At 45.1% G+C, this 69238-nt stretch overlaps 2 protein-coding genes across 4 annotated transcripts; both read right to left on the reverse strand.

The window, feature by feature from the left end:
• Nucleotides 1-3472: 3472 nt before the first annotated feature.
• On the reverse strand, nucleotides 3473-16419 carry ptena (phosphatase and tensin homolog A). 3 transcript variants are annotated; one of them, XM_072437542.1, is made up of 11 exons: nucleotides 15678-16417; nucleotides 11389-11473; nucleotides 11270-11314; nucleotides 11132-11175; nucleotides 10108-10346; nucleotides 9282-9423; nucleotides 7076-7144; nucleotides 6194-6360; nucleotides 5257-5483; nucleotides 5072-5183; nucleotides 3473-4412 (listed from the first exon to the last, which is right to left on the reverse strand). In XM_072437542.1, exons 1-11 carry the CDS (start codon nucleotides 15754-15756, stop codon nucleotides 4227-4229), a joined length of 1395 nt encoding a protein of 464 aa, XP_072293643.1. In that variant the 5' UTR covers nucleotides 15757-16417; the 3' UTR covers nucleotides 3473-4226. The 3 variants fall into 3 exon arrangements, with proteins under 3 accessions (XP_072293643.1, XP_072293645.1, XP_072293644.1); XM_072437544.1 differs by lacking the exon at nucleotides 7076-7144 and having other exon boundaries at nucleotides 5072-5247; nucleotides 5396-5483; nucleotides 15678-16419; XM_072437543.1 differs by lacking the exon at nucleotides 7076-7144.
• Nucleotides 16420-17736: 1317 nt separating this feature from the next.
• On the reverse strand, nucleotides 17737-29745 carry LOC140351089 (bifunctional 3'-phosphoadenosine 5'-phosphosulfate synthase 2-like). The gene is made up of 13 exons (XM_072436750.1): nucleotides 29649-29745; nucleotides 27681-27795; nucleotides 27308-27543; nucleotides 26987-27125; nucleotides 26099-26217; nucleotides 25131-25244; nucleotides 24539-24650; nucleotides 24226-24431; nucleotides 23589-23724; nucleotides 21579-21847; nucleotides 20543-20772; nucleotides 18274-18527; nucleotides 17737-18236 (listed from the first exon to the last, which is right to left on the reverse strand). Exons 1-12 carry the CDS (start codon nucleotides 29673-29675, stop codon nucleotides 18386-18388), a joined length of 1845 nt encoding a protein of 614 aa, XP_072292851.1. The 5' UTR covers nucleotides 29676-29745; the 3' UTR covers nucleotides 17737-18236; nucleotides 18274-18385.
• Between the last annotated feature and the right edge of the window lie 39493 nt (nucleotides 29746-69238).

Consider the following 69238-nt stretch of genomic DNA (forward strand, 5'->3'; position numbering starts at 1 on the left):
AATATGTATGTTACTTAGATGTGAGTCTTACTGTGTAATGCTATCTTTTGGCAAACTCGGTAGTGGCCCCCAAAATGAATTAAAAAGACAAGTTTTCCATTCTGATACTTAAAGTACATACGACACATTAGACGGCACTTTTCAGTAAAACAAAACAAAAGGAAAATGATAATATTTCAGATTTTACCTGTTTCTCTCCAATTTGGCAATTTTGGTGATGTTTATTATGTCACTTCCTGGTTGGACATGGCAACAAATATGACATAGGGAAGGGTAATTCCACAACTGTTACTTAGCAACCAGATTGTAAACAAGGGTCAGAGTCCATTTAAATCATACAATAGTTATGATTTGACAAATAATTACACTTTTGCTAAATGGTGTGAGTTGCACATTTTCTCAGCATCTTTGATGGAATCGGTGCTGTAGTTTGGAGGTATTCTGTTGTAGAACTCGCACTACTTCCTGTCATTTTCAACTTTTACTTTTACTCAAATTTTCTTCACAAACTGCATCGTGACTCGCCACACAACATCATAATTATACAAACTTTAGAGGCTGTCGTATAGACTTTAAGTAACAAAAGTAGATACAGAAGGAAAAATATACTCAAGTAAAGCAGATTTTGGGAACTGTTAAAGCGGGAAATTGTAATTGCGATAAAGCATTTTGCAGATGTTTTTGTCTTCAGAAGCAATTTTTGGCCTTTTTTGTTTGCTCAAAGAAAATGCAAACAATTGTATGTGTCCATAAAAATAATACAAAATATCAGCAGGTCTAAAATAATACTTACTTTTCTGTCCAGTTCAAAAATGTAGTGGAATAGAAAGTACAGATTCCTGCTCTAAATGTAGTGAAATAACAGTAAAAAGTACATTTACATTTGACGTATAAATAACCAACTACAGGTATCACAGCTCGATTCAACATGTCCAGAGGAGTTCAGTGTAGAGACGAAACCTTAAAAGTAAAGCTTTACATAGAGCATTTGTTATGCAAACGTGTTGCTACAGGCCAACCAAATGATGTGCATATGTGCAGAACCTCTATGTCCCACATGTCACTGACACTGGGCCTGTTCAGAGCGGTTAAGGACATCACTGCACCTCTGAAGACACATTTCAAGGTCTTAGTTTAAGTACAGTCAGTACATGTGCTAAGATTGATGGGCGACACCAGAGCACCCAAAGGAAATGCACCCAGACATGAGAAGGACATCCCAGCTCCTCACAGCAAGACCCCACACAGTTCAGAGGGGAAATCAAACCCAAGACCTTGTTGTGAAGGCAAACCAATCCGCTGTGCTTCAGACTCTCCAAGCTTAATCTCACCAAAACCCCCAGAAAGCTCGGCGGCAGTGCTGAGAACATACAAATGAAGTTGTCTATTGATCAGATGAATATTTCACAAGTTTGGCTGCCTGTGCGACTCCACTAAAACTTGTCTCCAGTCTGGCCTGCTGCTTGTGTAGTACATCCCTGCTCCCTCTCTCTCTCTCTACTCTACTCTACACATTCATAATTCATGTCTTCCAGCCTCGCGCTCGTTCTCTCTCTCTCTCTCTCTCTCTCTCTCTCTCTCGTTCTTCCCCCTCCTCATCCTCCTCTTCCTCTCTGCTTCTTCCTCCAGATCAGCCAATCGCAGCCGGCCCCTCGCGACTGCTGCCTGTCTGATTCGTCGTCGCTCTGGTTTGGGCTTTGATGTCTCTATCATCCCCAGCGAGTCCCCCGGTTTCCTAATAGAGCAGAGGAGGATTATGAGCCTGCCATGCCTATAAAAATATATGTTTAATTCATACTTTATTTTATTATCAAGAGTCTTTGGGCTGTATACGAAAAAGAAAACGTCCTTGCCACTTCTTCTGCCTCCTATCAGAATGACATGGAGCTTAATCCTGTCAGTCTTTGAGTTTGGGAGGATGTCAGAGAGGAGTGTTTGAAGGCCCAAAACTCAGCTCGCTCCCTCGTTCCTCGTCTCCTTTTCTTGCTTCCTTGGCTGCGAGCTTTTTCCTTCCTCTGCCGATTTCATGCGGAGAACGTTGCGATTGTGCGTCAAGCCACTGCATGATACTTGGAGCCGGGTAGATGGTGGTATGCTGCGTGCACTTTGGTAGAATTGGCTTGTTGGTCAAATTTGAAACACAAGGGTTGCATTTGATCTCAGCTTCTTTTTATTTGAGTATATTAAAGGTGACGTATTATGCAAAGTCTGAGGCTCGAGGGCTCAGAAAAATCCTGTTTTCACCTGCCCCCTATTCCCACCCTCATCCTGTACATAGTTGCGATTAAATAAAAACAAAGACTAAAAAGTCTCGTAGCCACCAAAAAAATGTAATCTGATTTTCCCAGTGAAGTGTTACCATGAAGTTCTGCAGTTGTGAACAGGAAGTTAATGAACCTGTTGCTACTATTGAGCCGTTTTGGATAAATATTTGTGTTTACAATGAACAAAATATAAAATAAGTTATATTTCAAAACTAAGTACCTGAAAAATAAAAGCTTTTAAGGTAATTTTGTATGAAGTTATTGCTTTTCCCAGACTCACTGTATGCACATGTATACAAGCAGGAGACACAACCAGGCCCATTTCCAGGTCAGATCTATGAAGAGGTGACCCCGCTCGTAGTGAAATATAACTTTTTCCAAGTTATCCTTTCACACCAAACACCTGTAATTTAACAAACACTAGATAAAATTACTGTCATAGCCAAGTCTGGTTGACACCCACCAGCAATAGTGTAACTTCAAAGGTCAAATATATACTTATATAGTCTATATAGATATAGTTCTATAAATGTAGAAAAAGGTTTTTGCTTGGATCAAAAGTTCAGCCTAAAATACCTTAGAAAATCAGACCTTTTATATTTGGTGTTGAGGTGTAAACAGAAAAGTTTGATTTCATAGATGGAACAGCGCATTTGACAGAAAGTTTCTATAGTTGTGCATAAAAAGAATGGCAGTAAAATCCAAAAGGGAATAAATGAGAATGCTAAAAGCAGCAGCTGCTCGGACAGTGGTTTGAAGTGCTGCGCTGACCTCCCACAATCCCTCCATAAACTCAGACGAGGACCTACTCACCATTTTCAATCATTACAGCTAAACTTGAGCAAAACCACTCACTGCTGTGGTTCATTTTCCACTTGGGTTTGGTACAAATGCAGCCAACTGTGGTTCAAGTCATTAAATCCGTACATTCTGATGGACAGCAGTAATCTACTCATGTTGTGGACACAATGTCTGTCGTGGCTTGATTTGATGGCAACAGCAGAGTTGATATTTCATGTTCATTTGTATCCAGCGTGAGGATTACATAAGGCGTGAGTCAAAGCACAGGGGAACCCCACGCAGACACATCTGAGCTGCTGCTTAAGAAAAGACAACATTGAATACATTTATTATTAGGGATGGAAACATGCATCACCACTGTCCTTTAAATGTAGTGCTGACATTATTGTAAACACTTGTCTCCCTGCTGTTTTGTGTATTATATTTTTATTATTTTATGATAAAAAAAACATTGACAATTACATGGGTAGCCTGCATAATTTAAACACAGTGGGGATAGGAATGGCAATGCTTTAGACATCATCACAGCCTCTTCATAACCCCGCCCACCCCCAACCCACTGCCCGCATGCAGTTTGCACTGCACAAAGGCCAAAAGTCACGTGAGACAGCCTGCAAAGAGCACAAGAAGCATTCACAGTAAAGGAGGAGGAGGATGGAGGGAGGGGAGGAGAGTAAAAGAGAGGGAGGAGAGAGACAGGAGTGAAACAAAGTGACTTGCAGCACTGGCCTTGGTTTAGACAGGAGAAGGAGCAGCATAGTCCTAGTACATCATTACAACTTCTCCCACACTTCAACTCCCGTCTCCTGATTGTGGTACTCTTTCCATTGTCTTTGACACAAAAGTTTGTTTATATATGCATGTATATATGTATATACATATGTGTATGTATATATATATAAACACATTTAAGCTACAGCACCTTTTCCATGGGGCAACAGTGTCAATACCTTGCACATGGTACATGGCCGTGCCAAAGAAAAAAAAAGGAAAATAAAAAATATATTGGTCGAAATATTTCTCTTTTTTTCCCTAAAGTTGGCATTTGACATGATGATAATCTATTGCCGTCTGGGGGAGGGAAGAGACAAGCTTCTTCTGTAGTTTAGATTCAAGTTTTCTCCTTTTTTCGGTGATCATTTCTTCCTGTTCTTTAAGAGTTCACACTTTGGTTATCTGTGTGTGGTGCTCTTCATCAAAAGGTTCATTTTCCGGATCAGAGTCAGTGGTGTCAGAGTATCTGTAATGGTCTGGCTCATTGTCGCTAACGTCCGGGGTGACTGATGTCGACGTGCTTGCCTCCGAATTCGTGGGCTCCTCCACCGTTTTTGTAAAGTACAACTTCACCTGAAAGTCAAAGCAGACACAAGTGTGAGCCGGAGTTCACACGAATCCTACAGTTCACCTGACTGCAACAGGAGCACAGTACACAGACCACAACTATATCAAACAGAACACGAGTGTGATCAGATTTAAAGATGTCAACAGTAAACTGCAAAGACCTCTTTTTGATTACCATGTGAGTGTATGAAAACTGCTCAGCTTTAGAAATCTGAACCACGTCAGAGTCTAACCCGAGTCTAACACAGAGCTATTCATCTTCATTTTCCCCGAGGGCCAGGTTATGACTAGTAGAGGCGTGTTGCCAGGTGCACCACACGCCATACTAAATATTTCAAAGTCAATACAATAGCTAAAGATTAGATTTTTGTGAGAAATAACAGACAAAATGCTTTACCAACATTGCTTTTCAAAATTGCCGGTCCAGTACTGAACCAGAAGTAAAACTAGGCCTAAACTAGTACCAACCAGGTCTGATCCAGGACTAACCCTGAACCAAACCAGGTCTGAACTAGTGCCATCCAAGAATAAAACAAGATTTTATTTAATTTGTTTTAATACTTAAAATGGCTCGTGGTCAGATTACAATCACTTGGAGGGCCTGATTTGGCCCCCGGGCCGTATGTTGAGTCTAACATGAGCCGTGATGTGACAGCGCTTCTTACCTTGAAGTTTGGAGAGAAGTAGCGGTTAGCTTTATCCTTGTTGGCCTTGTCCAGGTCGTTCTTTGTGAGCGTCAGGATGAGGTAGTCCCTGTCCCTGTCGCGGTCCTTCCCTCTCTCGCTCTCTGTCCTTCTCTCTGTCCCACCCGCGCTCCTTGTCCCTCTCCTTCTCCCGTTCTCTGTCCCACCCGCGCTCCTTGTCCTTCTCCCGGTCCCACACGCGCTCCTTCTCTCCGTCCCTGGAGCTGTCCCTGCGCTCGGCGTTGCTCTGTGGACCCGGCGGTGGTGGAGGCAGCGGTTGTAGCTGTTGCTGACAGTCCATGTCGCTCACCACCGTCCCGTTCTCCTCACGCTTTTTCTCCTCGTCTGGACCGGGGATGAAGAACGTGTTCACCCAGAAGTGAAACATTTTGTCCTGTGGAACAAGGAGAGTCAACTCATGGATCAGCTGCAATTTTCATGATAAAAAAAAAAAAAAAAAAAAAAAAAGTTGGCTTCTGAACTCATGGTTTTTAATTACACTTGTACCATTGTTCCTATTGTGATTTTAATACATTTTACTGTTTGTAAATTTATAGCATTGTGCCATCAATAAATTTGGATTGATTAATTTTAAAGCATTTTATTTGTTTTATTTATTTATTGCCATTTTGATTGGTTTTATATTGTTTAGGATTACCTTAGACTAAACTACACATTTAACACATGTTTTTTATGTTATAAGTGTCTCTGCACTTAAACTGTGACTATAAAAAGTGCATTATGGATTAAAAATCGAAAATTCCTCCGCCGTAGAATTCAGTCTCATGATCTCAGTAGAAAGGCAAAAACATATGTAACCAAGGGAGATTTACTACTGTTGTCGTCATTTAAATAACATCCAAAATGTTGAACATTATTATTTGTGTGTGAATTGGTCCACTTTAATCTTACGCCTCTAAGTCCTTTTAACTGACTTTGACATCTGAGGTTGAATAATGTCTCCACCTCAGTTTGAAACTTAAGATTTCTAGATTGTTGTGACGTCACACGACCAGCACATGATAACAAACCTCGTCTTCACACTCGTTACAACATGCCGTTACCGTCGTTACCTCGGAGTGTCGCGGGCCAAAGCCGACTCACCTTCTTCATCATCTTATTCTGCTTATGGAAGAACTCCACTTTGATGTCTCCGCAGACGGGCAGCGGCTGTGGGAACTCGAAGTACATGTGCTTGTCCTCGCGCCGCGTGTGAGCAGGGTTCGACGTGTGGATCTTCACCTTCAGCTGGTACACCACGAACTGGGGATCTGCACGAACACGGAGGGGGACGGAGGAAAGAAGAGGAAGAAGCCAAAGACAAGAACGGACAGAAGAGTTACTGCGGTTACACTTAAACTCCACTTCGAATGGAGAGGGGAAAACGTCAACATAGGATTCAAACTGAGAGCATTAAGAAGGGGAAGGAAAGGTTATAAAATGACCCAGAACCAGAGGCATTGGACCCTATTCTTTAGTTTGTAAAGACTGAAGGCTAAAGAAGAAGTGTGGGGAGTGGGGATCGGCCCTCACGACGCCTCATGGATCTGCTGGATCTCTGGGGCCACACACACACACACACACACACACACACACACACACACACACACACACACACACACACACACACACACACACACACACACACACACACACACACACACACACACACACACACACACACACACACACACACACACACACACACACACACACACACACACACACACACACACACACACACACACACACACACACACACACACACACACACACACACACACACACACACACACACACACACACACACACACACACACACACACACACACACACACACACACACACACACACACACACACACACACACACACACACACACACACACACACACACACACACACAAAACAAACAAACGTATACACGCACTCAAATCAAAAACAAATACGTGAAACATTCAAATGGAGGAAAAGGCTCTTTATTTACCCCAGTGCCAATTCCCTTTCTTGAAGCCCTGAGGGGTTGGCTCGCTCCTGTTTTTTACGGTACTGTCCCCTTAGAGAGAGAGAAGGAGGTTATCACAATGGCCGAGCGGTGGGGCCGGGCAAACAAGGGGCCGCCGGGCATTTCAGCGGCAGGCAACACAACACAGAAATGTACGTGACACGGTCGCAACAAAGGGGAAGGAAGAGAAGTACGCTAATCTATGCACGCTCAAATTATGATGTGTGGATAATGTGTGCGAAAGGGCAAACTTGGAATAGGGCCACGTTTTTAGAAAGAGGTGAAGGAAAGGGTGAAGACAGTGCAGGTGCTGCTGCCGAGTGTTACAGGCTGAAGAGGCCACACAGAGAGAGGAGCAGGCACTTTGTAACAGACAGGAAGAGCACAGCGCCACGTGAAGCTGCTTCACTGCAAGTCAAACAAATATTTTGGTTGATCATCATCAAAGTTTGGTGTGTTTTCATAAAGATACATTGAGAGCAGTGGCTATGTTTAAATGCACACCAAAATCTGATTATGAGCTTATTTCTGGATCTTTAAGATGATTTAGATGACATGGAAACCACAAAATCTGTTGTGAGGAATAAGAGAGGCCGAGATCAAATTGATTATTTTTGCCGTTCACATGCCATTTAAATCATCTTAAACAAACTGAAAATCACCACAGAAATGTGTCAAAGTGTAGCTTTACTACATTGTACTTTTGAAACTGGATTTTACTTTGTGCTTAAAAAATGTGTTGTTTTTTAAGTGCAAAGTGCAGCTAACTCATCAATTGAATACCATTTTGTTTGTAATTGTGTGTAACAGGAGCTGAACGCTTTGGGCCTGAGGCAGTTACAACCACTCATATTCAAGCTCTCTGCTAGAAGGCAATTTAGAGATGCTAATTTCAGATCAATAAATAACCTCTAAAATAAAAATAAAAACTTTCATCACCTCAGCAAACACAACTTTATGCCCAAAAAAAGGAACAAAAGGCTAAACTAAAACATTTTAATAGATCACACTGCACATTTACTGGTAACAATTATCTGCAGCTCCTGGAAAGACTGTGCCTCACAAACTAGCAGTGACATGTATTGCGTGTGTGCTGTGTGCTGTGTGTTGCGTGTGTGTTGCTTGTGCTGTGCGTGTGCGTTGCTTGTGCTGTGCGTGTGCGTTGCGTGTGCGTTGCTTGTGCTGTGCGTGTGCGTTGCTTGTGCTGTGCGTGTGCTGTGCGTGTGCGTTGCTTGTGCTGTGCGTGTGCTGTGCGTGTGTGTTGCTTGTGCTGTGCGTGTGCGTTGCTTGTGCTGTGCGTGTGCGTTGCTTGTGCTGTGCGTGTGCGTTGCTTGTGCTGCTTGTGCTGTGCGTGTGTGCTGCTTGTGCTGTGCGTGTGTGCTGCTTGTGCTGTGCGTGTGTGCTGCTTGTGCTGTGCGTGTGTGCTGCTTGTGCTGTGCGTGTGTGCTGCTTGTGCTGTGCGTGTGCGTTGCTTGTGCTGTGCGTTGCTTGTGCTGTGCGTTGCTTGTGCTGTGCGTTGCTTGTGCTGTGCGTTGCTTGTGCTGTGCGTTGCTTGTGCTGTGCGTTGCTTGTGCTGTGCGTGTGCGTTGCTTGTGCTGTGCGTGTGCGTTGCTTGTGCTGTGCGTGTGCGTTGCTTGTGCTGTGCGTGTGCGTTGCTTGTGCTGTGCGTGTGCGTTGCTTGTGCTGTGCGTGTGCGTTGCTTGTGCTGTGCGTGTGCGTTGCTTGTGCTGTGCGTGTGCGTTGCTTGTGCTGTGCGTGTGCGTTGCTTGTGCTGTGCGTGTGTGTTGCTTGTGCTGTGCGTGTTGCTTGTGCTGTGCGTGTTGCTTGTGCTGTGCGTGTTGCTTGTGCTGTGCGTTGCTTGTGCTGTGCGTGTGCGTTGCTTGTGCGTGTGTGTTGCTTGTGCTGTGCGTGTGTGTTGCTTGTGCTGTGCTTGTGTGTTGCTTGTGCTGTGCGTGTGTGTTGCTTGTGCTGTGCGTGTGTGTTGCTTGTGCTGTGCGTTGCTTGTGCTGTGCGTGTGCGTTGCTTGTGCGTTGCTTGTGCTGTGCGTGTGTGTTGCTTGTGCTGTGTGTGTGTGTTGCTTGTGCTGTGCGTGTGTGTTGCTTGTGCTGTGCGTGTGTGTTGCTTGTGCTGTGTGTGTGTGTGTTGCTTGTGCTGTGCGTGTGTGCGGGTGAACAGGAGTGTGACTCACTGCAGGTGCCCCCGCTGAACATGGGGAGAGTCTCAAAGCCCATTTTGTGGAAGAGCAGCGCCACCGGCTTGTAATCCAGCCGGTTCTTCAGTAGGTAGTTGTAGTAGTGAACGTAGCGCCGTTGGCTGGGGATTGTGACTCCCTGCAACAGCAACACGGAGCAGTCAGACATGCCACATTTCACCATTTCATATGTGTGGGTTCAGAAAGTCACTACCTCAGATATTATTAGATTGCGTATTGATTGGCAAATCTCACTTTCAGATATACGCGAGATCAATGATAAAACCCATATCCTAATTGTGACGATTGACACCCAGATGCTGATCAATACCAGAAATAATAATGTTAAATTAAAATAACTATGAGTACATTCCATAGCATTCCACTAATCCCAATTGTTTTCTTTTTTTGGCTTTGTCGGACCAGACAGCTAAATTGTAAAATAGGTAGAGCGAGGGTTAAGACATTCAGCAAAAGTTGAAGCGGGGAAGTGAACCCATGATGCAGAGGTGGGAACAACCACACATGTGCAACGCCTTAAACCACTGCATCTTCGCCCACAAAACCATAACGAACAATTCTGCGGTCAATTTCAATAATGTCTAGATGTCTAGGCCAAAATCAGTTTAATTTCAGATCTAGAAATAGTAGTTTGTGGTTTTAAAAAGGACTAAACCCGGCTTAAACTACCAGAATTCAACTTGTGTAAAACCAAGGCTCCTCCAGTGTGACCAACTAAACCTTCCCCAGAACTACATGACAAACATCTTGGCAAAAAGAAAATAATTAAACGTTTTGTTCCGCTTTATCGGCCGTGGCTCACCTTCTTGTCCCTTGTCCTGACTTCCCCGTAGAAGTCGAGCGCTTCCTGGGCCTCGACGAACTTGCCGCGGTGCAGCAGGTAGGCGCAGATCATGACCCCTGTGCGACCTTTGCCCGCCTTACAGTGGATGGCCGCCACGTGATTGTCGTCCTCGCTGAGCCACTGGTCCAGGTCTTCACAGAACGGCTTGATTAGCTCCAGCTGAGGAGGGTTGTGGTCTTCGAACGGGTACTGTGCAACTGTCGCCGCGGAGACGGAGGGAGAGAGGTCAGAGGGCATCGGGCAATATCACAAAGACTCATTCTGTGGTTTTCAGAACTACAGGGCGTTTGAACAGAAATGGGCCGAACAACATTTTTAAAAAACACAATATTCTCTCCAACTAATCAGCTTTGTAACGCTTCCTTTTGGATATTTCTTTGGGATAGATGATATATCGGTTCCAGTGCCGGTATTGGCTGATAAAATGTTTTCACCCATATCTGGGGAAAATAGTTTGTCCTCAATGCATCATATGTCTTTTCAAATAAGCTTAAGAGTAAAATCATGTGACTAATTATTTTGTATTCCAGATGAATACATTCTGTTGTCATTTTTACTAATGTGAAGTCAAGTTGAAATAAAGATCACAACTTAACATGGATTTGTATTGGAAAATATCAATTATCGACCACAACAGAAAGCCACATACTGGATAACTGTAGGATAAAATAAATGCATAAATATAAGTCCATATGTGTTGAACTCCCTGACCACAAACATCATCAGTACATGAGGATGTATTCTGCTTTCTACATCATGCATTTTTGTACTGTCAAATGATTTAACGTATGTATTAAATGCGTTTATGACCCCTGGAGGACTAATAAGGATTCTAATAAACAAACAGACTTATGGCCTGCCCTCCATCTCAGTCTCACACTACCATCTCCCCTACAGCACTAGAACATCTAAAAACAACAGATCAACACTTTTGACAGGTCGTGCTGCGTTTGGGTGAATCGTGTTTTTCCCAAAATCTTACCTCTGCAGTTGAATTTGTTAGCGTCGTAGTGTCTTTCTGCGCAGCTAAAAAGAGAAGAACGGGGCACAAGAGTCAGTGATTGCACAGAGGAAGTTGCTAAGTAAACGAAACACCGACTGTAACATTAAAGTCACTTACAGGTTGTAGATTTTGTAATGGTTTTTATGCTTTGAGTCGAGAAACCTGCGGGGAAACAACGCAAACAAAAGATAAATATTGAGCGCGAGGAGAGTTGAAACCGTGTCCGTGTGACGTACCTGACCACATCGTCTATATTATTTCTGTACACGCCTTCGAGCCGCTCCGCTGGGAACCCCATTGCAATAATGTTGGGATAGATATCTGTTCAGGAGGTGGTCAAGGAAATGTAGGTTGTACAGCCCGGGGGCACAACGGACACAGCGTGGATTACTACGGCTACACAACTTCTTTGCTTTCATTTTTATACAAACCCAAACATTGTAATTTGCTTGTCATCGACCGAGCCGCCCGTCAAATGCAAGAATGTCTCATGTTTTAGCTATCCGTAGCATTTCAAACTGAGAATACATTGACATTTCTGATGTTGTTCATTGCCTTTACATTGCTGCAAGGAAAGAAGTGACGTCACCATGACACATTTTCAAATGGGATATACATCGTTACAGAATAACACTGACGATGCTAAAGCACGACAATTTCAATATAAAATTTTCTAAATGTACAATAAAAAGCAGAATAATGTCTTAGAAGTTACTTATTCAATGCTCTCAAATTTTGTCGTGCTACAAAAACACACACACACACACACACACATTATAGAACACTGAGCACAAAAGAATGTCTCAGATATAATTGATCAAACTATAAATTAAATCAATGTTGCAATGAAGTCTTATTAATGTTAACAGTAATGTAAAAATAAATTTAAACTACATAAGATAAGAACCTATATTAGCTCCACAATGGGGAAATTTCAGTGTTGCAACACAGGTTAAGACGGATTAGGAACCGAAGTATAACAATAAAAACAGATAACTGAAAAAAAGGTGAAAAAATGGGGTGAAAATTGAAGAGATGATCCAGTGAGAGGGAAATGCACAAATCTGAAGGGCTTACGCTCACTTCCCTGTAGTTTATTACCATCCAAAAGAAAATGTAATAGTCACAGCTGATTGTCCAAAGCAGAAGGGTGGAGCGTGGCGCTGTGAGGTGCAGACACAGAGCAGAGATGTGTCGCTCTCATAGTGACAGTCTTGACCGAGTCCTCCTGCTCACATGTGGGCGCTCCCTGACCCGGCTCTATTTTTAGAGCTCAAAGTTATATTGGGAGGATGGCAAATGTTTGGCTTATCTCATTTTGAGCGGGGCCTGACCGGTCCAGACTTCATACTAGGGCTGAACCATGAGGGGAAAAACCTCCCCGCTCCACCACAGCAGGAACGAGGCTCTGCAGTATTATCATGAGCAGTTAAGGAAGTATAAGAACCTATTCCAGTCAAGTAGAACTGCAGGAACTCAATCGAAAGAGTCGCCATTAGCAAATCGCTATGACTGCAGTTAATTAAGTACAAGGATTTCCTCTGCAAGTGATATACAATATGCAGTTTTTTTTAAAAAATCTTATTAGTACACACTGTTCAGACAATGGCAATAAATCTTTTTCTTACAACTGCAAATTCAGTCATCACCGAATCCAATCCATATCAGTGCAAGAAACGTCATCTTAAACAACTCCAATGTTTCACAGCCAACGGTAATTTAGAATGTCTATGATTAAAAAAAATGTGTTGCTACATTAAATATTTAAAATGTCCAGTTTTAGTCAATCATTTAGTCCTGAGTTTGCCTCGCTTCATCCTGGGTTTGAACTGAAAACATTCACATTTAACCGAGTCTAATATAGATTCTTTCCACCATTTCACAGATTCCCTTTACATGTAAAACCAAACGCCATCATATTTGTTACTTCTGGCTTGGCTGTCCTTCCTCCACATTTGCTTACCTGCTCAACAGCTCCATATTTAGCAGAGCAATGGGAAATGTCATGACGGTTATATGGTGCTATACATGCAGCCTTTAAGTCTCACATCGTGTCAAGTTTCAAGGAAAAAGAATAATTGAGTTGGCACCCATTCTGGGCGCTCGGCTGCAGAGAGAACGCCTACATGGAGCTCAAGGTGTCTGCCTTTGCCCCAGCGCACCGGTTCACCCTTTAACCACCGCCGACTTAAGAACCACCTTTTTTAAACAGGTCCTTAACCGCTGCAGTGTCAAAATAAAAGCCAAGGCATACATATGGAGTCAGCTTAGTTTCACTGGGATTGTAGCCAACGTGGGCAATATATGGAACTGCAGAGAATATTGTGAAGGTTATTTTGAAGATGTGCAAAATCTGAGTGTATTGCTTGTAGTACAATAATTGAAAAACAGATTTTTTAAAAAGTAGTGTAAACTTTCAAATATGGGTAATGTATGCAGTGACACTTCTGCAATTCATTTTACAAACATTTCACACTTGTCTGATGATTAAACCTCAACGAATATGTTTAAATATGTGTTAAAAACGCGCATTTCCAACTTGTCAGACGTAATATCGTCTGACCATCATTATCTGGACACTCCAAAAGAAATATCGATATAGTAATTTTGGCAATATTATTCACCCCATTTAACGTGCATGTTTTCTATAGTCAAATGTAGCAAGAGGGGAACTAACTTTAGCTACATTTAATTAACTTAACATGAAAAGCGACCTACAAAGCTAAGTTATGAATGCATGCAAACAATCCAACGCTTTGCCAAATGAAATCCCTGTTAATAAAACCAAATACAGCCTTCCTGTGCTTCTACAGACTTGTCTAACCCTGGGAGCTGCTGGCAGAGCACTCGCAGTCAGTCCGAGTGTTTCAAAAGCCCCAGCAGCTCCCAGGAGAAGCTCAGCCCAGAGCAGTGAGGGGGGCTCGGTCTGCAGCTGGGAGGAAACGCACATGCGACCCCCGACGTAAGCTCCAGTCCGAGGAGGAAGAAGAAGAGGGAGAAGAGGGAGGAGAAGAGGGAGAAGAAGAGGGAGAAGAAGAGGAGAGAAGAGGAAGAGGAAGAAGAAGAAGAAAAATGCTGTTTCAGGCACGCCTTTTTCTTTTAAAGCCAACCCTGCGTCGACTCCGCGCGTACGCCAAATCCAGCACGGAGAGCCGGAGGGAGAGGGACGGGGAAAGGGAGAGTGCTGGAGGAGGAGGAGGGGGCTGGGAGGACAGGAAAGGAAAGCGGGCGAGCGTGGAAGGGAGGGAAGGAGAATTATTAGAGTAGGAGTGGGGAAGAGAAGCTGCTGCTGGGTGAGGGCAGCCGCGGACGCACGCAAAACGCACGCGCGGATACAAGATCACCGGCGACGCTATTTTAAGGGCAATTCCCGGTAGCGCGATACGGCGTTACGTCACCGCGGCGGGTCCATATTGTTTTTAAGACACCGCGCCAAAAAAAAATACTGAGTCCCAAAAAGAAAAAGGAGTGCGGAAGGGGCCCAGGTCTGAACAAGTGAACGAGGCCCGTGCACGATAGACGGATGAAGAGTCGTGCTCCTCCTCCTCCTCCTCCTCCTCCTCCACCCCACAGGCCGAACATCGAGCGGTGCACCACAGACCTGCCGCTACCTGCGTGACACACAGGACGTGCATGTGGCCGACGTCATGCACGGTCCAACCAACAACCTGCAGACACACGCACGTAACACACGCGTCTGTAACAGTGCCATCACACACAATGCACTGTGGGAACTCTCAAAGCGCTGCCCTACATTGGATTTGCATTTGGTTCAACGCGATCAGGCAAACCAGCTGTAAATCTGGCTTTATCTCCGGCCAAATATGCATAAGTCGCTACTTTAGTGCTAGTGATAATGCACCAGGGAACCAGGTCAGCTTTTATCAGCGTCAATAGATGCTATATGAGCCCTGCACCGCGCAAAGGGGCCGTGAACAAAGACTGGAGATTGTCCCAAGAACGTATACGTGGAAACACTGGAATACTTCCACTTTCCCATTTGTTCATTCAAACGTAAGGGGTTGTCTTTAAGGACTCGCGGACATAGGATGACGTGCTTTTTCAACAGCATCGACTGTAACCTCACAAAAAAACATTGCACTACAGGATTTAAAATGAGATTAACAAGCAACTCAAAGTAAAAGAGGGAAATGTGAGAAAAAATATCGTATGCATTTTAAACAGGATGAAAGCAGAAGATGATAAAATACTGCTAAAATGAGTAAGTGTTGAGCATATCTGAAGAGACTAAGCAGAGCTAAAAAGGCAGGGTGCTAGAGTTTAGAGGTAAACGTGAGGGTGACATTTGTGTGCAGGTTTGACAGATCCACCATCTTTCAAACATGCTGCTGACAGCAGAGCTGAGCACTCTGACCGACTAGCCATGGAGAGGTAGCACCAGAACTGATTGCACAGCTTCTCCGCACTCAAAATACATCCACACAACAGTAAAAAAGTGTCCACAACAGTAAAACAGTGTCTAAAGCAATATATCTGGGGACCAGAGGCCCGTGGTAAAGGATACATGTCAAGTCCAGGTCGAATCCGTCCTCCTGATATCTCCTTTTGTTGCGGCTGACCATTTCTTTTATAATCGCAGCCATTGTTGCAATAGTTAGTGGATGTAATTGTAAAAACAGATGTATAGTTTAGCTGAGTGTCGTAGAGTGTAGTTTGTCTCACTGCTGTGTGGCGTGTGCAGGTCCTCGCAGTGAGCTAACGGCAGCGTTAGCAGTGCAGTCGACAGGATTAGAAAGGTTTCCTGTGGATCATAAAGACGGGCCGTGCTCCGCTCCCCCGCGCAGGCCCGACTGCACCAATCCAAGGATTCGTCTCGCAGCTCCGTAAAAAACACATGCAGTAGTCCTCGGGAGAATCCTCCTACACGTAAGACAAGGTCCAGGTTGAAGCCTCGGCAGCGAGAGGATGGGGAACTGCCGGTTCCCAAAACCCGTATCCAGTCACTCGGACGGAGCTAGCGGGCTAGCTAACCAGCTAGCTAGCAGCTAGCTAGCAACAATAGCTAATGCTACCTGTTTCTCGATCCGAAAGCCTCCTAACGATTCAACATTGTCATCGACTGATTGCAAGGAACACATCCGAAAGAAAGTGACAGGCTCCACCTTAAATGTATATAAACTATACAAAGACAACTACAGTTTGAGGATTGGCTTGACAGGTCCGTCCCGGGGAATCATCTTCTTTTTTGTCGCTGCTCCGCTGCAGCTGGGCTCAGGCTCCCGTCATGGCCTCCACCGAAGGAAAAAAAGAAGGTAGCGCAGGCAGGGATTTTAGAACAAATATCCCACCGCCGACGATAAATAGTCCCACCATTGTAAGGATTATTCCTCGTTGCTTTGACAACAACCTGCACATACCCAAACAGCACTACGGCTCACACTATTATAATACCATTGTAGTTTTAGTTGATAAGGTGTTATGTTTCGATTACAGAGTTATTGCGTGACTTTGGCGGAAGGATAAAGTGAGTTTGCGTTGCGGCGCTCCCTGTCAAAGTGGTCATGTGTGAGTGTAATTAGGGAAGCTTCTAACGTAATGTCACTTTTCGTGGTTCAAACTGTCACATTTTTTGACAGAGGGGATTTCTATATGTTTAAATGAAAGTGCAATACAAAAAGGAATTGGCATATTAAATTATTGACAGTTTTAACTGCGTTGTTTTTTTTTTGTTTTGTGAATGCCAAAATAAATAAAAAAATCAATGCATTGGAAGTCTTTGACGTAAAAGCCCAATTATTTGCTGTGCGGAATAGATCATAATGTGGTCTGTAGTACAGGAATGATCATCACGTAATTAAAATCATAGGTTGCATGACGCGGTCTGATGAGCATTCAAGTATAGGCTATTTGAGGGATGGTGTCCTGGTAATCTTGCTATGGTTTCACTATTACAGGTGTTTAAGAACATTACAAATACTGTCGCCTCCATCGATTACATTAACAAATGACTTGTCATTCACTCTTGCACCAGCAGGCGGCGCCATAGTCCCACTGTAGTGAGGCATGTGTCCAGGACCACTTTGTTACGCCTCATTTCAGAAGTGGGCAGCAGCATCAAACATTTACCCAGGTATACACTCGAGTATTTATGTTTGAAATGAAATGATCATACCGTGAGTAAATATTTTACAGTATAATAGCTCTTTACTTTACTTAAGAAAATGTCATACTCTTCTCACTGAGAGCAAGTGTATAATGTGACAAAATACTCTTACTCGAGTACATTTTTTTGCAATTCCAACCATTGTTGTATATTTTCAATTAGTAATAAACTTTATTTAATTTATAAGAAGTGACAAATTATAGCCATAACATAATTAAAATTGTGTAGCCCCGGATACAAATATATATTTAGGTATTATTATATATGTTTTGTTTGTTTCTTTTCCTGTTCTGTAAAGCACTTTCAATTCTTTATGTACAAATTGTGCTCCCCAAATAAACTTGCCTTGCCTAATGTAACCTGAGGATATTGTGTTGTGGTTTGAAACTTTCTGACCCTAAACAGGAGCTTTTTGGGTCACTGCTTCAGACAAGAGCAGATTTAAATAACACAACACAAGAAGAGTCATACACCTTTTATTGCAGTTTAATACAGTTTTCTTCCCAACTGTGCATATAGATGGATTGCATAGTGCATGTTTGTTTTACCTGAATGTCGCTGAAGCTTGCACATTCCCACACACACACACACACACAAGAATAGAATCAGTACCACATATACCTTACACTGGAGTCGACAACTGAGACAAAGTACATTTGTTGTAACTTGTTGTACCAGTGTAAAACCTGATAACCTTCAACTCTCACAACATTTACATTCACTTGAACAAGCACAATAGGTAGTGATAGTCTCTGATGTTGATGATTAAGTGTCAAAATGGAACCTCTTGTTATAGCAGAACCATGTCACACTTTTCACATGAACATTTATACAAGCCGACAATAAAAACTTTATTAAAATATATGTTATAAGTTAATATAAAATCACATTGGAATGTAGTTCCTGTTCTGATTTGGAGAAATCTGGTATAAATTATCAAATAAAATGCAAGCCCTAACCCTTCACACACTACGTCACACACTACTTCATACACTACTTCATACACTACTTCATACATGGTCAATCATCATGCTCAGAATAACAATCTTTCAAAAGGACATTTGTCCTTGGAGACATTTAATTTAAGCAGTAGATTGTTAATTTCGGAGTTACTTTTCTTTCTGGATGGAGATGTAGTAGTCGACCAGGACCTTCCAGGCCTTTGGTGCCATGAAGCCTTCTGGAGGGTTCTCTGCATTGAAAGCCATGTTCCTCATTTTGGTGCCAGATATAAACTCGAACTCCGCATGACTAAAAGTGAGAAACATTATAGTGTCAATTTTAACTGCGCTTTCATATGATGTTTTATCAAGGCTACTGCCCTTCTTTGTGTTGGTATTATTGTAGTTATTGTGCTTGTATTACTGTAGATATTGTGTTTGTATTATTGTAGTTATTGTGCTTGTATTACTGTAGATATTGTGCTTGTATTACTGTATATATTGTGCCTGTATTACTGTAGATATTGTGTTTGTATTATTGTAGTTATTGTGTTTGTATTACTGTAGATATTGTGTTTGTATTACTGTAGTTATGGTGCTTGTATTACTGTAGATATTGTGCTTGTATTACTGTAGATATTGTGCCTGTATTACTGTCGATATTGTGCTTGTATTACTGTATATATTGTGTTTGTATTATTGTAGTTATTGTGTTTGTATTACTGTAGATATTGTGTTTGTATTACTGTATATATTGTGTTTGTATTATTGTAGTTATTGTGTTTGTATTACTGTAGATATTGTGCTTGTATTACTGTATATATTGTGCCTGTATTACTGTAGATATTGTATTAGTATTATTGTAGTTATTGTGCTTGTATTACTGTAGATATTGTATTAGTATTATTGTAGTTATTGTGCTTGTATTACTGTAGATATTGTGTTTGTATTACTGTAGTTATTGTGCTTGTATTACTGTAGATATTGTGTTTGTATTACTGTAGTTATTGTGCTTGTATTACTGTAGATATTGTGTTTGTATTACTGTAGTTATTGTGCTTGTATTACTGTAGGATACTGTAGAAAAATCTGGGCCTTAAAACTAAATAAATAAATAAAGAGTTACTGATATTATTCAGTGTGAAGCAGTGACCGCACACTTCGAGCATCTGACATTTCCCATTAATTTTCTCCATGGTAACTAACGACCACAAGACCTTTATTAACAATATGTGTCTGACACTTTATAAACCACCAAGTTATTAAAGCATGTTGCCAAATTTAGACTTTTTTGTTGTTGTTAGCCTCTGCCACGACTTTAAACTCTAATAAAGTCAATGGGAATGACTTCTGGACCTCAGATGCTTTGACTGTTGAGCTCCATCACTTGTTCTGCACGTTATGACTGCCCTCTGCTGGCGACAGGGGAGAATGCAGCAGGTTGGAGCTGCACACGAGCATCAGAGCCAAAGGACAATGGTAAATGTGTACATATACTGTAGGATAATACTATTTGGGAGGTTTGAGGTTTCTACCCTCTAAGTACATAAGTCTGGGTGAGTGAATGTATCCACAAGAGAAGCAATTAATTGTTGTGCTTAAACTAAATATTTGTGCAGCGTTTGTGTGCCTTTCCTAATTCTTTAAAGGTTCTGTAAACGGCCATGAATCAGTTGAAAAGAAACTGCCAAAGTCACCTAAACCTAAGTTAACCTAATTATTTGTCAGCTTTTGTTAAATGCACCAATTCAAGCATGATGGTCATACTTCTTTAGAAATAAAAAGTGTTCTCCTCTGAATTGTAGAAAACAGTTAATCCAGGCGACATTTCCTTTAATTCTAGATTATGGTGATATTATATATATGAATTCTACAGCAACAGTGTTAAAACCTCTGAACTCGGTTTATCATTCAGCTCTGAGGTTCAGCTCTAAGGTTCAGCTCTGAGGTTCAGCTCTAAGGTTCAGCTCTGAGGTTCAGCTCTGAGGTTCAGCTCTAAGGTTCAGCTCTGAGGTTCAGCTCTAAGGTTCAGCTCTGAGGTTCAGCTCTGAGGTTCAGCTCTAAGGTTCAGCTCTGAGGTTCAGCTCTAAGGTTCAGCTCTGAGGTTCAGCTCTGAGGTTCAGCTCTGAGGTTCAGCTTTAATCATTTTAGTAAACGTTCCAGTATTCCTGTAAGTGAATATTACTGCATCTGGGTCAAGATTCGTGAGGAAACCTAAACAGTATCATCACTTCCCTTGTTTCAAATGCATTTTTAAAGTTTGATGCTAATATTCTTTCTTAAGATATTAACTCTCTTACTTCTTTGTGGACACGTCTGACTCACCGCTCTTTGTCATAGAAGTCCATGGCCTTCTTGGTCGTGTTGTACGCTGCCACTCTGAAGGGAATGATCTCCACAGAGGTGAGCCCAGGGGCCATGGTGAGGACCTTGCCTCCGTGCGTGGCCTCGTACAAGTCCTTTTTGGTCTCAGGGTGGGGCATGCCGGCCGGATCTCGACCCACAATGTAAAAGTTGGCCCCGGCGATCATTCTGGCCCTGCAATGCCACTGCACCTGCCAGATGGGATCAAATCTGTTATGATGGCGCTAATGATGAGGAGTGAGAAATACACTGAAATAGTGAGAAATAATGTAACCAAAGAGAACATTGACAAAACATTACAAATCCTACATTAGCATTGAACAGTATTATTTAACACAAATAAGAGAATGAAGAGAGTCCAAAAGAAAATCAAGTACTGTAAATGTCAAGAAGTCGTAATATGAAGGATTTAAACAAAAAGGGTGCACTTGGTATGAACTATTATTTGAATATTTTGATCTGGAATGATAATAACTTTATTTTGGAGTGGATCCAAGAGGGATTTAAGTGATTCTCATTTCATAAAGCATTGTGCTTATATTACTGATCCTTACTTAAACCTTTCCTCTTGTGAATGACAACAGGGTGTTCTCAGGGCGGGGCTGTATATTTGTTTATTGATATATTTATTTAGTTATTTATTATGCACATGGATCTATAATTACATGGAAGTAAATTGATATTAATTTCAATTTCATGTTATAGGTTGTTTCACCATTCAATAGATATTTTGATTTAAATTGCCAATCACTACGGAGGATTATTTTAGTAGTGGACTAGTTAAACAATTATTTTTATTGTACATTATCAACATAAAAAGGTAAAAATATGGTGACTGAAGACTTGAAACTACATCTACATAAAACTATAATTAGTTGTTTAGTTGCTTAATCGTTGCAGCCCTAGTTCATAGCTTGACAAAATAAAAGTGAATGAAACCAACATCACTAATAATTCCACTCTTTGCCCTTTTGCCCCTCCTGTAATAACCTCTGACCTCTGTGGGTCCGGCGTACATCATGGGGGAGGGGAAGATGGCCACGATGGTGCTGTTTGGATCCAGGACGCCCTCCTCCAACACGGCCGCGTGCTGCTTCATCCTCCAGTCCAGGGGCACGTCGTCCTCCTTGGTCCAGCCTCCGAGCGGGTGCAGCAGGAGCACGGGGTTCTTGTAGGCCCGGTCCAGCAGACGCTTCCTAGTGTCCTGCATCAGAAGTGCGTGGCCGTTGTGGACCGGGTTACGCAGCTGGAAGGCAAAGACTGCATCTGGAAAAAGAACAAACGGAGAGCTGCGTGAAGAGCGGTTTCAGATCGTCACATTTTCGGATGATGTTTACCTTGTTTTTATGATATAATAGATTATTCACGGGTTTGAGGGTCCCAGGTGATTGAAAAGATAAAACAGCTATGTTTTGAATATTTTATAGCTACTGTTAAAAGTCCCCCGGGAAAGAACTACACATCCCACAATGAAACAGAGTTCATTGTAGTTCCTTAAGGCCCGTATGCCGTGTGTTTTTCCATTACTGTTTTTGCCATCACTGTGTGAGGAGCAGAGCCCAGGTTCGCTGTCTTTTATCCTGCCCTTTTTCCTGCCTTTTTATCTTGCCCTTTTATCCAACCTTATCCTGTGTGTATAGGTACCGTGTGCGTCCATATGATGTGAGTATTGTTTGTAACCATGCATGCATATTAAAGTTCTATAAGTTAGAGCGCAGATGCTTGTTTGCGTGCCTGTTAAAGTGATAGCGCGCGGCTCTGCTCCACCTGTTACTACCTACAAATAATTCTTCAATTCTACACATGCATGTCCATAATCCAATCCTCTGACCTGTATGTTTCCTGGTAAATAGTCCCTTATGTATATTTTTGCAGTTTACTTTGTATAAAGTTAAGCTTCACCTGTAACCACTTATAAGCTATGGCTCTATCTGGTGGTCATTTAATGTAACTACACTATGGCTCCCTCTGGTGGTTATTTAATGCAGTTACACCATGGCTCTCTGGTAGTCGCCGAGTGTAACTGCATCAGGGCTCCCTCTGATGGTCGCCGAGTGTAACTACATGCCTTTATCCATATTCAATGCAACCTGTTTGTGACTGTTCCTGACACAGTTTTTTATTGTTTTTCTTTCAGATAACCACACACACACACACACACACCCACGCACCTTTCCTCTCAACCCATCTGTATATAGACCTCCTCCTCCCAATGTTTGATCCCCTCAAGAAATGTTCAAAGTGTGAACTGGAGTTGTCTGTTCCTTCTGACCGAGGAAGACTCAGCTGAAGATTTATCAATAATCAGTGCATACCGGACGCACATAGTATCGCACAGCTACTTTCCAAATTTACATCACTTAAAATCCCATCAATTGATCCTTTAAAACACAATAATCATAATTTATTGACTTCACTTTCCCTTCATGTGACTAGCTTTGATGAATCATGTTTTTCACGATGTAAAGAGCCATTTCTGTAAATTGACGGATAGGTTTATTTATTTATTATTTGCAGTACAATTTGCATAAAATCATACATTCTTGCTTATTATGTTTACCTTCCTGTGAAATCTATAGACCCAGTAAACTCTTTTGTCATTATTATTATGCAAGTGCGGCACAGCAAAAGTGTGTGAGAGTGCACGCTTGTTTACCATGACAAAGCTGAAAATGAAATATGTTTTGTATGACATTAATTGTGTTTTGCAATTAAAAATAAATAAGCCTCATTCTGGTAAGACATTCAAACTGCAGGTACTGTAAGAAGTAACAGCCAAATGTAAAGTTATTTGTGATTTTGAGCAATTCTTGTGGTTCATTCAAAAGTGTCTCTACGTTTTACTGCAGCACACACCACACACTGTGCATTACATTACCAGTTGCATTACATTACCAGTTGACATTTTCACCACAACCTTGTCAAAACTTTTCTGAAAACACAATTGATTATTCCAATTTTGCCTGCAACTTCTCTTGTATTTCAAATAAAAAACAACATTCCAAACCTGCTTTCATGGCCTTGAATTTCTGCTTGAGTTCCCGAGGCGTGAGGCGGTACTGGTCCAGGCCATCGTTCCATCTGATCCGCTCGAGAACCTCCAGATCTCCCCCGACCAACCAATCACCTCCCTCCATCACCATCTGAGACGACACAAATATGATTGTGTGATGAAACGACAACAAACATCCACATTACAAGCGCTAATATAGCTAGGATAAATTTACAAGGAGAAGGTTATACGGGTGCTTTTGTAGACAAATAGTACGGTAAGTCGATGTTCATTGTTACACGTCAAAGCGCTTTGTGCCTTGAAGGTGGAAAATACACTGTAATATTGATAATTATAATAAAAGGAACATATGAAGGCAAATAAATCATGTAAATATAGATGCACTCCACAACTGGAGTGCATCTATATTTAGTGTTTTTAATTAAACTCATCCATTAATGCCACAAGCTAACACAAACTGCATAAACTGTAGAGAAGATGTTAAACTTTTAGATCATTTTAAATTATATAAACCAGGACACGGTGTCAGTATTTTTCAAAAACGTATCAGACTCTAATATGAACATAGCCTGCTCCACTGGGCCCTGCAGGACATCAGATGAAGATCAGATGAAGATCAGATGGTTATTACCTTGATGTACGGGTGCTGGGGGCAGGTGGTGCCCCACTGCCGGGCACAGCGCTCTTCTTTCCTGTGTTCATAAAACTCTGGATTCCTCAAAATGGCCACGATAGAGCCCTGGTATTCCAGAGCGACGGCCGCGGAGCCATCCAGCTCCTGTTTGGTCTCCGTGCTCACAGGGAGGACGATGGGGATGGACTGGTTTATGGCTCCGTCTGACAACAGCACAACGTACTTAATTAACCTCCACAAGAAGATGGACGGATAGACAGACAACACTGCAGTCAGACATGATTGTGAATCACAGGTTTGAGTTGATTACCATCCAGAAGGTTCCCAAAGTGCATGACCTGGAGGAACTCTCGCTCTCTCATGAAGCCTTTGAGGGGACTGGCCCATCCCTCAGCCAACACCTGCACCCACTGCAGGTCCAACTGTGGGACAGACGGTCATTTAAGACAATGTCCTCTTTAGTTCAGACTCGAGGGACATATAAACAACAACTAATATAGAACAGAACTACTAACTAAACTACATACTACTGCATAACGATGTACATTAAGATAAAGAAACAAGTTATGACAAATTTAATGTTATGCATGTGTGTTTGTTATTATACTCATAACATTCACAAATTAAAGTCTATATAAAGTAGAGCAGGGTGGATAAGTGTAATGTGTGAACTCAGAACCAGGCCTGATTCCATTAAAAATTTTAAATATGTAGTTTTCTTTTTTAATGTTTCAATCGATTCCAATTCCAAATATCTAACATATGGCATCATCTTTGTAAGTATATTATTATTATTATTATTTTAGACCTATATTTTCTTTGCATGTATGGTATGTTCCTGTTTTCATGTATTCTTCTTCTTCTTAGTGTGCTTATACATCATGTGTGAAACTGTGACTTACTTTATTGATGCTGATTTTGGGAAGAGTTTGAGCGTCGGCCAGAACTCGATCCAGTTTGTTTTCTGGGACAAACAGCTCCGTGACTTCCTCCAGACATTCACTGGGAACGATTTTCTACACACAAATGAAACAGGAAAAGAAGGATTTATCAAATCAGTTAGGGAAAGGAAATAGAAGAAATGGAATATACCGTACACTAGTCTAATAAGAATGACAAGATGAACCTTATTTCTTTCTAATTTTACCGAAAGTCTTGGATCTAAAACTGGGCAAATGCGAGTCGTTTTACTGGTTTTGGCGAGTTAGTTGCCTTTTGAGCTTGAAAAGTGTCCAATTATTTTCTAGTCTTAGGTTAAAAGCAAAAAGGCTACAGTATATTTTATTTTAAATCAGAATTAAAGATAATTTCCTAGTAGAGGGTCCTCCCTTTGCTTGTCTCCATGGAGATGTTACTGTGTTGCTTATAAAGTTTTTGTGTGCTATTTAAGGTGTTTTTTAAGCAACACAAAACACCTGTAATAGAATAAATGCAAGAAAGACAAGCTTAATGCCATACTGTGGAACTATTTCAGCTCTTTTCAAGCAGATGACGGTAAGAAAACTGACATTTAAATAGAATAAGGCAATAATGTGAATAAAAAGTGATAAAAAGTGATTTTTTTTCAGTAGATATATTTAAAAAAGCATTTCAAAGAATCCCTTCAGATGAATTAGATTAAGTTTGCTGGTTTGACAATCGCATGCATATGTGCAGCTGTAAACAAATCAGAAAACGTGCCATATCCTGACCCTGGACCCAAGTTCTTGTACAAAGAACCAAGAACACTGCACACTTTTCCCCCACAAAATGCCACATAGTCGAATTTGCCTCAGAGCGTTCAAGAACAATCCGTTCCGTTAACACTCTTTTAATCTGTGTAAACTTGCACTTCTCTGTGTGCTCGCAGTTGATGTCCTTGTCTCCTCACCTGCTCTCGCAACATATCCAGCAGCTGTTGAAGGCATTCGTCCACCGTCAGCTCTCCGGTTTTCAGCACCAGCTCCGGAGCTTCTGGACGCTCGTAGCCAGAGTCGATCCCTGTGAATCCTGGGAAATTTGGTAAGAAAATATGTCATTTATCAAAGTATGACAGGTATGACAGGGTTAAGCAAGGTTAGGAAATAAATCAGGTCTAAAACAGGAATGAATATAGTTCATAAAAGGACAAAATGTGGGAGAAAAGTGAATCAAATAAGGTCTAAAACAGGACTATATCAGGTCTTAAAACAGGGCTAAAACTGGTAAAAATTAGACTCATGTGGAAAGAACAACTAAATAAAAATTAAACAGGACTAAACCAGGTCTATGAAAGGAATCAACAGGACTAAATATGGTTTATAAAAGACATTGATTATGGTCTAAACCAAATCCAACCTGTAACAGAACTATACCAGGTCTTAAACAGGACTAAATAAAGTCTAAAACTGAACTAAAACAGTGGAAAAAAGGACTACATCCGATACATCACAGTACTACAGGTCTATAACATCTAAACCAGGACTAAATGTGGTTTATAAAAGGTCTAGGTATGTTCTGAAACAGGAAATATTGATTAGATCTGTAGCAGGACTAAACCAAACGGTAAAACAAGCTCAAACCTGCAAATTGTAAAGATAGTGATCACAAAACTAGCAGAAATGAAAGGTTAAAACTTATATTTGAGTGTAAATTAAACACAAACTCTATAACAAGCGTTCTCCAAAACAAGCGCACATGAAAAGCCTTCAGCGTGACCTTAGTATCAGGGACAGAGGAATAAGTAAGTCAGCGGCTAATGAAAACACAAATGTCAATGTTTATTATTGCTAGTCGGCACCTTTGATCTCTCCGGCGCGAGCTTTCCTGTACAGTCCTTTCACATCGCGCTTCTCGCACAGCTCCAGAGAAGCGTGGATGAAGACCTCAAAAAAGGGCAGCCCGGAGCTGACGTGGGTCTTCCTTGCCTCTTCACGATCCTGCGGAGAGAAGTAAAGGACGGAATTCTTTGGTTTGGTTTTTGGATCTTTGTAAAAATAATACAAATCTTGATTATTTGGATTTTTCCTTAAGTATCCAGTATACAAAATAAACAGAGGAGATATCATTATAGCACCATCATCATCATAACAATGTCTTACTCATCTTGCGTGTTACAAACCTTTGCAAAAGGAGAGATGAAGCTGGTGATGCAGACCAGGCCGGCATCAGCAAACAGCTTGGACACCTCCGACACGCGGCGGATGTTCTCTTCCCGGTCCTCGGAGGAAAAGCCCAGGTTCTTGTTCAGACCGTGCCTGATGTTGTCCCCGTCCAGAGAGTAGCAGGGGATAGCGTGGGCCACCAGGTACTCCTCCAGGGCAAAGCTGAGGGTGGTCTTCCCAGCACCAGACAGTCCTAAAAAAAGATTATTATTACCGCCTTTTTCTGGGACGCAACGCCTTTCTTTGTTCATGCTCAGCATGACTTGCGGTCACCTTCACTCCTCACTTGTGTTTAAAGGAACTACAAAGAGACAGTGCACTAATGATTACCTGTTAACCAAATAGTGCATCCTCTGAAGCCTCCTCTGGTGCCCACGACTTGACCTCGCTTGTTCCGACTCACATGGTGGACTTGGTAACTCACGTTAGTCGACTTGTTGAGGTCCTGGAATGGAAGGACAAAAGTCTGGTCTTACAACATGATAGAAGGACCTAAATTACACAGGAACATACACAGATAAAGGAATAAAGTAGTTCATACATCAGCTCATAACATTGGATTCAGGACATTAAAGGGGACATACGCTATTATGCTAAATCAACTTTAATGAGCATTTCACCTTCTTGCAACAGTATTTTTGACTGATTCATGCATGTTTGAGTATTACTGTATTGACCTACTACAATGGAGTGCTCAGAAAATTCCAGGACTCCCTACCCCAGCCCACGTCCCTGTAGGATATTATTTGTTCTGCAGTTTTAAACCGGAACAGTCAGTGAACAGTTTTGTTTTACTAAGCTTTAAGCCAACATTGCAGTGAACAAATATAAAATTGTTATCCCTTGATTAATACATATATTATATAAATTACCTGAAAAAAAAAGTACAATTGAAACATTTGTTGGTTTTCCTTTTGAATATGTTGTTTACAAGACTGCCTACAGCAAAGTTGCCTCTAACAACAATTAGAAGTACACACCTAGTTAAAACAAGTTTGTCCTTTCATTAAATCCTGAATACACTTCTGAACGTAAAACCTGACATCTTATCCTGTGCTTGGCGTGTGGAGCGCGCCGCGGTGACCCGAGCTGAGATGGAATGAATGGGCTTGTCTTGATAGTGGCAGGGAGGGGGTGAGAGATGGAGAGAGGAGGGTGGAGGAGGGCGGAGGAGGGTGGAGGAGGACAGAGGGACAGTGTGCCCAGTGTCCCGCCCGCACCGGACAACCCAGTGATGATGTGGCAGCACAGCTCAGCACCCACATGTTCACCCGCTGCCCACCCACCCAAGATCAGCCCACATCATTTCATCAGCAAGAGGACTGTTGGGTACTTTAAGAGGAGGGGCAGTAAAGCCACAGTCCCACCATGTACTACAAACAATACTACAATACTAGGGTACTTATTGGTCCACTTTGTAGGATTTGACTTGTACATGACTGATGACGATAACTTGTACTTTTAATCCTGTTCTAGTCCTGCTTTTGGAATATAATTGTTTTTAAAGAAGACCTATTGTGCTTTTTCTGGGTATTTACTTTACTATTCATCTGTAACACACAAATCATGATCTTACAAACTGCAATATTTAACTTTAACGACGATGAATGTGAGAAATAGTCAATTCGCTTCCTTTTCAAAACCTCAAAACGTACATTATGACCTTCAGAGTTAACAATGTGTGACTGTAACAAGCAGGTCATTCACAGACTACGTGACCTTCTTTAGCTCTACACATATAACACAAAGTCTGGCATTTTTTTGTGGGGCGGACTGGATGAAACTTTGAGGATTACTCAGACATGCATGAAGCTATAAAAACACAACTTTGACTAAGCTAAATGATGAGGAAACTCAGTTATGACATGGTTATAAGCTCAATAAACCCATAAACACGTCTTAGACACAGCACGGTATGAAGACGCATTCGTCACTAACCGCATCTTATAATCATAACTGGTTTGAAATCTTCCAAATGCTTTTGCAGTCACTCTTTTGAGAAAGTCTGCAAACTAAACTCACATTAAGCCTCTCTCTTCACAGTCGCTCCTTTCTCTCCCTCCGCGGACAAATCGCGCAATGAAAAGGCACAAACATGTCCAACAAGCGGCTCATTCACGACCACCACACCTGGACTGTAACGCGTTACTTCACACTTCGACACGACTTGTTCATAACGGTTCGGAACGCGGCTTTTTTCACGCACTCCGTCCTTTGCCGTGCACTTTCCCCGCAGATCGAACGGAACGGAACGCCGGACTGTGGAATCCGTCGATGATCTGCGCATCTTTGACTCACCGTGCGAAGCTTTTTCACCCCAGACATGGTTCGTCCTCGCGGCGACACGAAGCGGAGGCGGCTCGAGGGGCAAAGATCACGACTGACAGCGCGGAAGTTTCGGGCGAGCCTCAGAAGAGTTTGGGCTGCGGAGTTTTGGAGGAGGCGAGGGGCTTTAAAGGGGGGACTTGGGAGACACGTAGCACTCCTCTTGGCCGGCCTCCAGTCCTCCTCCGTGCAAGACGCAGCCAATGCCCGGGAACAACGACACAGCGAGGGCCGAGCAGAGGAAGCTGGAGGCGCTGGAGGCGCTGGAGGCTGGACGAGCAGGAGCAGGAGCCGCGTGCGTGTCACTCAAGGCTGAACGACACATTCCAGTGACTTGTGCTGGTCGTTTTATTGAGTGCGAATTACTGCGAGATGTCTCGCAGACACTATATGTTCTAGTGTTTTTTATTTTTATTATATTTTCCAGTTTTTTCCTGACCTTCGGTGCGTTTCAACTCCTTAACGCTTTCATCGATCTCAACAAGTGATACATCATTATGATCGTGTTCACTGTCTCATTATTGCTATTACTTTTGACATTTGTACTACTTGTACTTTTTGCAGTATTTGCAAAAGTACAATATTTTAACCCTTTCCAGTCCAAAACTTTGGCGCGTTTCAACTCCTTAACGCTTTCACCGATTTCAACAAGTGATACCTCATTACGATCGCTTTCACTGTCTCATTACTGCTATTACTTTTGACATTTGTAATACTTATACTTTTGTAAATACTGCAAAAAGTACAAGTATTTTGACACTTTTCCACCTTCGGTAAGTTTCAACTCCTTGACGCTTTCACCGATTTCAACAAGTGATACCTCATTACGATCGCTTTCACAGTCTTACGTGTGCTATTACTTTTGACATTTGTACTACCTGTACTTTTTACAGTATTTACAAAAGTACTCATTGTAATAAATGTGGAATTGAACACAAGTCATGTTTTCAACAAATATTAACCCTTCCACACTTCCAAACACTTTCAACACATCCAGAATTCAACACATTAGTATTTAAACACATGTAGTACTTGTACACACATGTAGTACTTTTACACACATGTAGTACTTTTACACACATGCAGTACTTTTACACACATGCAGTACTTTTACACACATGCAGTACTTTTACATAAAAAAATACTTTTACACCAAAAATACTTTTAACACAAAAAATACTTTTAACACAAAAAATATTTTTACACAAAAAGTACTTTTACACAAAAAAGTACTTTTACACAAAAAAGTACTTTTACACAAAAAAGTACTTTTACACAAAAAAATACTTTTAACACAAAAAAAACTTTTAACACAAAAAGTACTTTTACACAAAAAAATACTTTTAACACAAAAAATACTTTTAACACAAAAAGTACTTTTACACAAAAAAATACTTTTAACACAAAAAATACTTTTAACACAAAAAATACTTTTAACACAAAAAATACTTTTAACACAAAAAATACTTTTAATACAAAAAGTACTTTTAACACAAAAAAATACTTTTAACACAAAAGTATTTTTTGTGTTAAAAGTACTTTTTAACACAAAAAAAACTTTTAACACAAAAAATACCTTTAACACAATTAAACAACTTCAACAAATTTGTACTTACACACATGTACACTTTCAGCAAGAATGCAGACACTCAAGCAATGGCTTCAGCCATTGCAAAATCTAGTTCATCTTGTTCCTCCTGTTACATGTGTGTTTGTCAAGTTTTATGGTCTTTGTTAGGAAAGACAAAGCGTGTCAGAGTGCGTCACTGTAATCAGTGCAATTCAAGTGCAATTCAAGTGAGAAGAGCACGCAATTCAAACAAACAAACAAACAAATAAACAAACAAAGGTGCAGCATGTCATTTCTAACACTTTGGAATAATTGTCAGAAATGTTTACTGAATGTTCTTATGTTGCTTTTAATGATGGTTGGCAGCCAACTGAAAAAGTGCACTTATCGCCACCCACTGCAGTTGCACGTCGTCTTCTGTAGTTGCAGGTCTTCTGCAGTTGTACATCTTCTGCAGTAGTTGTACATCTTCTGCAGTAGTTGTACGTCATCTTCTGTAGTTGCACGTCTTCTGTAGTTGCACGTCTTCTGTAGTTGCACGTCTTCTGCAGTTGCACTTCATCTTCTGCAGTAGTTGTACGTCATCTTCTGTAGTTGCACGTCTTCTGTAGTTGCACGTCTTCTGCAGTTGCACTTCATCTTCTGTAGTTGCAGGTCTTCTGTAGTTGCAGGTCTTCTGTAGTTGCAGGTCTTCTGCAGTTGCACATCTTCTGCAGTTGCAGGTCTTCTGCAATTGCACGTCTTCTGTAGTTGCACGTCTTCTGCAGTTGCACGTCTTCTGCAGTTGCACATCTTCTGCAGTAGTTGTACGTCATCTTCTGTAGTTGCAGGTCTTCTGTAGTTGTACGTCGTCTTCTGCAGTTGCACGTCTTCTGCAGTTGCACGTCTTCTGCAGTTGCACGTCTTCTGCAGTTGCACGTCTTCTGCAGTTGCACGTCTTCTGCAGTTGCACGTCTTCTGCAGTTGCACGTCTTCTGCAGTTGCACGTCTTCTGCAGTTGCACGTCTTCTGCAGTTGCACGTCTTCTGCAGTTGCACGTCTTCTGCAGTTGCACGTCTTCTGCAGTTGCACGTCTTATGCAGTTGCACGTCTTATGCAGTTGCACGTCTTCTGCAGTTGCACGTCTTCTGCAGTTGCACGTCTTCTGTAGTTGCACGTCTTCTGTAGTTGCAGGTCTTCTGCAGTTGCACGTCTACTGTAGTTGCACGTCTTCTGTAGTTGCACGTCTTCTGTAGTTGTACGTCGTCTTCTGTAGTTGCACTTCGTCTTCTGTAGTTGCACTTCGTCTTCTGTAGTTGCAGGTCTTCTGTGTTGCACATCTTCTGTAGTTGCACGTCTTCTGTAGTTGCAGGTCTTCTGCAGTTGCACGTCTTCTGTAGTTGTACGTCGTCTACTGTAGTTGCACGTCTTCTGAGGTTGCAGGTCTGCTGCAGTTTCACGTCTTCTGCAGTTGCAGGTCTTCTGCAGTTGCAGGTCTTCTGCAGTTGCACATCCTCTGCAGTAGTTGTACGTCATCTTCTGTAGTTGCACGTCTTCTGTGGTTGCACGTCTTCTGCAGTTGCACTTCATCTTCTGTAGTTGCAGGTCTTCTGCAGTTGCACATCTTCTGCAGTTGTAGGTCTTCTGCAGTTGCAGGTCATCTGCAGTTGTAGGTCTTCTGCAGTTGTAGGTCTTCTGTAGTTGCACATCTTCTGCAGTAGTTGTACGTCATCTTCTGTAGTTTTACGTCTTCTGCAGTTGTAGGTCGTCTTCTGTAGTTGCACGTCTTCTGCAGTTGTAAGTCTGCTGCAGTTGCACATCTTCTGCAGTAGTTGTACGTCATCTTCTGTAGTTGCACGTCTTTTGTAGTTGCACGTCTTCTGTAGTTGCACGTCTACTGTAGTTGCACGTCTTCTGCAGTTGCAGGTCTTCGACAGTTGCACTTCTTCTGTAGTTGCACGTCATCTTCTGTAGTTGCGCGTCTTCTGTAGTTGCACTTCGTCATTTGTAGTTGCGCGTCTTCTGTAGTTGTACGTCGTCTACTGTAGTTGCAGGTCTTCTGTAGTTGCACGTCTTCTGTAGTTGCAGGTCTTCTGCAGTTGCAGGTTTTCTGCAGTTGCAGGTCTTCTGCAGTTGCAGGTCTTCTGCAGTTGCAGGTCTTCTGCAGTTGCAGGTCTTCTGCAGTTGCACGTCGTCTTCTGTAGTTGCACGTCTTCTGCAGTTGCAGGTCTTCTGCAGTTGCACGTCTTCTGCAGTTGTAGGTCTTCTGTAGTTGCACATCTTCTGCAGTAGTTGTACGTCATCTTCTGTAGTTGCACGTCTTCTGCAGTTGTACGTCGTCTTCTGTAGTTGCACGTCTTCTGCAGTTGTAAGTCTGCTGCAGTTGCACATCTTCTGCAGTAGTTGTACGTCAACTTCTGTAGTTGAACGTCTATTGTAGTTGCACGTCTACTGTAGTTGCACGTCTTCTGCAGTTGCACGTCTTCTGCAGTTGCACGTCTTCTGCAGTTGCACGTCTTCTGCAGTTGCACGTCTTCTGCAGTTGCATGTCTTCTGCAGTTTCACGTCTTCTGTAGTTGCACGTCTTCTGTAGTTGTACGTCGTCTTCTGTAGTTTCACTTTGTCTTCTGTAGTTGCACTTCGTCTTCTGTAGTTGCAGGTCTTCTGTAGTTGCACGTCTTCTGTAGTTGCAGGTCTTCTGCAGTTGCACGTCTACTGCAGTTGCACGTCTTCTGTAGTTGTACGTCGTCTTCTGTAGTTGCGCGTCTTCTGTAGTTGCACTTCGTCTTCTGTAGTTGCAGGTCTTCTGTAGTTGCACGTCTTCTGTATTTGCAGGTCTTCTGCAGTTGCACGTCTACTGCAGTTGCACGTCTTCTGCAGTTGCACGTCTTCTGCAGTTGCACATCTTCTGCAGTAGTTGTACGTCATCTTCTGTAGTTGCACGTCTTCTGTAGTTGCACGTCGTCTTCTGTAGTTGCGCGTCTTCTGTAGTTGCACTTCGTCTCCTGTAGTTGCAGGTCTTCTGTAGTTGCACGTCTTCTGTAGTTGCAGGTCTTCTGCAGTTGCACGTCTACTGTAGTTGCACATCTTCTGTAGTTGTACGTCGTTTTCTGTAGTTGCACGTCGTCTTCGACAGTTGCACTTCTTCTGTAGTTGCACGTCATCTTCTGTAGTTGCGCGTCTTCTGTAGTTGCACTTCGTCATTTGTAGTTGCACGTCTTCTGTAGTTGTACGTCGTCTACTGTAGTTGCAGGTCTTCTGTAGTTGCACGTCTTCTGTAGTTGCACGTCTTCTGCAGTTGCAGGTCTTCTGCAGTTGCAGGTCTTCTGCAGTTGCAGGTCTTCTGCAGTTGCAGGTCTTCTGCAGTTGCAGATCTTCTGCAGTTGCACGTCGTCTTCTGCAGTTGCACGTCGTCTTCTGCAGTTGCACGTCTTCTGCAGTTCTAGGTCTTCTGTAGTTGCACATCTTCTGCAGTAGTTGTACGTCATCTTCTGTAGTTGCACGTCTTCTGCAGTTGTACGTCGTCTTCTGTAGTTGCACGTCTTCTGCAGTTGTAAGTCTGCTGCAGTTACACATCTTCTGCAGTAGTTGTACGTCAACTTCTGTAGTTGAACGTCTATTGTAGTTGCACGTCTACTGTAGTTGCACGTCTTCTGCAGTTGCACGTCTTCTGCAGTTGCACGTCTTCTGCAGTTGCACGTCTTCTGCAGTTGCACGTCTTCTGCAGTTGCACGTCTTCTGCAGTTGCACGTCTTCTGCAGTTGCACGTCTTCTGTAGTTGTACGTCGTCTTCTGTAGTTTCACTTTGTCTTCTGTAGTTGCACTTTGTCTTCTGTAGTTGCACTTCGTCTTCTGTAGTTGCAGGTCTTCTGTAGTTGCACGTCTTCTGTAGTTGCAGGTCTTCTGCAGTTGCACGTCTTCTGCAGTTGCACATCTTCTGCAGTAGTTGTACGTCATCTTCTGTAGTTGCACGTCTTCTGTAGTTGCACGTCTTCTGTAGTTGCACGTCTTCTGTAGTTGTACGTCATCTTCTGTAGTTGCAGGTCTTCTGTAGTTGCAGGTCTTCTGTAGTTGCACGTCTTCTGTAGTTGTACGTTGTCTACTGTAGTTGCAGGTCTTCTGTAGTTTCACGTCTTCTGTAGTTGCAGGTCTTCTGCAGTTGCACGTCGTCTTCTGCAGTTGCACGTCTTCTGCAGTTCTAGGTCTTCTGTAGTTGCACATCTTCTGCAGTAGTTGTACGTCATCTTCTGTAGTTGCACGTCTTCTGCAGTTGTACGTCGTCTTCTGTAGTTGCACGTCTTCTGCAGTTGTAAGTCTGCTGCAGTTACACATCTTCTGCAGTAGTTGTACGTCAACTTCTGTAGTTGAACGTCTATTGTAGTTGCACGTCTACTGTAGTTGCACGTCTTCTGCAGTTGCACGTCTTCTGCAGTTGCACGTCTTCTGCAGTTGCACGTCTTCTGCAGTTGCACGTCTTCTGCAGTTGCACGTCTTCTGCAGTTGCACGTCTTCTGCAGTTGCACGTCTTCTGCAGTTGCACGTCTTCTGTAGTTGTACGTCGTCTACTGTAGTTGCAGGTCTTCTGTAGTTGCAGGTCTTCTGTAGTTTCACGTCTTCTGTAGTTGCAGGTCTTCTGCAGTTGCACGTCGTCTTCTGCAGTTGCACGTCTTCTGCAGTTCTAGGTCTTCTGTAGTTGCACATCTTCTGCAGTAGTTGTACGTCATCTTCTGTAGTTGCACGTCTTCTGCAGTTGTACGTCGTCTTCTGTAGTTGCACGTCTTCTGCAGTTGTAAGTCTGCTGCAGTTACACATCTTCTGCAGTAGTTGTACGTCAACTTCTGTAGTTGAACGTCTATTGTAGTTGCACGTCTACTGTAGTTGCACGTCTTCTGCAGTTGCACGTCTTCTGCAGTTGCACGTCTTCTGCAGTTGCACGTCTTCTGCAGTTGCACGTCTTCTGCAGTTGCACGTCTTCTGCAGTTGCACGTCTTCTGCAGTTGCACGTCTTCTGCAGTTGCACGTCTTCTGTAGTTGTACGTCGTCTTCTGTAGTTTCACTTTGTCTTCTGTAGTTGCACTTTGTCTTCTGTAGTTGCACTTCGTCTTCTGTAGTTGCAGGTCTTCTGTAGTTGCACGTCTTCTGTAGTTGCAGGTCTTCTGCAGTTGCACGTCTTCTGCAGTTGCACATCTTCTGCAGTAGTTGTACGTCATCTTCTGTAGTTGCACGTCTTCTGTAGTTGCACGTCTTCTGTAGTTGCACGTCTTCTGTAGTTGTACGTCATCTTCTGTAGTTGCAGGTCTTCTGTAGTTGCAGGTCTTCTGTAGTTGCACGTCTTCTGTAGTTGTACGTTGTCTACTGTAGTTGCAGGTCTTCTGTAGTTGCAGGTCTTCTGTAGTTTCACGTCTTCTGTAGTTGCAGGTCTTCTGCAGTTGCAGGTCTTCTGCAGTTGCACGTCGTCTTCTGTAGTTGCACGTCTTCTGCAGTTGTAGGTCTTCTGCAGTTGCAGGTCTTCTGCAGTTGCAGGTCTTCTGCAGTTGCACGTCTTCTGCAGTTGCACGTCTTCTGCAGTTGCACGTCTTCTGCAGTTGCAGGTCTTCTGCAGTTGTAGGTCTTCTGCAGTTGTACGTCGTCTTCTGTAGTTGCACGTCTTCTGCAGTTGTACGTCGTCTTCTGTAGTTGCACGTCTTCTGCAGTTGCACGTCTTCTGCAGTTGCACGTCTTCTGCAGTTGTAGGTCTTCTGCAGTTGTAGGTCTTCTGTAGTTGCACATCTTCTGCAGTTGCACGTCTTCTGCAGTTGTAGGTCTTCTGCAGTTGCAGGTCTTCTGCAGTTGCAGGTCTTCTGCAGTTGCACATCTACTGTAGTTGCACATCTTCTGTAGTTGTACGTCGTCTTCTGTAGTTGCACGTCGTCTTCGACAGTTTCACTTCTTCTGTAGTTGCACGTCGTCTTCTGTAGTTGCGCGTCTTCTTTAGTTGCACTTCGTCTTCTGTAGTTGCACGTCTACTGTAGTTGCACGTCTTCTGTAGTTGTACGTCGTCTTCTGTAGTTGCACGTCATCTGCAGTTGCACTTCATCTTCTGTAGTTGCAGGTCTTCTGTAGTTGCAGGTCTTCTGCAGTTGCACGTCTTCTGCAGTTGCACGTCTTCTGCAGTTGCACGTCTTCTGCAGTTGCACGTCTTCTGCAGTTGCACGTCTTCTGCAGTTGCAGGTCTTCTGCAGTTGCACGTCTTCTGCAGTTGCACGTCTTCTGTAGTTGCACGTCTTCTGTAGTTGTACGTCGTCTTCTGTAGTTGCACTTCGTCTTCTGTAGTTGCACTTCGTCTTCTGTAGTTGCAGGTCTTCTGTAGTTGCATGTCTTCTGTAGTTGCACGTCTTCTGTAGTTGCAGGTCTTCTGCAGTTGCACGTCTTCTGTAGTTGTACGTCGTCTTCTGTAGTTGCGCGTCTTCTGTAGTTGCACTTCGTCTTCTGTAGTTGCAGGTCTTCTGTAGTTGCACGTCTTCTGTAGTTGCAGGTCTTCTGCAGTTGCACGTCTACTGCAGTTGCACGTCTTCTGCAGTTGCAGGTCTTCTGCAGTTGCAGGTCTTCTGCAGTTGCAGGTCTTCTGCAGTTGCACGTCTTCTGCAGTTATACGTCTTCTGCAGTTGCACGTCTTCTGCAGTTGCACGTCTTCTGTAGTTGCACGTCTTCTGCAGTTGCACGTCTTCTGCAGTTGCACGTCTTCTGTAGTTGCACGTCTTCTGCAGTTGCACGTCTTCTGCAGTTGCACGTCTTCTGCAGTTGTAGGTCTTCTGTAGTTGCACATCTTCTGCAGTAGTTGTACGTCATCTTCTGTAGTTGCACGTCTTCTGCAGTTGTACGTCGTCTTCTGTAGTTGCACGTCTTCTGTAGTTGCACGTCTTCTGCAGTTGCACGTCTTCTGCAGTTGCACGTCTTCTGCAGTTGTAGGTCTTCTGTAGTTGCACATCTTCTGCAGTAGTTGTACGTCATCTTCTGTAGTTGCACGTCTTCTGCAGTTGTACGTCGTCTTCTGTAGTTGCACGTCTTCTGCAGTTGTAAGTCTGCTGCAGTTGCACATCTTCTGCAGTAGTTGTACGTCATCTTCTGTAGTTTTACGTCTTCTGCAGTTGTACGTCTTCTGCAGTTGCACGTCTTCTGCAGTTGCACGTCTTCTGCAGTTGCAGGTCTTCTGCAATTGCACGTCTACTGCAGTTGCACGTCTACTGCAGTTGCACGTCTACTGCAGTTACACGTCTACTGCAGTTGCACGTCTACTGCAGTTGTACGTCTTCTGCAGTTGCACGTCTTCTGCAGTTGCACGTCTTCTGCAGTTGCACGTCTTCTGCAGTTGCAGGTCTTCTGCAGTTGCAGGTCTTCTGCAGTTGCACGTCTACTGCAGTTGCATGTCTACTGCAGTTGCACGTCTACTGCAGTTGCACGTCTTCTGCAGTTGTACGTCGTCTACTGTAGTTGCACGTCTTCTGAGGTTGCAGGTCTGCTGCAGTTTCACGTCTTCTGCAGTTGCAGGTCTTCTGCAGTTGCAGGTCTTCTGCAGTTGCACATCCTCTGCAGTAGTTGTACGTCATCTTCTGTAGTTGCACGTCTTCTGTAGTTGCACGTCTTCTGTGGTTGCACGTCTTCTGCAGTTGCACTTCATCTTCTGTAGTTGCAGGTCTTCTGCAGTTGCACATCTTCTGCAGTTGTAGGTCTTCTGCAGTTGCAGGTCTTCTGCAGTTGTAGGTCTTCTGCAGTTGTAGGTCTTCTGTAGTTGCACATCTTCTGCAGTAGTTGTACGTCATCTTCTGTAGTTTTACGTCTTCTGCAGTTGTACGTCGTCTTCTGTAGTTGCACGTCTTCTGCAGTTTTAAGTCTGCTGCAGTTGCACATCTTCTGCAGTAGTTGTACGTCATCTTCTGTAGTTGCACGTCTTTTGTAGTTGCACGTCTTCTGTAGTTGCACGTCTACTGTAGTTGCACGTCTTCTGCAGTTGCACTTCTTCTGTAGTTGCACGTCATCTTCTGTAGTTGCGCGTCTTCTGTAGTTGCACTTCGTCATTTGTAGTTGCGCGTCTTCTGTAGTTGTACGTCGTCTACTGTAGTTGCAGGTCTTCTGTAGTTGCACGTCTTCTGTAGTTGCACGTCTTCTGTAGTTGCACGTCTTCTGCAGTTGTAGGTTTTCTGCAGTTGCAGGTCTTCTGCAGTTGCAGGTCTTCTGCAGTTGCAGGTCTTCTGCAGTTGCAGGTCTTCTGCAGTTGCAGGTCTTCTGCAGTTGCACGTCTTCTGCAGTTGTAGGTCTTCTGTAGTTGCACATCTTCTGCAATAGTTGTACGTCATCTTCTGTAGTTGCACGTCTTCTGCAGTTGTACGTCGTCTTCTGTAGTTGCACGTCTTCTGCAGTTGTAAGTCTGCTGCAGTTGCACATCTTCTGCAGTAGTTGTACGTCAACTTCTGTAGTTGAACGTCTATTGTAGTTGCACGTCTACTGTAGTTGCACGTCTTCTGCAGTTGCACGTCTTCTGCAGTTGCACGTCTTCTGTAGTTGCACGTCTTCTGCAGTTGCACGTCTACTGCAGTTGTACGTCTTCTGCAGTTGCACGTCTTCTGCAGTTGCACGTCTTCTGCAGTTGCACGTCTTCTGCAGTTGCAGGTCTTCTGCAGTTGCACGTCTTCTGCAGTTGCACGTCTTCTGTAGTTGCACGTCTTCTGCAGTTGCACGTCTACTGCAGTTGTACGTCTTCTGCAGTTGCACGTCTTCTGTAGTTGCACGTCTTCTGCAGTTGCACGTCTACTGCAGTTGTACGTCTTCTGCAGTTGCACGTCTTCTGCAGTTGCACGTCTTCTGTAGTTGCACGTCTTCTGCAGTTGCACGTCTTCTGCAGTTGCACGTCTTCTGCAGTTGTAGGTCTTCTGTAGTTGCACATCTTCTGCAGTAGTTGTACGTCATCTTCTGTAGTTGCACGTCTTCTGCAGTTGTACGTCGTCTTCTGTAGTTGCACGTCTTCTGCAGTTGTAAGTCTGCTGCAGTTGCACATCTTCTGCAGTAGTTGTACGTCATCTTCTGTAGTTTTACGTCTTCTGCAGTTGTACGTCTTCTGCAGTTGCACGTCTTCTGCAGTTGCACGTCTTCTGCAGTTGCACGTCTTCTGCAGTTGCACGTCTTCTGCAGTTGCAGGTCTTCTGCAATTGCACGTCTACTGCAGTTGCACGTCTACTGCAGTTGCACGTCTACTGCAGTTACACGTCTACTGCAGTTGCACGTCTACTGCAGTTGTACGTCTTCTGCAGTTGCACGTCTTCTGCAGTTGCACGTCTTCTGCAGTTGCACGTCTTCTGCAGTTGCAGGTCTTCTGCAGTTGCAGGTCTTCTGCAGTTGCACGTCTACTGCAGTTGCATGTCTACTGCAGTTGCACGTCTACTGCAGTTGCACGTCTTCTGCAGTTGTACGTCGTCTACTGTAGTTGCACGTCTTCTGAGGTTGCAGGTCTGCTGCAGTTTCACGTCTTCTGCAGTTGCAGGTCTTCTGCAGTTGATGGTCTTCTGCAGTTGCACATCCTCTGCAGTAGTTGTACGTCATCTTCTGTAGTTGCACGTCTTCTGTAGTTGCACGTCTTCTGTGGTTGCACGTCTTCTGTAGTTGCACGTCTTCTGTAGTTGCAGGTCTTCTGCAGTTGCACATCTTCTGCAGTTGTAGGTCTTCTGCAGTTGCAGGTCTTCTGCAGTTGTAGGTCTTCTGCAGTTGTAGGTCTTCTGTAGTTTCACATCTTCTGCAGTAGTTGTACGTCATCTTCTGTAGTTTTACGTCTTCTGCAGTTGTACGTCGTCTTCTGTAGTTGCACGTCTTCTGCAGTTGTAAGTCTGCTGCAGTTGCACATCTTCTGCAGTAGTTGTACGTCATCTTCTGTAGTTGCACGTCTTTTGTAGTTGCACGTCTTCTGTAGTTGCACGTCTACTGTAGTTGCACGTCTTCGACAGTTGCACTTCTTCTGTAGTTGCACGTCATCTTCTGTAGTTGCGCGTCTTCTGTAGTTGCACGTCTTCTGTAGTTGCACGTCTTCTGCAGTTGCAGGTTTTCTGCAGTTGCACGTCTTCTGCAGTTGCACGTCTACTGCAGTTGTACGTCTTCTGCAGTTGCACGTCTTCTGTAGTTGCACGTCTTCTGCAGTTGCACGTCTACTGCAGTTGTACGTCTTCTGCAGTTGCACGTCTTCTGCAGTTGCACGTCTTCTGCAGTTGCACGTCTTCTGCAGTTGCACGTCTTCTGCAGTTGCACGTCTTCTGCAGTTGCACGTCTTCTGCAGTTGTAGGTCTTCTGTAGTTGCACATCTTCTGCAGTAGTTGTACGTCATCTTCTGTAGTTGCACGTCTTCTGCAGTTGTACGTCGTCTTCTGTAGTTGCACGTCTTCTGCAGTTGTAAGTCTGCTGCAGTTGCACATCTTCTGCAGTAGTTGTACGTCATCTTCTGTAGTTTTACGTCTTCTGCAGTTGTACGTCTTCTGCAGTTGCACGTCTTCTGCAGTTGCACGTCTTCTGCAGTTGCACGTCTTCTGCAGTTGCACGTCTTCTGCAGTTGCAGGTCTTCTGCAATTGCACGTCTACTGCAGTTGCACGTCTACTGCAGTTGCACGTCTACTGCAGTTACACGTCTACTGCAGTTGCACGTCTACTGCAGTTGTACGTCTTCTGCAGTTGCACGTCTTCTGCAGTTGCACGTCTTCTGCAGTTGCACGTCTTCTGCAGTTGCAGGTCTTCTGCAGTTGCAGGTCTTCTGCAGTTGCACGTCTACTGCAGTTGCATGTCTACTGCAGTTGCACGTCTACTGCAGTTGCACGTCTTCTGCAGTTGTACGTCGTCTACTGTAGTTGCACGTCTTCTGAGGTTGCAGGTCTGCTGCAGTTTCACGTCTTCTGCAGTTGCAGGTCTTCTGCAGTTGATGGTCTTCTGCAGTTGCACATCCTCTGCAGTAGTTGTACGTCATCTTCTGTAGTTGCACGTCTTCTGTAGTTGCACGTCTTCTGTGGTTGCACGTCTTCTGTAGTTGCACGTCTTCTGTAGTTGCAGGTCTTCTGCAGTTGCACATCTTCTGCAGTTGTAGGTCTTCTGCAGTTGCAGGTCTTCTGCAGTTGTAGGTCTTCTGCAGTTGTAGGTCTTCTGTAGTTTCACATCTTCTGCAGTAGTTGTACGTCATCTTCTGTAGTTTTACGTCTTCTGCAGTTGTACGTCGTCTTCTGTAGTTGCACGTCTTCTGCAGTTGTAAGTCTGCTGCAGTTGCACATCTTCTGCAGTAGTTGTACGTCATCTTCTGTAGTTGCACGTCTTTTGTAGTTGCACGTCTTCTGTAGTTGCACGTCTACTGTAGTTGCACGTCTTCTGCATTTGCAGGTCTTCGACAGTTGCACTTCTTCTGTAGTTGCACGTCATCTTCTGTAGTTGCGCGTCTTCTGTAGTTGCACGTCTTCTGTAGTTGCACGTCTTCTGCAGTTGCAGGTTTTCTGCAGTTGCAGGTCTTCTGCAGTTGCAGGTCTTCTGCAGTTGCAGGTCTTCTGCAGTTGCAGGTCTTCTGCAGTTGCAGGTCTTCTGCAGTTGCACGTCGTCTTCTGTAGTTGCACGTCTTCTGCAGTTGCAGGTCTTCTGCAGTTGCAGGTCTTCTGCAGTTGCACGTCTTCTGCAGTTGTAGGTCTTCTGTAGTTGCACATCTTCTGCAGTAGTTGTACGTCATCTTCTGTAGTTGCACGTCTTCTGCAGTTGTAAGTCTGCTGCAGTTGCACATCTTCTGCAGTAGTTGTACATCAACTTCTGTAGTTGAACGTCTATTGTAGTTGCACGTCTACTGTAGTTGCACGTCTTCTGCAGTTGCACGTCTTCTGCAGTTGCACGTCTTCTGCAGTTGCACGTCTTCTGCAGTTGCACGTCTTCTGCAGTTGCATGTCTTCTGCAGTTGCACGTCTTCTGTAGTTGTACGTCGTCTTCTGTAGTTTCACTTTGTCTTCTGTAGTTGCACTTCGTCTTCTGTAGTTGCAGGTCTTCTGTAGTTGCACGTCTTCTGTAGTTGCAGGTCTTCTGCAGTTGCACGTCTACTGCAGTTGCACGTCTTCTGTAGTTGTACGTCGTCTTCTGTAGTTGCGCGTCTTCTGTAGTTGCACTTCGTCTTCTGTAGTTGCAGGTCTTCTGTAGTTGCACGTCTTCTGTATTTGCAGGTCTTCTGCAGTTGCACGTCTACTGCAGTTGCACGTCTTCTGCAGTTGCACGTCTTCTGCAGTTGCACATCTTCTGCAGTAGTTGTACGTCATCTTCTGTAGTTGCACGTCTTCTGTAGTTGCACGTCGTCTTCTGTAGTTGCGCGTCTTCTGTAGTTGCACTTCGTCTCCTGTAGTTGCAGGTCTTCTGTAGTTGCACGTCTTCTGTAGTTGCAGGTCTTCTGCAGTTGCACGTCTACTGTAGTTGCACATCTTCTGTAGTTGTACGTCGTTTTCTGTAGTTGCACGTCGTCTTCGACAGTTGCACTTCTTCTGTAGTTGCACGTCATCTTCTGTAGTTGCGCGTCTTCTGTAGTTGCACTTCGTCATTTGTAGTTGCACGTCTTCTGTAGTTGTACGTCGTCTACTGTAGTTGCAGGTCTTCTGTAGTTGCACGTCTTCTGTAGTTGCACGTCTTCTGCAGTTGCAGGTCTTCTGCAGTTGCAGGTCTTCTGCAGTTGCAGGTCTTCTGCAGTTGCAGGTCTTCTGCAGTTGCACATCTTCTGCAGTAGTTGTACGTCATCTTCTGTAGTTGCACGTCTTCTGTAGTTGCACGTCTTCTGTGGTTGCACGTCTTCTGCAGTTGCACTTCATCTTCTGTAGTTGCAGGTCTTCTGCAGTTGCACATCTTCTGCAGTTGTAGGTCTTCTGCAGTTGCAGGTCTTCTGCAGTTGTAGGTCTTCTGCAGTTGTAGGTCTTCTGTAGTTGCACATCTTCTGCAGTAGTTGTACGTCATCTTCTGTAGTTTTACTTCTTCTGCAGTTGTACGTCGTCTTCTGTAGTTGCACGTCTTCTGCAGTTGTAAGTCTGCTGCAGTTGCACATCTTCTGCAGTAGTTGTACGTCATCTTCTGTAGTTGCACGTCTTTTGTAGTTGCACGTCTTCTGTAGTTGTACGTCGTCTTCTGTAGTTGCGCGTCTTCTGTAGTTGCACTTCGTCTCCTGTAGTTGTAGGTCTTCTGTAGTTGCACGTCTTCTGTAGTTGCAGGTCTTCTGCAGTTGCACGTCTACTGTAGTTGCACATCTTCTGTAGTTGTACGTCGTTTTCTGCAGTTGCAGGTCTTCGACAGTTGCACTTCTTCTGTAGTTGCACGTCATCTTCTGTAGTTGCGCGTCTTCTGTAGTTGCACTTCGTCATTTGTAGTTGCGCGTCTTCTGTAGTTGTACGTCGTCTACTGTAGTTGCAGGTCTTCTGTAGTTGCACGTCTTCTGTAGTTGCACGTCTTCTGCAGTTGCAGGTTTTCTGCAGTTGCAGGTCTTCTGCAGTTGCAGGTCTTCTGCAGTTGCAGGTCTTCTGCAGTTGCACGTCGTCTTCTGTAGTTGCACGTCTTCTGCAGTTGCAGGTCTTCTGCAGTTGCACGTCTTCTGCAGTTGTAGGTCTTCTGTAGTTGCACATCTTCTGCAGTAGTTGTACGTCATCTTCTGTAGTTGCACGTCTTCTGCAGTTGTACGTCGTCTTCTGTAGTTGCACGTCTTCTGCAGTTGTAAGTCTGCTGCAGTTGCACATCTTCTGCAGTAGTTGTACGTCAACTTCTGTAGTTGAACGTCTATTGTAGTTGCACGTCTACTGTAGTTGCACGTCTTCTGCAGTTGCACGTCTTCTGCAGTTGCACGTCTTCTGCAGTTGCACGTCTTCTGCAGTTGCACGTCTTCTGCAGTTGCACGTCTTCTGTAGTTGCACGTCTTCTGTAGTTGTACGTCGTCTTCTGTAGTTTCACTTTGTCTTCTGTAGTTGCACTTCGTCTTCTGTAGTTGCAGGTCTTCTGTAGTTGCACGTCTTCTGTAGTTGCAGGTCTTCTGCAGTTGCACGTCTACTGCAGTTGCACGTCTTCTGTAGTTGTACGTCGTCTTCTGTAGTTGCGCGTCTTCTGTAGTTGCACTCCGTCTTCTGTAGTTGCAGGTCTTCTGTAGTTGCACGTCTTCTGTATTTGCAGGTCTTCTGCAGTTGCACGTCTACTGCAGTTGCACGTCTTCTGCAGTTGCACGTCTTCTGCAGTTGCACATCTTCTGCAGTAGTTGTACGTCATCTTCTGTAGTTGCACGTCTTCTGTAGTTGCACGTCGTCTTCTGTAGTTGCGCGTCTTCTGTAGTTGCACTTCGTCTCCTGTAGTTGCAGGTCTTCTGTAGTTGCACGTCTTCTGTACTTGCAGGTCTTCTGCAGTTGCACGTCTACTGTAGTTGCTAATCTTCTGTAGTTGTACGTCGTTTTCTGTAGTTGCACGTCGTCTTCGACAGTTGCACTTCTTCTGTAGTTGCACGTCATCTTCTGTAGTTGCGCGTCTTCTGTAGTTGCACTTCGTCATTTGTAGTTGCACGTCTTCTGTAGTTGTACGTCGTCTACTGTAGTTGCAGGTCTTCTGTAGTTGCACGTCTTCTGTAGTTGCACGTCTTCTGCAGTTGCAGGTCTTCTGCAGTTGCAGGTCTTCTGCAGTTGCAGGTCTTCTGCAGTTGCAGGTCTTCTGCAGTTGCACGTCGTCTTCTGCAGTTGCACGTCGTCTTCTGCAGTTGCAGGTCTTCTGCAGTTGCACGTCTTCTGCAGTTCTAGGTCTTCTGTAGTTGCACATCTTCTGCAGTAGTTGTACGTCATCTTCTGTAGTTGCACGTCTTCTGCAGTTGTACGTCATCTTCTGTAGTTGCACGTCTTCTGCAGTTGTAAGTCTGCTGCAGTTGCACATCTTCTGCAGTAGTTGTACGTCAACTTCTGTAGTTGAACGTCTATTGTAGTTGCACGTCTACTGTAGTTGCACGTCTTCTGCAGTTGCACGTCTTCTGCAGTTGCACGTCTTCTGCAGTTGCACGTCTTCTGCAGTTGCACGTCTTCTGTAGTTGCACGTCTTCTGTAGTTGTACGTCGTCTTCTGTAGTTTCACTTTGTCTTCTGTAGTTGCACTTCGTCTTCTGTAGTTGCAGGTCTTCTGTAGTTGCACGTCTTCTGTAGTTGCAGGTCTTCTGCAGTTGCACGTCTACTGCAGTTGCACGTCTTCTGTAGTTGTACGTCGTCTTCTGTAGTTGCGCGTCTTCTGTAGTTGCACTTCGTCTTCTGTAGTTGCAGGTCTTCTGTAGTTGCATGTCTTCTGTATTTGCAGGTCTTCTGCAGTTGCACGTCTACTGCAGTTGCACGTCTTCTGCAGTTGCACGTCTTCTGCAGTTGCACATCTTCTGCAGTAGTTGTACGTCATCTTCTGTAGTTGCACGTCTTCTGTAGTTGCACGTCTTCTGTAGTTGCACGTCTTCTGTAGTTGTACGTCATCTTCTGTAGTTGCAGGTCTTCTGTAGTTGCAGGTCTTCTGTAGTTGCACGTCTTCTGTAGTTGTACGTTGTCTACTGTAGTTGCAGGTCTTCTGTAGTTGCAGGTCTTCTGTAGTTGCACGTCTTCTGTAGTTGCAGGTCTTCTGTAGTTGCAGGTCTTCTGCAGTTGCAGGTCTTTTGCAGTTGCACGTCGTCTTCTGTAGTTGCACGTCTTCTGCAGTTGTAGGTCTTCTGCAGTTGCAGGTCTTCTGCAGTTGCAGGTCTTCTGCAGTTGCAGGTCTTCTGCAGTTGCACGTCTTCTGCAGTTGCACGTCTTCTGCAGTTGTAGGTCTTCTGCAGTTGTAGGTCTTCTGTAGTTGCACGTCTTCTGCAGTTGCACGTCTTCTGCAGTTGCACGTCTTCTGCAGTTGCACGTCTTCTGCAGTTGCACGTCTTCTGCAGTTGTAGGTCTTCTGTAGTTGCACATCTTCTGCAGTAGTTGTATGTCATCTTCTGTAGTTGCACGTCTTCTGCAGTTGTACGTCGTCTTCTGTAGTTGCACGTCTTCTGCAGTTGCACGTCTTCTGCAGTTGCACGTCTTCTGCAGTTGTAGGTCTTCTGCAGTTGTAGGTCTTCTGTAGTTGCACATCTTCTGCAGTAGTTGTACGTCATCTTCTGTAGTTTTACGTCTTCTGCAGTTGTACGTCGTCTTCTGTAGTTGCACGTCTTCTGCAGTTGTAAGTCTGCTGCAGTTGCACATCTTCTGCAGTAGTTGTACGTCATCTTCTGTAGTTGCACGTCTTTTGTAGTTGCACGTCTTCTGTAGTTGCACGTCTACTGTAGTTGCACGTCTTCTGCAGTTGCAGGTCTTCGACAGTTGCACTTCTTCTGTAGTTGCACGTCATCTTCTGTAGTTGCGCGTCTTCTGTAGTTGCACGTCTTCTGTAGTTGCACGTCTTCTGCAGTTGCAGGTTTTCTGCAGTTGCAGGTCTTCTGCAGTTGCAGGTCTTCTGCAGTTGCAGGTCTTCTGCAGTTGCAGGTCTTCTGCAGTTGCACGTCGTCTTCTGCAGTTGCAGGTCTTCTGCAGTTGCAGGTCTTCTGCAGTTGCACGTCTTCTGCAGTTGTAGGTCTTCTGTAGTTGCACATCTTCTGCAGTAGTTGTACGTCATCTTCTGTAGTTGCACGTCTTCTGCAGTTGTAAGTCTGCTGCAGTTGCACATCTTCTGCAGTAGTTGTACATCAACTTCTGTAGTTGAACGTCTATTGTAGTTGCACGTCTACTGTAGTTGCACGTCTTCTGCAGTTGCACGTCTTCTGCAGTTGCACGTCTTCTGCAGTTGCACGTCTTCTGCAGTTGCACGTCTTCTGCAGTTGCACGTCTTCTGCAGTTGCATGTCTTCTGCAGTTGCACGTCTTCTGTAGTTGTACGTCGTCTTCTGTAGTTTCACTTTGTCTTCTGTAGTTGCACTTCGTCTTCTGTAGTTGCACTTCGTCTGTAGTTGCACGTCTTCTGTAGTTGCAGGTCTTCTGCAGTTGCACGTCTACTGCAGTTGCACGTCTTCTGTAGTTGTACGTCGTCTTCTGTAGTTGCGCGTCTTCTGTAGTTGCACTTCGTCTTCTGTAGTTGCAGGTCTTCTGTAGTTGCACGTCTTCTGTATTTGCAGGTCTTCTGCAGTTGCACGTCTACTGCAGTTGCACGTCTTCTGCAGTTGCACGTCTTCTGCAGTTGCACATCTTCTGCAGTAGTTGTACGTCATCTTCTGTAGTTGCACGTCTTCTGTAGTTGCACGTCGTCTTCTGTAGTTGCGCGTCTTCTGTAGTTGCACTTCGTCTCCTGTAGTTGCAGGTCTTCTGTAGTTGCACGTCTTCTGTAGTTGCAGGTCTTCTGCAGTTGCACGTCTACTGTAGTTGCACATCTTCTGTAGTTGTACGTCGTTTTCTGTAGTTGCACGTCGTCTTCGACAGTTGCACTTCTTCTGTAGTTGCACGTCATCTTCTGTAGTTGCGCGTCTTCTGTAGTTGCACTTCGTCATTTGTAGTTGCACGTCTTCTGTAGTTGTACGTCGTCTACTGTAGTTGCAGGTCTTCTGTAGTTGCACGTCTTCTGTAGTTGCACGTCTTCTGCAGTTGCAGGTCTTCTGCAGTTGCAGGTCTTCTGCAGTTGCAGGTCTTCTGCAGTTGCAGGTCTTCTGCAGTTGCACGTCGTCTTCTGCAGTTGCACGTCGTCTTCTGCAGTTGCAGGTCTTCTGCAGTTGCACGTCTTCTGCAGTTCTAGGTCTTCTGTAGTTGCACATCTTCTGCAGTAGTTGTACGTCATCTTCTGTAGTTGCACGTCTTCTGCAGTTGTACGTCGTCTTCTGTAGTTGCACGTCTTCTGCAGTTGTAAGTCTGCTGCAGTTGCACATCTTCTGCAGTAGTTGTACGTCAACTTCTGTAGTTGAACGTCTATTGTAGTTGCACGTCTACTGTAGTTGCACGTCTTCTGCAGTTGCACGTCTTCTGCAGTTGCACGTCTTCTGCAGTTGCACGTCTTCTGCAGTTGCACGTCTTCTGCAGTTGCACGTCTTCTGTAGTTGTACGTCGTCTTCTGTAGTTTCACTTTGTCTTCTGTAGTTGCACTTCGTCTTCTGTAGTTGCAGGTCTTCTGTAGTTGCACGTCTTCTGTAGTTGCAGGTCTTCTGCAGTTGCACGTCTACTGCAGTTGCACGTCTTCTGTAGTTGTACGTCGTCTTCTGTAGTTGCGCGTCTTTTGTAGTTGCACTTCGTCTTCTGTAGTTGCAGGTCTTCTGTAGTTGCATGTCTTCTGTATTTGCAGGTCTTCTGCAGTTGCACGTCTACTGCAGTTGCATGTCTTCTGCAGTTGCACGTCTTCTGCAGTTGCACATCTTCTGCAGTAGTTGTACGTCATCTTCTGTAGTTGCACGTCTTCTGTAGTTGCACGTCTTCTGTAGTTGCACGTCTTCTGTAGTTGTACGTCATCTTCTGTAGTTGCAGGTCTTCTGTAGTTGCAGGTCTTCTGTAGTTGCACGTCTTCTGTAGTTGTACGTTGTCTACTGTAGTTGCAGGTCTTCTGTAGTTGCAGGTCTTCTGTAGTTGCACGTCTTCTGTAGTTGCAGGTCTTCTGCAGTTGCAGGTCTTCTGCAGTTGCACGTCGTCTTCTGTAGTTGCACGTCTTCTGCAGTTGTAGGTCTTCTGCAGTTGCAGGTCTTCTGCAGTTGCAGGTCTTCTGCAGTTGCACGTCTTCTGCAGTTGCACGTCTTCTGCAGTTGCACGTCTTCTGCAATGTCAGGTCTTCTGCAGTTGTAGGTCTTCTGTAGTTGCACATCTTCTGCAGTTGCACGTCTTCTGCAGTTGCACGTCTTCTGCAGTTGCACGTCTTCTGCAGTTGCACGTCTTCTGCAGTTGTAGGTCTTCTGTAGTTGCACATCTTCTGCAGTAGTTGTATGTCATCTTCTGTAGTTGCACGTCTTCTGCAGTTGTACGTCGTCTTCTGTAGTTGCACGTCTTCTGCAGTTGCACGTCTTCTGCAGTTGCACGTCTTCTGCAGTTGTAGGTCTTCTGCAGTTGTAGGTCTTCTGTAGTTGCACATCTTCTGCAGTTGCACGTCTTCTGTAGTTGCAGGTCTTCTGCAGTTGCAGGTCTTCTGCAGTTGCACATCTACTGTAGTTGCACATCTTCTGTAGTTGTACGTCGTCTTCTGTAGTTGCACGTCGTCTTCGACAGTTGCACTTCTTCTGTAGTTGCACGTCGTCTTCTGTAGTTGCGCGTCTTCTTTAGTTGCACTTCGTCTTCTGTAGTTGCACGTCTACTGTAGTTGCACGTCTTCTGTAGTTGTACGTCGTCTTCTGTAGTTGCGCATCTTCTGTAGTTGCGCGTCTTCTGTAGTTGCACGTCTTCTGTAGTTGCAGGGCTTCTGCAGTTGCACGTCTACTGTAGTTGCAGGTCTGCTGCAGTTTCACGTCTTCTGCAGTTGCAGGTCTGCTGCAGTTTCACGTCTTCTGCAGTTGCAGGTCTTCTGCAGTTGCAGGTCTTCTGCAGTTGCACATCTTCTGCAGTAGTTGTACGTCATCTTCTGTAGTTGCACGTCTTCTGTAGTTTCATGTCTTCTGCAGTTGCACTTCGTCTTCAGTAGTTGCAGGTCTTCTGTAGTTGGTCGTCTTCTGCAGTTGCAGGTCTTCTGCAGTTGCAGGTCTTCTGCAGTTGCACGTCGTCTTCTGCAGTTGCACGTCGTCTTCTGCAGTTGCAGGTCTTCTGCAGTTGCACGTCTTCTGCAGTTCTAGGTCTTCTGTAGTTGCACATCTTCTGCAGTAGTTGTACGTCATCTTCTGTAGTTGCACGTCTTCTGCAGTTGTACGTCGTCTTCTGTAGTTGCACGTCTTCTGCAGTTGTAAGTCTGCTGCAGTTGCACATCTTCTGCAGTAGTTGTACGTCAACTTCTGTAGTTGAACGTCTATTGTAGTTGCACGTCTACTGTAGTTGCACGTCTTCTGCAGTTGCACGTCTTCTGCAGTTGCACGTCTTCTGCAGTTGCACGTCTTCTGCAGTTGCACGTCTTCTGCAGTTGCACGTCTTCTGTAGTTGTACGTCGTCTTCTGTAGTTTCACTTTGTCTTCTGTAGTTGCACTTCGTCTTCTGTAGTTGCAGGTCTTCTGTAGTTGCACGTCTTCTGTAGTTGCAGGTCTTCTGCAGTTGCACGTCTACTGCAGTTGCACGTCTTCTGTAGTTGTACGTCGTCTTCTGTAGTTGCGCGTCTTTTGTAGTTGCACTTCGTCTTCTGTAGTTGCAGGTCTTCTGTAGTTGCATGTCTTCTGTATTTGCAGGTCTTCTGCAGTTGCACGTCTACTGCAGTTGCATGTCTTCTGCAGTTGCACGTCTTCTGCAGTTGCACATCTTCTGCAGTAGTTGTACGTCATCTTCTGTAGTTGCACGTCTTCTGTAGTTGCACGTCTTCTGTAGTTGCACGTCTTCTGTAGTTGTACGTCATCTTCTGTAGTTGCAGGTCTTCTGTAGTTGCAGGTCTTCTGTAGTTGCACGTCTTCTGTAGTTGTACGTTGTCTACTGTAGTTGCAGGTCTTCTGTAGTTGCAGGTCTTCTGTAGTTGCACGTCTTCTGTAGTTGCAGGTCTTCTGCAGTTGCAGGTCTTCTGCAGTTGCACGTCGTCTTCTGTAGTTGCACGTCTTCTGCAGTTGTAGGTCTTCTGCAGTTGCAGGTCTTCTGCAGTTGCAGGTCTTCTGCAGTTGCACGTCTTCTGCAGTTGCACGTCTTCTGCAGTTGCACGTCTTCTGCAATGTCAGGTCTTCTGCAGTTGTAGGTCTTCTGTAGTTGCACGTCTTCTGCAGTTGCACGTCTTCTGCAGTTGCACGTCTTCTGCAGTTGCACGTCTTCTGCAGTTGCACGTCTTCTGCAGTTGCACGTCTTCTGCAGTTGTAGGTCTTCTGTAGTTGCACATCTTCTGCAGTAGTTGTATGTCATCTTCTGTAGTTGCACGTCTTCTGCAGTTGTACGTCGTCTTCTGTAGTTGCACGTCTTCTGCAGTTGCACGTCTTCTGCAGTTGCACGTCTTCTGCAGTTGCACGTCTTCTGAAGTTGTAGGTCTTCTGCAGTTGTAGGTCTTCTGTAGTTGCACATCTTCTGCAGTTGCACGTCTTCTGCAGTTGCACGTCTTCTGCAGTTGCACGTCTTCTGCAGTTGCACGTCTTCTGCAGTTGCACGTCTTCTGCAGTTGTAGGTCTTCTGTAGTTGCACATCTTCTGCAGTAGTTGTATGTCATCTTCTGTAGTTGCACGTCTTCTGCAGTTGTACGTCGTCTTCTGTAGTTGCACGTCTTCTGCAGTTGCACGTCTTCTGCAGTTGCACGTCTTCTGCAGTTGTAGGTCTTCTGCAGTTGTAGGTCTTCTGTAGTTGCACATCTTCTGCAGTAGTTGTACGTCATCTTCTGTAGTTTTACGTCTTCTGCAGTTGTACGTCGTCTTCTGTAGTTGCACATCTTCTGCAGTTGTAAGTCTGCTGCAGTTGCACATCTTCTGCAGTAGTTGTACGTCATCTTCTGTAGTTGCACGTCTTTTGTAGTTGCACGTCTTCTGTAGTTGCACGTCTACTGTAGTTGCACGTCTTCTGCAGTTGCAGGTCTTCGACAGTTGCACTTCTTCTGTAGTTGCACGTCATCTTCTGTAGTTGCGCGTCTTCTGTAGTTGCACGTCTTCTGTAGTTGCACGTCTTCTGCAGTTGCAGGTTTTCTGCAGTTGCAGGTCTTCTGCAGTTGCAGGTCTTCTGCAGTTGCAGGTCTTCTGCAGTTGCAGGTCTTCTGCAGTTGCACGTCGTCTTCTGTAGTTGCACGTCTTCTGCAGTTGCAGGTCTTCTGCAGTTGCAGGTCTTCTGCAGTTGCACGTCTTCTGCAGTTGTAGGTCTTCTGTAGTTGCACATCTTCTGCAGTAGTTGTACGTCATCTTCTGTAGTTGCACGTCTTCTGCAGTTGTAAGTCTGCTGCAGTTGCACATCTTCTGCAGTAGTTGTACATCAACTTCTGTAGTTGAACGTCTATTGTAGTTGCACGTCTACTGTAGTTGCACGTCTTCTGCAGTTGCACGTCTTCTGCAGTTGCACGTCTTCTGCAGTTGCACGTCTTCTGCAGTTGCACGTCTTCTGCTGTTGCATGTCTTCTGCAGTTGCACGTCTTCTGTAGTTGTACGTCGTCTTCTGTAGTTTCACTTTGTCTTCTGTAGTTGCACTTCGTCTTCTGTAGTTGCAGGTCTTCTGTAGTTGCACGTCTTCTGTAGTTGCAGGTCTTCTGCAGTTGCACGTCTACTGCAGTTGCACGTCTTCTGTAGTTGTACGTCGTCTTCTGTAGTTGCGCGTCTTCTGTAGTCGCACTTCGTCTTCTGTAGTTGCAGGTCTTCTGTAGTTGCACGTCTTCTGTATTTGCAGGTCTTCTGCAGTTGCACGTCTACTGCAGTTGCACGTCTTCTGCAGTTGCACGTCTTCTGCAGTTGCACATCTTCTGTAGTTGCACGTCTTCTGTAGTTGCACGTCGTCTTCTGTAGTTGCGCGTCTTCTGTAGTTGCACTTCGTCTCCTGTAGTTGCAGGTCTTCTGTAGTTGCACGTCTTCTGTAGTTGCAGGTCTTCTGCAGTTGCACGTCTACTGTAGTTGCACATCTTCTGTAGTTGTACGTCGTTTTCTGTAGTTGCACGTCGTCTTCGACAGTTGCACTTCTTCTGTAGTTGCACGTCATCTTCTGTAGTTGCGCGTCTTCTGTAGTTGCACTTCGTCATTTGTAGTTGCACGTCTTCTGTAGTTGTACGTCGTCTACTGTAGTTGCAGGTCTTCTGTAGTTGCACGTCTTCTGTAGTTGCACGTCTTCTGCAGTTGCAGGTCTTCTGCAGTTGCAGGTCTTCTGCAGTTGCAGGTCTTCTGCAGTTTCAGGTCTTCTGCAGTTGCACGTCGTCTTCTGCAGTTGCACGTCGTCTTCTGCAGTTGCAGGTCTTCTGCAGTTGCACGTCTTCTGCAGTTCTAGGTCTTCTGTAGTTGCACATCTTCTGCAGTAGTTGTACGTCATCTTCTGTAGTTGCACGTCTTCTGCAGTTGTACGTCGTCTTCTGTAGTTGCACGTCTTCTGCAGTTGTAAGTCTGCTGCAGTTGCACATCTTCTGCAGTAGTTGTACGTCAACTTCTGTAGTTGAACGTCTATTGTAGTTGCACGTCTACTGTAGTTGCACGTCTTCTGCAGTTGCACGTCTTCTGCAGTTGCACGTCTTCTGCAGTTGCACGTCTTCTGCAGTTGCACGTCTTCTGCAGTTGCACGTCTTCTGCAGTTGCACGTCTTCTGCAGTTGCACGTCTTCTGCAGTTGCACGTCTTCTGCAGTTGTAGGTCTTCTGCAGTTGCAGGTCTTCTGCAGTTGCAGGTCTTCTGCAGTTGCACGTCTTCTGCAGTTGCACGTCTTCTGCAGTTGCACGTCTTCTGCAATGTCAGGTCTTCTGCAGTTGTAGGTCTTCTGTAGTTGCACATCTTCTGCAGTTGCACGTCTTCTGCAGTTGCACGTCTTCTGCAGTTGCACGTCTTCTGCAGTTGCACGTCTTCTGCAGTTGCACGTCTTCTGCAGTTGTAGGTCTTCTGTAGTTGCACATCTTCTGCAGTAGTTGTATGTCATCTTCTGTAGTTGCACGTCTTCTGCAGTTGTACGTCGTCTTCTGTAGTTGCACGTCTTCTGCAGTTGCACGTCTTCTGCAGTTGCACGTCTTCTGCAGTTGTAGGTCTTCTGCAGTTGTAGGTCTTCTGTAGTTGCACATCTTCTGCAGTTGCACGTCTTCTGTAGTTGCAGGTCTTCTGCAGTTGCAGGTCTTCTGCAGTTGCACATCTACTGTAGTTGCACATCTTCTGTAGTTGTACGTCGTCTTCTGTAGTTGCACGTCGTCTTCGACAGTTGCACTTCTTCTGTAGTTGCACGTCGTCTTCTGTAGTTGCGCGTCTTCTTTAGTTGCACTTCGTCTTCTGTAGTTGCACGTCTACTGTAGTTGCACGTCTTCTGTAGTTGTACGTCGTCTTCTGTAGTTGCGCGTCTTCTGTAGTTGCGCGTCTTCTGTAGTTGCACGTCTTCTGTAGTTGCAGGGCTTCTGCAGTTGCACGTCTACTGTAGTTGCAGGTCTGCTGCAGTTTCACGTCTTCTGCAGTTGCAGGTCTTCTGCAGTTGCAGGTCTTCTGCAGTTGCACATCTTCTGCAGTAGTTGTACGTCATCTTCTGTAGTTGCACGTCTTCTGTAGTTTCATGTCTTCTGCAGTTGCACTTCGTCTTCAGTAGTTGCAGGTCTTCTGTAGTTGGTCGTCTTCTGCAGTTGCAGGTCTTCTGCAGTTGCAGGTCTTCTGCAGTTGCAGGTCTTCTGCAATTGCACGTCTACTGCAGTTGCACGTCTACTGCAGTTGCACGTCTACTGCAGTTACACGTCTACTGCAGTTGCACGTCTACTGCAGTTGCACGTCTTCTGCAGTTGCACGTCTTCTGCAGTTGCACGTCTTCTGCAGTTGCACGTCTTCTGCAGTTGCACGTCTTCTGCAGTTGCAGGTCTTCTGCAGTTGCAGGTCTTCTGAAGTTGCACGTCTACTGCAGTTGCATGTCTACTGCAGTTGCACGTCTACTGCAGTTGCACGTCTTCTGCAGTTGTACGTCGTCTACTGTAGTTGCACGTCTTCTGAGGTTGCAGGTCTGCTGCAGTTTCACGTCTTCTGCAGTTGCAGGTCTTCTGCAGTTGCAGGTCTTCTGCAGTTGCACATCCTCTGCAGTAGTTGTACGTCATCTTCTGTAGTTGCACGTCTTCTGTAGTTGCACGTCTTCTGTGGTTGCACGTCTTCTGCAGTTGCACTTCATCTTCTGTAGTTGCACGTCTTCTGTAGTTGTACGTCGTCTTCTGTAGTTTCACTTTGTCTTCTGTAGTTGCACTTCGTCTTCTGTAGTTGCAGGTCTTCTGTAGTTGCACGTCTTCTGTAGTTGCAGGTCTTCTGCAGTTGCACGTCTACTGCAGTTGCACGTCTTCTGTAGTTGTACGTCGTCTTCTGTAGTTGCGCGTCTTTTGTAGTTGCACTTCGTCTTCTGTAGTTGCAGGTCTTCTGTAGTTGCATGTCTTCTGTATTTGCAGGTCTTCTGCAGTTGCACGTCTACTGCAGTTGCATGTCTTCTGCAGTTGCACGTCTTCTGCAGTTGCACATCTTCTGCAGTAGTTGTACGTCATCTTCTGTAGTTGCACGTCTTCTGTAGTTGCACGTCTTCTGTAGTTGCACGTCTTCTGTAGTTGTACGTCATCTTCTGTAGTTGCAGGTCTTCTGTAGTTGCAGGTCTTCTGTAGTTGCACGTCTTCTGTAGTTGCACGTCTTCTGTAGTTGTACGTTGTCTACTGTAGTTGCAGGTCTTCTGTAGTTGCAGGTCTTCTGTAGTTGCACGTCTTCTGTAGTTGCAGGTCTTCTGCAGTTGCAGGTCTTCTGCAGTTGCACGTCGTCTTCTGTAGTTGCACGTCTTCTGCAGTTGTAGGTCTTCTGCAGTTGCAGGTCTTCTGCAGTTGCAGGTCTTCTGCAGTTGCACGTCTTCTGCAGTTGCACGTCTTCTGCAGTTGCACGTCTTCTGCAATGTCAGGTCTTCTGCAGTTGTAGGTCTTCTGTAGTTGCACATCTTCTGCAGTTGCACGTCTTCTGCAGTTGCACGTCTTCTGCAGTTGCACGTCTTCTGCAGTTGCACGTCTTCTGCAGTTGTAGGTCTTCTGTAGTTGCACATCTTCTGCAGTAGTTGTATGTCATCTTCTGTAGTTGCACGTCTTCTGCAGTTGTACGTCGTCTTCTGTAGTTGCACGTCTTCTGCAGTTGCACGTCTTCTGCAGTTGCACGTCTTCTGCAGTTGTAGGTCTTCTGCAGTTGTAGGTCTTCTGTAGTTGCACATCTTCTGCAGTTGCACGTCTTCTGTAGTTGCAGGTCTTCTGCAGTTGCAGGTCTTCTGCAGTTGCACATCTACTGTAGTTGCACATCTTCTGTAGTTGTACGTCGTCTTCTGTAGTTGCACGTCGTCTTCGACAGTTGCACTTCTTCTGTAGTTGCACGTCGTCTTCTGTAGTTGCGCGTCTTCTTTAGTTGCACTTCGTCTTCTGTAGTTGCACGTCTACTGTAGTTGCACGTCTTCTGTAGTTGTACGTCGTCTTCTGTAGTTGCGCATCTTCTGTAGTTGCGCGTCTTCTGTAGTTGCACGTCTTCTGTAGTTGCAGGGCTTCTGCAGTTGCACGTCTACTGTAGTTGCAGGTCTGCTGCAGTTTCACGTCTTCTGCAGTTGCAGGTCTTCTGCAGTTGCAGGTCTTCTGCAGTTGCACATCTTCTGCAGTAGTTGTACGTCATCTTCTGTAGTTGCACGTCTTCTGTAGTTTCATGTCTTCTGCAGTTGCACTTCGTCTTCAGTAGTTGCAGGTCTTCTGTAGTTGGTCGTCTTCTGCAGTTGCAGGTCTTCTGCAGTTGCAGGTCTTCTGCAGTTGCACGTCGTCTTCTGCAGTTGCACGTCGTCTTCTGCAGTTGCAGGTCTTCTGCAGTTGCACGTCTTCTGCAGTTCTAGGTCTTCTGTAGTTGCACATCTTCTGCAGTAGTTGTACGTCATCTTCTGTAGTTGCACGTCTTCTGCAGTTGTACGTCGTCTTCTGTAGTTGCACGTCTTCTGCAGTTGTAAGTCTGCTGCAGTTGCACATCTTCTGCAGTAGTTGTACGTCAACTTCTGTAGTTGAACGTCTATTGTAGTTGCACGTCTACTGTAGTTGCACGTCTTCTGCAGTTGCACGTCTTCTGCAGTTGCACGTCTTCTGCAGTTGCACGTCTTCTGCAGTTGCACGTCTTCTGCAGTTGCACGTCTTCTGTAGTTGTACGTCGTCTTCTGTAGTTTCACTTTGTCTTCTGTAGTTGCACTTCGTCTTCTGTAGTTGCAGGTCTTCTGTAGTTGCACGTCTTCTGTAGTTGCAGGTCTTCTGCAGTTGCACGTCTACTGCAGTTGCACGTCTTCTGTAGTTGTACGTCGTCTTCTGTAGTTGCGCGTCTTTTGTAGTTGCACTTCGTCTTCTGTAGTTGCAGGTCTTCTGTAGTTGCATGTCTTCTGTATTTGCAGGTCTTCTGCAGTTGCACGTCTACTGCAGTTGCATGTCTTCTGCAGTTGCACGTCTTCTGCAGTTGCACATCTTCTGCAGTAGTTGTACGTCATCTTCTGTAGTTGCACGTCTTCTGTAGTTGCACGTCTTCTGTAGTTGCACGTCTTCTGTAGTTGTACGTCATCTTCTGTAGTTGCAGGTCTTCTGTAGTTGCAGGTCTTCTGTAGTTGCACGTCTTCTGTAGTTGTACGTTGTCTACTGTAGTTGCAGGTCTTCTGTAGTTGCAGGTCTTCTGTAGTTGCACGTCTTCTGTAGTTGCAGGTCTTCTGCAGTTGCAGGTCTTCTGCAGTTGCACGTCGTCTTCTGTAGTTGCACGTCTTCTGCAGTTGTAGGTCTTCTGCAGTTGCAGGTCTTCTGCAGTTGCAAGTCTTCTGCAGTTGCACGTCTTCTGCAGTTGCACGTCTTCTGCAGTTGCACGTCTTCTGCAATGTCAGGTCTTCTGCAGTTGTAGGTCTTCTGTAGTTGCACGTCTTCTGCAGTTGCACGTCTTCTGCAGTTGCACGTCTTCTGCAGTTGCACGTCTTCTGCAGTTGCACGTCTTCTGCAGTTGCACGTCTTCTGCAGTTGTAGGTCTTCTGTAGTTGCACATCTTCTGCAGTAGTTGTATGTCATCTTCTGTAGTTGCACGTCTTCTGCAGTTGTACGTCGTCTTCTGCAGTTGCACGTCTTCTGCAGTTGCACGTCTTCTGCAGTTGCACGTCTTCTGCAGTTGCACGTCTTCTGAAGTTGTAGGTCTTCTGCAGTTGTAGGTCTTCTGTAGTTGCACATCTTCTGCAGTTGCACGTCTTCTGCAGTTGCACGTCTTCTGCAGTTGCACGTCTTCTGCAGTTGCACGTCTTCTGCAGTTGTAGGTCTTCTGTAGTTGCACATCTTCTGCAGTAGTTGTATGTCATCTTCTGTAGTTGCACGTCTTCTGCAGTTGTACGTCGTCTTCTGTAGTTGCACGTCTTCTGCAGTTGCACGTCTTCTGCAGTTGCACGTCTTCTGCAGTTGTAGGTCTTCTGCAGTTGTAGGTCTTCTGTAGTTGCACATCTTCTGCAGTAGTTGTACGTCATCTTCTGTAGTTTTACGTCTTCTGCAGTTGTACGTCGTCTTCTGTAGTTGCACATCTTCTGCAGTTGTAAGTCTGCTGCAGTTGCACATCTTCTGCAGTAGTTGTACGTCATCTTCTGTAGTTGCACGTCTTTTGTAGTTGCACGTCTTCTGTAGTTGCACGTCTACTGTAGTTGCACGTCTTCTGCAGTTGCAGGTCTTCGACAGTTGCACTTCTTCTGTAGTTGCACGTCATCTTCTGTAGTTGCGCGTCTTCTGTAGTTGCACGTCTTCTGTAGTTGCACGTCTTCTGCAGTTGCAGGTTTTCTGCAGTTGCAGGTCTTCTGCAGTTGCAGGTCTTCTGCAGTTGCAGGTCTTCTGCAGTTGCAGGTCTTCTGCAGTTGCAGGTCTTCTGCAGTTGCACGTCTACTGCAGTTGCATGTCTTCTGCAGTTGCACGTCTTCTGCAGTTGCACATCTTCTGCAGTAGTTGTACGTCATCTTCTGTAGTTGCACGTCTTCTGTAGTTGCACGTCTTCTGTAGTTGCACGTCTTCTGTAGTTGTACGTCATCTTCTGTAGTTGCAGGTCTTCTGTAGTTGCAGGTCTTCTGCAGTTGCACGTCTTCTGCAGTTGCACGTCTTCTGCAGTTGCACGTCTTCTGCAGTTGCACGTCTTCTGCAGTTGCACGTCTTCTGTAGTTGTACGTCGTCTTCTGTAGTTTCACTTTGTCTTCTGTAGTTGCACTTCGTCTTCTGTAGTTGCAGGTCTTCTGTAGTTGCACGTCTTCTGTAGTTGCAGGTCTTCTGCAGTTGCACGTCTACTGCAGTTGCACGTCTTCTGTAGTTGTACGTCGTCTTCTGTAGTTGCGCGTCTTTTGTAGTTGCACTTCGTCTTCTGTAGTTGCAGGTCTTCTGTAGTTGCATGTCTTCTGTATTTGCAGGTCTTCTGCAGTTGCACGTCTACTGCAGTTGCATGTCTTCTGCAGTTGCACGTCTTCTGCAGTTGCACATCTTCTGCAGTAGTTGTACGTCATCTTCTGTAGTTGCACGTCTTCTGTAGTTGCACGTCTTCTGTAGTTGCACGTCTTCTGTAGTTGTACGTCATCTTCTGTAGTTGCAGGTCTTCTGTAGTTGCAGGTCTTCTGTAGTTGCACGTCTTCTGTAGTTGTACGTTGTCTACTGTAGTTGCAGGTCTTCTGTAGTTGCAGGTCTTCTGTAGTTGCACGTCTTCTGTAGTTGCAGGTCTTCTGCAGTTGCAGGTCTTCTGCAGTTGCACGTCGTCTTCTGTAGTTGCACGTCTTCTGCAGTTGTAGGTCTTCTGCAGTTGCAGGTCTTCTGCAGTTGCAAGTCTTCTGCAGTTGCACGTCTTCTGCAGTTGCACGTCTTCTGCAGTTGCACGTCTTCTGCAATGTCAGGTCTTCTGCAGTTGTAGGTCTTCTGTAGTTGCACGTCTTCTGCAGTTGCACGTCTTCTGCAGTTGCACGTCTTCTGCAGTTGCACGTCTTCTGCAGTTGCACGTCTTCTGCAGTTGCACGTCTTCTGCAGTTGTAGGTCTTCTGTAGTTGCACATCTTCTGCAGTAGTTGTATGTCATCTTCTGTAGTTGCACGTCTTCTGCAGTTGTACGTCGTCTTCTGCAGTTGCACGTCTTCTGCAGTTGCACGTCTTCTGCAGTTGCACGTCTTCTGCAGTTGCACGTCTTCTGAAGTTGTAGGTCTTCTGCAGTTGTAGGTCTTCTGTAGTTGCACATCTTCTGCAGTTGCACGTCTTCTGCAGTTGCACGTCTTCTGCAGTTGCACGTCTTCTGCAGTTGCACGTCTTCTGCAGTTGTAGGTCTTCTGTAGTTGCACATCTTCTGCAGTAGTTGTATGTCATCTTCTGTAGTTGCACGTCTTCTGCAGTTGTACGTCGTCTTCTGTAGTTGCACGTCTTCTGCAGTTGCACGTCTTCTGCAGTTGCACGTCTTCTGCAGTTGTAGGTCTTCTGCAGTTGTAGGTCTTCTGTAGTTGCACATCTTCTGCAGTAGTTGTACGTCATCTTCTGTAGTTTTACGTCTTCTGCAGTTGTACGTCGTCTTCTGTAGTTGCACATCTTCTGCAGTTGTAAGTCTGCTGCAGTTGCACATCTTCTGCAGTAGTTGTACGTCATCTTCTGTAGTTGCACGTCTTTTGTAGTTGCACGTCTTCTGTAGTTGCACGTCTACTGTAGTTGCACGTCTTCTGCAGTTGCAGGTCTTCGACAGTTGCACTTCTTCTGTAGTTGCACGTCATCTTCTGTAGTTGCGCGTCTTCTGTAGTTGCACGTCTTCTGTAGTTGCACGTCTTCTGCAGTTGCAGGTTTTCTGCAGTTGCAGGTCTTCTGCAGTTGCAGGTCTTCTGCAGTTGCAGGTCTTCTGCAGTTGCAGGTCTTCTGCAGTTGCAGGTCTTCTGCAGTTGCACGTCTACTGCAGTTGCATGTCTTCTGCAGTTGCACGTCTTCTGCAGTTGCACATCTTCTGCAGTAGTTGTACGTCATCTTCTGTAGTTGCACGTCTTCTGTAGTTGCACGTCTTCTGTAGTTGCACGTCTTCTGTAGTTGTACGTCATCTTCTGTAGTTGCAGGTCTTCTGTAGTTGCAGGTCTTCTGTAGTTGCACGTCTTCTGTAGTTGCACGTCTTCTGTAGTTGTACGTTGTCTACTGTAGTTGCAGGTCTTCTGTAGTTGCAGGTCTTCTGTAGTTGCACGTCTTCTGTAGTTGCAGGTCTTCTGCAGTTGCAGGTCTTCTGCAGTTGCACGTCGTCTTCTGTAGTTGCACGTCTTCTGCAGTTGTAGGTCTTCTGCAGTTGCAGGTCTTCTGCAGTTGCAGGTCTTCTGCAGTTGCACGTCTTCTGCAGTTGCACGTCTTCTGCAGTTGCACGTCTTCTGCAATGTCAGGTCTTCTGCAGTTGTAGGTCTTCTGTAGTTGCACATCTTCTGCAGTTGCACGTCTTCTGCAGTTGCACGTCTTCTGCAGTTGCACGTCTTCTGCAGTTGCACGTCTTCTGCAGTTGTAGGTCTTCTGTAGTTGCACATCTTCTGCAGTAGTTGTATGTCATCTTCTGTAGTTGCACGTCTTCTGCAGTTGTACGTCGTCTTCTGTAGTTGCACGTCTTCTGCAGTTGCACGTCTTCTGCAGTTGCACGTCTTCTGCAGTTGTAGGTCTTCTGCAGTTGTAGGTCTTCTGTAGTTGCACATCTTCTGCAGTTGCACGTCTTCTGTAGTTGCAGGTCTTCTGCAGTTGCAGGTCTTCTGCAGTTGCACATCTACTGTAGTTGCACATCTTCTGTAGTTGTACGTCGTCTTCTGTAGTTGCACGTCGTCTTCGACAGTTGCACTTCTTCTGTAGTTGCACGTCGTCTTCTGTAGTTGCGCGTCTTCTTTAGTTGCACTTCGTCTTCTGTAGTTGCACGTCTACTGTAGTTGCACGTCTTCTGTAGTTGTACGTCGTCTTCTGTAGTTGCGCATCTTCTGTAGTTGCGCGTCTTCTGTAGTTGCACGTCTTCTGTAGTTGCAGGGCTTCTGCAGTTGCACGTCTACTGTAGTTGCAGGTCTGCTGCAGTTTCACGTCTTCTGCAGTTGCAGGTCTTCTGCAGTTGCAGGTCTTCTGCAGTTGCACATCTTCTGCAGTAGTTGTACGTCATCTTCTGTAGTTGCACGTCTTCTGTAGTTTCATGTCTTCTGCAGTTGCACTTCGTCTTCAGTAGTTGCAGGTCTTCTGTAGTTGGTCGTCTTCTGCAGTTGCAGGTCTTCTGCAGTTGCAGGTCTTCTGCAGTTGCACGTCGTCTTCTGCAGTTGCACGTCGTCTTCTGCAGTTGCAGGTCTTCTGCAGTTGCACGTCTTCTGCAGTTCTAGGTCTTCTGTAGTTGCACATCTTCTGCAGTAGTTGTACGTCATCTTCTGTAGTTGCACGTCTTCTGCAGTTGTACGTCGTCTTCTGTAGTTGCACGTCTTCTGCAGTTGTAAGTCTGCTGCAGTTGCACATCTTCTGCAGTAGTTGTACGTCAACTTCTGTAGTTGAACGTCTATTGTAGTTGCACGTCTACTGTAGTTGCACGTCTTCTGCAGTTGCACGTCTTCTGCAGTTGCACGTCTTCTGCAGTTGCACGTCTTCTGCAGTTGCACGTCTTCTGCAGTTGCACGTCTTCTGTAGTTGTACGTCGTCTTCTGTAGTTTCACTTTGTCTTCTGTAGTTGCACTTCGTCTTCTGTAGTTGCAGGTCTTCTGTAGTTGCACGTCTTCTGTAGTTGCAGGTCTTCTGCAGTTGCACGTCTACTGCAGTTGCACGTCTTCTGTAGTTGTACGTCGTCTTCTGTAGTTGCGCGTCTTTTGTAGTTGCACTTCGTCTTCTGTAGTTGCAGGTCTTCTGTAGTTGCATGTCTTCTGTATTTGCAGGTCTTCTGCAGTTGCACGTCTACTGCAGTTGCATGTCTTCTGCAGTTGCACGTCTTCTGCAGTTGCACATCTTCTGCAGTAGTTGTACGTCATCTTCTGTAGTTGCACGTCTTCTGTAGTTGCACGTCTTCTGTAGTTGCACGTCTTCTGTAGTTGTACGTCATCTTCTGTAGTTGCAGGTCTTCTGTAGTTGCAGGTCTTCTGTAGTTGCACGTCTTCTGTAGTTGTACGTTGTCTACTGTAGTTGCAGGTCTTCTGTAGTTGCAGGTCTTCTGTAGTTGCACGTCTTCTGTAGTTGCAGGTCTTCTGCAGTTGCAGGTCTTCTGCAGTTGCACGTCGTCTTCTGTAGTTGCACGTCTTCTGCAGTTGTAGGTCTTCTGCAGTTGCAGGTCTTCTGCAGTTGCAAGTCTTCTGCAGTTGCACGTCTTCTGCAGTTGCACGTCTTCTGCAGTTGCACGTCTTCTGCAATGTCAGGTCTTCTGCAGTTGTAGGTCTTCTGTAGTTGCACGTCTTCTGCAGTTGCACGTCTTCTGCAGTTGCACGTCTTCTGCAGTTGCACGTCTTCTGCAGTTGCACGTCTTCTGCAGTTGCACGTCTTCTGCAGTTGTAGGTCTTCTGTAGTTGCACATCTTCTGCAGTAGTTGTATGTCATCTTCTGTAGTTGCACGTCTTCTGCAGTTGTACGTCGTCTTCTGCAGTTGCACGTCTTCTGCAGTTGCACGTCTTCTGCAGTTGCACGTCTTCTGCAGTTGCACGTCTTCTGAAGTTGTAGGTCTTCTGCAGTTGTAGGTCTTCTGTAGTTGCACATCTTCTGCAGTTGCACGTCTTCTGCAGTTGCACGTCTTCTGCAGTTGCACGTCTTCTGCAGTTGCACGTCTTCTGCAGTTGTAGGTCTTCTGTAGTTGCACATCTTCTGCAGTAGTTGTATGTCATCTTCTGTAGTTGCACGTCTTCTGCAGTTGTACGTCGTCTTCTGTAGTTGCACGTCTTCTGCAGTTGCACGTCTTCTGCAGTTGCACGTCTTCTGCAGTTGTAGGTCTTCTGCAGTTGTAGGTCTTCTGTAGTTGCACATCTTCTGCAGTAGTTGTACGTCATCTTCTGTAGTTTTACGTCTTCTGCAGTTGTACGTCGTCTTCTGTAGTTGCACATCTTCTGCAGTTGTAAGTCTGCTGCAGTTGCACATCTTCTGCAGTAGTTGTACGTCATCTTCTGTAGTTGCACGTCTTTTGTAGTTGCACGTCTTCTGTAGTTGCACGTCTACTGTAGTTGCACGTCTTCTGCAGTTGCAGGTCTTCGACAGTTGCACTTCTTCTGTAGTTGCACGTCATCTTCTGTAGTTGCGCGTCTTCTGTAGTTGCACGTCTTCTGTAGTTGCACGTCTTCTGCAGTTGCAGGTTTTCTGCAGTTGCAGGTCTTCTGCAGTTGCAGGTCTTCTGCAGTTGCAGGTCTTCTGCAGTTGCAGGTCTTCTGCAGTTGCACGTCGTCTTCTGTAGTTGCACGTCTTCTGCAGTTGCAGGTCTTCTGCAGTTGCAGGTCTTCTGCAGTTGCACGTCTTCTGCAGTTGTAGGTCTTCTGTAGTTGCACATCTTCTGCAGTAGTTGTACGTCATCTTCTGTAGTTGCACGTCTTCTGCAGTTGTAAGTCTGCTGCAGTTGCACATCTTCTGCAGTAGTTGTACATCAACTTCTGTAGTTGAACGTCTATTGTAGTTGCACGTCTACTGTAGTTGCACGTCTTCTGCAGTTGCACGTCTTCTGCAGTTGCACGTCTTCTGCAGTTGCACGTCTTCTGCAGTTGCACGTCTTCTGCAGTTGCATGTCTTCTGCAGTTGCACGTCTTCTGTAGTTGTACGTCGTCTTCTGTAGTTTCACTTTGTCTTCTGTAGTTGCACTTCGTCTTCTGTAGTTGCAGGTCTTCTGTAGTTGCACGTCTTCTGTAGTTGCAGGTCTTCTGCAGTTGCACGTCTACTGCAGTTGCACGTCTTCTGTAGTTGTACGTCGTCTTCTGTAGTTGCGCGTCTTCTGTAGTCGCACTTCGTCTTCTGTAGTTGCAGGTCTTCTGTAGTTGCACGTCTTCTGTATTTGCAGGTCTTCTGCAGTTGCACGTCTACTGCAGTTGCACGTCTTCTGCAGTTGCACGTCTTCTGCAGTTGCACATCTTCTGTAGTTGCACGTCTTCTGTAGTTGCACGTCGTCTTCTGTAGTTGCGCGTCTTCTGTAGTTGCACTTCGTCTCCTGTAGTTGCAGGTCTTCTGTAGTTGCACGTCTTCTGTAGTTGCAGGTCTTCTGCAGTTGCACGTCTACTGTAGTTGCACATCTTCTGTAGTTGTACGTCGTTTTCTGTAGTTGCACGTCGTCTTCGACAGTTGCACTTCTTCTGTAGTTGCACGTCATCTTCTGTAGTTGCGCGTCTTCTGTAGTTGCACTTCGTCATTTGTAGTTGCACGTCTTCTGTAGTTGTACGTCGTCTACTGTAGTTGCAGGTCTTCTGTAGTTGCACGTCTTCTGTAGTTGCACGTCTTCTGCAGTTGCAGGTCTTCTGCAGTTGCAGGTCTTCTGCAGTTGCAGGTCTTCTGCAGTTGCAGGTCTTCTGCAGTTGCACGTCGTCTTCTGCAGTTGCACGTCGTCTTCTGCAGTTGCAGGTCTTCTGCAGTTGCACGTCTTCTGCAGTTCTAGGTCTTCTGTAGTTGCACATCTTCTGCAGTGGTTGTACGTCATCTTCTGTAGTTGCACGTCTTCTGCAGTTGTACGTCGTCTTCTGTAGTTGCACGTCTTCTGCAGTTGTAAGTCTGCTGCAGTTGCACATCTTCTGCAGTAGTTGTACGTCAACTTCTGTAGTTGAACGTCTATTGTAGTTGCACGTCTACTGTAGTTGCACGTCTTCTGCAGTTGCACGTCTTCTGCAGTTGCACGTCTTCTGCAGTTGCACGTCTTCTGCAGTTGCACGTCTTCTGCAGTTGCACGTCTTCTGCAGTTGCACGTCTTCTGCAGTTGCACGTCTTCTGCAGTTGCAGGTCTTCTGCAGTTGCAGGTCTTCTGCAGTTGCAGGTCTTCTGCAGTTGCACGTCTTCTGCAGTTGCACGTCTTCTGCAGTTGCACGTCTTCTGCAATGTCAGGTCTTCTGCAGTTGTAGGTCTTCTGTAGTTGCACATCTTCTGCAGTTGCACGTCTTCTGCAGTTGCACGTCTTCTGCAGTTGCACGTCTTCTGCAGTTGCACGTCTTCTGCAGTTGTAGGTCTTCTGTAGTTGCACATCTTCTGCAGTAGTTGTATGTCATCTTCTGTAGTTGCACGTCTTCTGCAGTTGTACGTCGTCTTCTGTAGTTGCACGTCTTCTGCAGTTGCACGTCTTCTGCAGTTGCACGTCTTCTGCAGTTGTAGGTCTTCTGCAGTTGTAGGTCTTCTGTAGTTGCACATCTTCTGCAGTTGCACGTCTTCTGTAGTTGCAGGTCTTCTGCAGTTGCAGGTCTTCTGCAGTTGCACATCTACTGTAGTTGCACATCTTCTGTAGTTGTACGTCGTCTTCTGTAGTTGCACGTCGTCTTCGACAGTTGCACTTCTTCTGTAGTTGCACGTCGTCTTCTGTAGTTGCGCGTCTTCTTTAGTTGCACTTCGTCTTCTGTAGTTGCACGTCTACTGTAGTTGCACGTCTTCTGTAGTTGTACGTCGTCTTCTGTAGTTGCGCGTCTTCTGTAGTTGCGCGTCTTCTGTAGTTGCACGTCTTCTGTAGTTGCAGGGCTTCTGCAGTTGCACGTCTACTGTAGTTGCAGGTCTGCTGCAGTTTCACGTCTTCTGCAGTTGCAGGTCTTCTGCAGTTGCAGGTCTTCTGCAGTTGCACATCTTCTGCAGTAGTTGTACGTCATCTTCTGTAGTTGCACGTCTTCTGTAGTTTCATGTCTTCTGCAGTTGCACTTCGTCTTCAGTAGTTGCAGGTCTTCTGTAGTTGGTCGTCTTCTGCAGTTGCAGGTCTTCTGCAGTTGCAGGTCTTCTGCAGTTGCAGGTCTTCTGCAATTGCACGTCTACTGCAGTTGCACGTCTACTGCAGTTGCACGTCTACTGCAGTTACACGTCTACTGCAGTTGCACGTCTACTGCAGTTGCACGTCTTCTGCAGTTGCACGTCTTCTGCAGTTGCACGTCTTCTGCAGTTGCACGTCTTCTGCAGTTGCACGTCTTCTGCAGTTGCAGGTCTTCTGCAGTTGCAGGTCTTCTGAAGTTGCACGTCTACTGCAGTTGCATGTCTACTGCAGTTGCACGTCTACTGCAGTTGCACGTCTTCTGCAGTTGTACGTCGTCTACTGTAGTTGCACGTCTTCTGAGGTTGCAGGTCTGCTGCAGTTTCACGTCTTCTGCAGTTGCAGGTCTTCTGCAGTTGCAGGTCTTCTGCAGTTGCACATCCTCTGCAGTAGTTGTACGTCATCTTCTGTAGTTGCACGTCTTCTGTAGTTGCACGTCTTCTGTGGTTGCACGTCTTCTGCAGTTGCACTTCATCTTCTGTAGTTGCAGGTCTTCTGCAGTTGCACATCTTCTGCAGTTGTAGGTCTTCTGCAGTTGCAGGTCTTCTGCAGTTGTAGGTCTTCTGCAGTTGTAGGTCTTCTGTAGTTGCACATCTTCTGCAGTAGTTGTACGTCATCTTCTGTAGTTTTACTTCTTCTGCAGTTGTACGTCGTCTTCTGTAGTTGCACGTCTTCTGCAGTTGTAAGTCTGCTGCAGTTGCACATCTTCTGCAGTAGTTGTACGTCATCTTCTGTAGTTGCACGTCTTTTGTAGTTGCACGTCTTCTGTAGTTGCACGTCTACTGTAGTTGCACGTCTTCTGCAGTTGCAGGTCTTCGACAGTTGCACTTCTTCTGTAGTTGCACGTCATCTTCTGTAGTTGCGCGTCTTCTGTAGTTGCACTTCGTCATTTGTAGTTGCGCGTCTTCTGTAGTTGTACGTCGTCTACTGTAGTTGCAGGTCTTCTGTAGTTGCACGTCTTCTGTAGTTGCACGTCTTCTGCAGTTGCAGGTTTTCTGCAGTTGCAGGTCTTCTGCAGTTGCAGGTCTTCTGCAGTTGCACGTCGTCTTCTGTAGTTGCACGTCTTCTGCAGTTGCACGTCTTCTGCAGTTGTAGGTCTTCTGTAGTTGCACATCTTCTGCAGTAGTTGTACGTCATCTTCTGTAGTTGCACGTCTTCTGCAGTTGTACGTCGTCTTCTGTAGTTGCACGTCTTCTGCAGTTGTAAGTCTGCTGCAGTTGCACATCTTCTGCAGTAGTTGTACGTCAACTTCTGTAGTTGAACGTCTATTGTAGTTGCACGTCTACTGTAGTTGCACGTCTTCTGCAGTTGCACGTCTTCTGCAGTTGCACGTCTTCTGCAGTTGCACGTCTTCTGCAGTTGCATGTCTTCTGCAGTTGCACGTCTTCTGTAGTTGCACGTCTTCTGTAGTTGTACGTCGTCTTCTGTAGTTTCACTTTGTCTTCTG

This window comes from Eucyclogobius newberryi, unplaced genomic scaffold (genome assembly GCF_026437365.1).
Source record: "Eucyclogobius newberryi isolate DKJ021-1_F unplaced genomic scaffold, fEucNew1.0.hap1 SCAF_8, whole genome shotgun sequence".
NCBI lineage: Eukaryota > Metazoa > Chordata > Actinopteri > Gobiiformes > Gobiidae > Eucyclogobius > Eucyclogobius newberryi.

Coding starts and splice junctions, on each gene's coding strand:
- LOC140351089 (XM_072436750.1), bottom strand. CDS start 29,675: ATGTCTGGGGTGAAAAAGCTTCGCACG. Junction 27,126..27,307: donor TCATCTCTCCTTTTGCAAAG/GTTTGTAACACG, acceptor TTCTCTCCGCAG/GATCGTGAAGAGGCAAGGAA. Junction 20,773..21,578: donor TGTACGCCGGACCCACAGAG/GTCAGAGGTTAT, acceptor CCCATCTGGCAG/GTGCAGTGGCATTGCAGGGC.
- ptena (XM_072437542.1), bottom strand. CDS start 15,756: ATGGCTGCGATTATAAAAGAAATGGTCAGCCGCAACAAAAGGAGATAT. Junction 11,176..11,269: donor CATTACAAAATCTACAACCT/GTAAGTGACTTT, acceptor TTCTCTTTTTAG/CTGCGCAGAAAGACACTACG. Junction 10,347..11,131: donor TAACAAATTCAACTGCAGAG/GTAAGATTTTGG, acceptor CCGCGGCGACAG/TTGCACAGTACCCGTTCGAA.